Here is a 72,089-nt window from a genome sequence, read left to right as displayed (position 1 = left end):
TGGATACGTCAACCGACCTTCACAGGATATCTCTCCAAGGTAAATGGGATAAGGACTGGGCAGTAGAACATGTTGCCCATATTTAGCAATGGGGCTATTGAGGGCAACTTGTTCGCGCTACCCCTCTCTTGGACGGTGATACGACGTACCTCGTTGAGTACATAAGGTGGTACAATGGCAGCATAAGGCGGTACATAACACTAGAGTTTGCGTACTGGGAAATCATGGTGAGCCAACAATTCCGTCCCTTTGTTGAAACCATTGTTTGATTAAATATCTTTTGCAGGTTTATCATGCATGCAAAACTTCACAATAATTGTTGTTGTTAAATCTCTATGAGTTTATCTTTCATTATATTTTAAAGTAAAAAAATACTATGATTTAAGTTCTTCATAAATAAGTGAATTTGTAGTATCCAAATTCCAAATCACCTTGATATCTGTAATATCCAAAAATTACATTATGGGAAAAAGCTGTCAAGTACTATGATTTTCTAAAAGTTACCGTAAATGTTACTTGAATGCAATTCCTATCAAATATTTGTCTTGCCTTATATCAAAAAGTTGTAAGGATACATCCTTGCTTGGGATTTGAGGAAGACATTGGAAAGAACTTGGAATTACTTGACTCTTGAGAAAGCATATGAATTGTAAGGTTTAGCTTTTTTGTTGCTCCACTTGTATGTTTCGAATGTTGTTAACCATGATGCTTATACTCACCTGCGGTTTGATGTATTTAGGGGTCTAAGGAGAGAATTAGATTATTCACTACAGTACACTTTTGACATTTTAAGTTTAAAGTTATTTCATTTTGGACCTTCTAATTTATTTTGGCTCAAACAAGTAGTTTTGTTATTTGTAACATCATCTGTGGTACCCATAATAGCTTAAAGCTGTGTCTAAGTAGCATTTACAATAAAGACACTTGCCATATGTTACGAAAGGCTACAGCTGTAAGATTTTTTTTTTTGAAAAATATTGTTTCGCATTCACTCACGTTCATTATTTATGGCACACATCCATAAGTGATATGAAAATATCCACATTTTAAAACATAAAAGGGGATATGTGAGAATCAAAGCCCTTCAAGTTTCATTACTTTGTAACTAAAATTACTTTTAAGTTAATAAAAAGATAAATTCACATGACCCCCTATTATAGTTTTGCATCATACCTGCATTCCTGCTTTTATGACGCCCTTGTTTTGCAGGTTCGGTCGATGCTTTTCTGACATGTACAATGACCTTAAGCTGACACTGGAGGTTGTTGAGGAGTTGGGCCGACTTAAATTGGCGGATGCGCTCGTGGAAGCATCCGACATTGGTACACAGGCCCTGGGTCGCGGTAGGCGAAGTGGTAGGTCTCCACGGCGTGGACGCTATAGAGGTGGTCGAGTTGGTTGTGGCCATATGACCAAGTCGGAACCCATCTATGAGGAAGGGGATGAGTCGGGTGCATAAGAGCCATGGCTTAAGGGTGATTAGGTACTGTCTGACGACGGTGGCGGGACATTGCGATGCATGTCTGATGTTGGTGCTGGGCCATCCCACATTGCTGGTCATGAGGACATTGTTCCAGCCCAGACTATGTCTCGTGGTGCTAGCACGGACTATAAGGACACTCCTTGTATGTTGCCCCCAGTTTTTAGTGGATCTGCCCATGGTGATGGATGCATATTTGTCCCCATACCAGGCATGCCCACCCCACCTCTAGTGCATGTGGAGCCCACCGTGGGACCTTCATCTCCAACCCCCCACGAAGAGGCTGTACAGATTGAGCAGATATCGGATGAGGACATTAAGTTGGTGGAGGGTTTGCGGAGATCGCGTCACCTTCCTGCGCACGTTCTCGATTGCGGGACCGATGATGGTATGTAATTCGTCTACACTTCCTATCTTCTTGAGCTAATTATACTATGCATTTGATTGAATATGTTCATTTAATTATACTGTTGTGTCTGATGAAACAGGTAAGGTGAGACTTGTTAGGGTATATGGGAGGAAAAGAAAAGGTCATTGAGCAGTCAGAGAAGGCATGCTTTGTAAGTACTATGGGTAGTATTGTTTATTGACCCTAAAAAAAGAAAAGAAAAAGAAATTTGTCTGTGCACTTGTATGTTATTTCATTCATACGATACACACACACACACCTACCTGTAAGTGTCTGCATGAGCTTATATTTTTTGAGTGAGTGCTTGTGCTTACTAAATGTTGATACATTGACCAAAAGGAGGACTTGTGTCCTTTTAATGGTGCATAGACCAGTTTATGTTGGGGTTGAAGTGTTTTAACACTGGTTCATTGACATAGGATAGCAACTCAAGGTTAAATTGCAAGATTTAGGTCGCTGGAATTCACTTGATAGCAGGTTTGTTGTATTTAGGATGACTGAGATTAGGGTTTTCATTGATGAAAAGGTATTGGAAATTAGAAGGAAATATGGGATTTCTAATGGTGAGAAGGAATAGTAGGATTTGGGGATGAAACAAAGGGGGAGAAACTAGGATTTAAGTTTATTTAGTGCTGTGAACAGTTACCCAGAACATTATTTTAGCCTTTTGTGTATTTTGGGGTTAGTTGATGGATGGTTAATGTTTTAAACTTTTGTATTTTAGGGTTGCATTACACAAATATCTAGCAATTCAATGTGGATTGTGGGAAATTAAAGGATGGAGACATCACATCTTGGGTTTCTCAACCTCACAAATTGGAGAAGGTTGCCTCACACAAATATCTAGCAAAGCTTCACCATTTTTTAAAAGTTAATAAAGTTATTCCTCTTGAATATAAATTATTAAGTTCATATTAATAGAACTTGATTTCTTGAAACCCCAATGAAAGTTCAAAAACGTGTAAAAACACCTTTGAACGTTTAGACCCCCAAATTACAACTTAACCAAATCAAGCAATATGTCAAACAACTAGTGTGCGGAAACTTAACATATGCTATAATATGAAATTGGTTAAAAACTATCTAAGCCATAACAAAATAAAATCTCAGCAGATAATGAAAAGGTAAAGATAGAGAGGAAGGAAGATGCAAACACAAAGACAACACGCGATGTGTTATCGAAGAGGAAACCGAAGCCCTCGGCGTAAAACCTCTCCGCCGCCCTCCAAGCGGTAATCAATCCACTAGAAAATACAGTTGGGATACAAGGACAGCAATAGACCCTCCAAGCCTAATCTACCCAGTGCACCTAAGCCCTCCAAGCTTCTTGCTCCAACGAGGTTGAGCCGAACCTTTTTCTTTTCTAGCTTCCCGGATTCCGCTACTAGACCGTAGCATCAACCAATGAAGATTGGTTCCTTCCTAACTGCTTCCCAGAAATCCAAACAGCAGTCTCACAATGATGATGATGGTGAGAACCTGGTTTGGTATAATGCCTCTCAAGGATTTTACAATGGAGAGGAAGAGAGTTGAGGAATTTGAAGAGACTCTAAGGTAGAGATTGTAGGTGAAACAATCTGGTTTTTCTTTAGGGTTTCTCTCTCAAAATTCTCTCTGGAAGCTCTCTTTCAATCGTGGGTAAAAGGGATATTTATACTGGAGTGGGAGAGGAATGTGAAACGTCAGGTTTTACAAAACAGGGGTGGCTCGCGGCTTGACCTCGCGGCTTGACCAAGTCGCGAGTTCCAGTTGCGAGATAACCGTATGGCCAGTTGTCCTGTTTTGTCCTGTAGTGCTCCAGCTAGCATGACTGTTCATCTTCTAGCATGCTTGGCACGTGTGCTGCTTCTGGCGGCTTGCAGCCGCGAGTCACCGGCGAGTCCCAGCTGCGAGTCTTTGTTTTCTTGCACACTCTTGAACAATCTTCACTCTAACTCACTCACTACCCTTACATCAAACCCACCTAAATACAGGGTTACTAAATGCTGAATTACAAGCAAATTTGGCACGGAATAAAGCCAATTAGATGGTTGAATAAATTCAACCTTACACCCAATATGAGTTGGACTCCTGGTGCATTTAAGACTAAGCCCAAGCTAAATAACTAAACTTAAATTAGACCAAAATAAGACCCCATGTTCTTGGTATTATGAATGAAAAGTTGGTCAGTGTACTTGTTCCTTTTTCTTTTATTTTTTTCAATTAATTTTTTTTGTTAGTGGTATACGTGTATTATTAAATAAATAAATAAGAATGGGATTAATCTTCTGATTAAACCCTGAAGAAACCATATTCAGATCTCCCCTTCTAGGACCTATTTTGGCAAGACCAACAAGATAATGACCTTTATAGAATAAAGTTATAGTTTTATAAAACAAAGGTATTTGTAGAATAATCTTTGACGTGGTTAATATTAAACATTTAGGTTGAATTTTGATTGAGTTATGCTTAAATTTGTTTTGGGGTATATGCTGCATAAGCAATAAGCATGATTAAGTTAGTATTGGAGATTATTGTGATATTTGTTCAATGTTGGCTCAGTACAGTGTTTGTGTGTTTAGTTTTTTCTACTTTCTGTATAAAATTTCTTCTCTTCACAGAATGAGTAGCTTTATAGTAAAGATTATGTGCTTGACTACTTGTTTAGCCTGTTCCCCTGTCAAGCTATTGGATTCCATACATGCATATTGTCGTGTGAAAGTGCTGTTTACATACTGTATTAGCAGGCCTGTTCATTGGAATGTATTTTTTTGAAATGTGATTCTTGAAGCTAATCTGTTTTGATGATTTTGATTTTGATTTTGATTTATTTATATATTTATTATTATTATTATTATTAATATATTTTCTATGATCATTGACATATAGTTTCTTTCTTTACTGGCTAGTTTTAGTTATGTTTTCTTTTGATTGGAAGTTTTAGCAAAGATATTTGATTTTTTGGGATATGGTTATTTTGATGTTGATGAGTTTTCAATTTTAATAGACGTTGCATGGTGTTTTACTACTAGATATATGGTGAAAGTCTATATTGGAATTGTGGTTTCCTCCTATGGTTAGTTAATTTTAATGGGCACATAAATTTTTGATACTGCAAGCTGTTTATGAGCACCATCAGCGGCCCAAGCAACTGATTGTGGAGAATGATTTGCCTCAGAAGCTTTAGAATTTGATAGAGGAATGTAGAGATGGGCAAAGCTCTGGGGGCCAAGTTTTGGTGAAACAAATGGCTACTTCGTTGCTAAAACCATTGCATATAAATACCATTTTGTAAATATAGGTCCTTCAAATATTTGCCCCCAATATTCTTTTCATTTTTGCTAAACTATAAATATGAGACGTACAAATAATTTAAAAGAAAAAAAAAGGTATATGAGCTTGGAGTTGTGGCATTTTATTCGTGTGGCTTAAAAAAGTTTCTATTGTGATCTATTGTGGCGGAGTAGTTGCCTTACCAGAAGACAATGAAACGGATTTTTTCTTGTGCTTAGTAGAGATTTTTCATTTTAACTACCTTTAACTTTTAACCTTTACAAATACTTGAAAAGTGAACACTATTATTTAATTGGGGTAATTACACTCTTCTCTTGAGGTTTTGGAAAATGACATTCAACATTTTGTGTTTTTACTAATCATGGTTAAACTTTGGTAAAAAGGATTTTATAGAAATTTAGAATATTTTGTATAAAAAGAATGAGAGTGCTATTTTCTTCAAATGTCAAGGAAGGTGAGGGTTTTATCTATCTAGATTTGGAGTGGAATGTCATTCTTCCAAGCCTATAGGGAAGGTTTCAATGTTCAAAACTTTCAAATATATTTGCCAATTCCTCTCGTGTGCTTTTTCATATTTTTGTGAAATAGATAATAGATGACTCATGCCACCATTATTTGAACTTAGGAAGCTGTCAAAATTAGAATCTCTCTCCCGGATTAGAAGCTGCAATGAAAGTAATACTCAAGACTGTTTAGAATATCCTTTTGCCATTTGTATCAGAAGTCAAAACACCATTTAAATTCACTAGTGCTTTAAAACCGAATTAATTAATATATTAACTAAGAATGACAATAATAAAAACATAATGAGAAAGTAACATTGCTCTAATAGGTGCTCTCAATGCAAATCTATCTTTTTGTATTATGTAACTACAGAATAATGCACTTAAGTGGACCAAATAGATTGAATACGACCAAAGTTGACTGAATAGGATAAAATGGACCGAATAGAATCTACTGGAACGAATAGGACCAAAGTGGACCGAATAAGACCAAAGTAGACAAAGTGGATTGAATAAGACGAAAGTAGTGCTTATAAAAAATAATAAGGTTAACTAGAAAATATGATAAATGAAACAATTAGCAGGTTTGTACAAGATGCATCGTAAAATAGTAAGACATGCTCCTGAGATAGTGACATTGCTAGTCAAATAGCTGGAAAACGATGACACTTCTAGTTAAATCACACGCATGAAACTAGTTACTTGGCATATATACATATCTTATTGAATACCACAACAAGAAGTCATACTTTTGCATTCATTTACCCGTACGCTGTTTCGTCATTTCATCAACTTCATCATCCCCCACAACATGGGCCACCACTTCATTCAACATGTTCGCACTCAAGGTTGCAATCCTCCTTGCGTGGTCACGCTCCTTAATGGCGATTTCCAACTAATACCTCAATAAGGTGTTCCTAATGTCTCCACTGCCATAGTTGGTTCCTTCGCTTGGAGACATGCTCGGTGGACTTGAGGTCGACATGTTCGGAGTTGCCCATGATGCGAACGCACCACCCTGCACGTCCATACCATTACGATGCAAATACTACATGTAGGTGGCTTCTGCTTCCCTTTGATCTTTATATGATTTGTGATTGGCGTTTGGGAACTTATGAACTTGTCTGTTCGCATTTAGCCAACTGTCATATATGCCTGGAACACAACCATTAAACACAACGTAGGTACGTCCCATCCCTCTCTACAAACACGCACTATTGGGAAGTCCTTGCACCAGAATGGTGGATGCATACCTTCTTAATAGTAGCGTAGGTTTGGGTGTTTATAGAGAATCTAGGAAGAGAAACTCGACATTTTAAGAATCGAGTTACATAACTCGATTTTTGAGAAGTCGAGTTATGTATAAGACCCCTCTGGACACTTGGATTCCTCCTGGATTGCATCTGGATCTATCCAAAGTTCTTGACAACGATGGGTATAACTCGATTTCACAATAATCGAGTTATACATAACTCGATTTCTCATTTGCCGAGTTTTTAAATTTGCCATCACATCATCAGCTTTTTGTAAATGTTACTCAGCCATTTAGAAATCGAGTTTTATAAAAATTCGACTTTGAAGAAGTCAAGTTATGATTCATTACCTAGGGACCACTTATCAAAACCCATGCACAGCTCTGGGTGTTTGAGTTCTATAAAGGTTTAGAAAAGCTTGAGAGGTTAGTTGTGGTTCGAGCATGTTAGCATTTTCCTTCTCACCATTGCATCTTCACCAAGTGTACTACAACTGTGGTCCCCTTCTTCTCTGTTGTGGCACATCTCCCCTGATAGGTACAGAGCTGTAAATATATGAGACTGCAACTATATCCTAACTTTTGGAAAAACTGTGATTACACTTACTGTGACACTTTAGTATGAATGTGATTACACTTTAGTATGATTCTGACGTGTTTGTGTGCGTGTGTATATATATATATATATGTATGTATAGATATATCTATCTATATATAAACAAACATACCTACCCATATATGATCATATATATATATATATATGTATATATATACACACACACATACATACATACATATATATATATATATGTATGTATGTATAGATATATCTATATATAAACAAACATACCTACACATATATGATCATATATATATATATATGGTTATGTATGTTTAGATATATCTATATATATATATATATATATATATACTTCTGCATTCCTACATAGGTATCAACAATGATGTAACAAACAATCATGGGTTTAAATTGTCTAGTTTGAGTGCATGTTTGTGTACAAACGAATCAAGTTTTTTAAGAATACTTAGGATATCATTATAATGCGTTTGTAAAAGTTTCATTGTACGTTCACGTGCGTAAAGATTAATTACAGTTGCATTAACATGACCCCTTATCTTCTGCATGATAACCACAATTAATTATCCTTATCCAAGTTTGCCATGGGTCATCATTACTTCTACGTTTACTACGATGGGGAGCAGTAGTACCATGACTTGCATGGGCTGTCCTATAGAGGCGAGTCAATCAATTAGAAGTTCATTAAGTTCAAATGCAGAACACACTTGAGAAAAATGCACCGAAAGATAATGGTAGCTCTAGGGTTGGACATGGAGTCACATAAGATATCCATCGTGTACCATGCCCCTCAACTACTTGTGAATACTTAGGTTTTCTACAACTCAAATCTGTTGGAATGCAATGCTAACATGGACATGATGTGGACAGTGATTAAGCGGACCCCCTAGTTCATAGCATCCAACTTGTATGTAACTGTTGTGGCTATTAGGTTCCATGTTGGTGCAAGTTCGTAGCATGCCAGTGGGGTGGAAGAGCCATACTCATCTCCGCTTGATGTGTATCCTTTTGTTGCTGATGCCACGCCTTTGCCCTACAACACTCAACCATGTAGTGTGGTTGATGATTTGGACAACACTGAATAAGCCGAAGTGTTGGGCGCCATCCAGACACATGACGTGGGAGGGTCTAGTCACACATATGAAAATGTCCAAGCCTATATGGATGGAGGACTTGATATTGATGCCAGCCAAGATATATACAAAGAGTTCATTGATAATGATGGACCAGTGGACAATCTAGAGGTCTTAGATGAACTACAGTTCGAACACAATGAGGAGGCTTGCCTTAATACAGTTCCTATCCCAGAATGGTTCACATTAAACACATGGGACAATAGTAATGACCCATCACCTTCATTGGGTACAAGACAGCTTACAAGTTGGCATAAAGGTGACCAGCCAGCGAAGGGGATGCTATTCAAGAATAAAGCCTTCGTTCAATACGTGTTGACCTTCTACTCTGTGGAGAATAATAAGCAATACAAGTACATCAAGTCTGGCACCAATAGGCTGGTAGTGTGGTGTATACATGATGCATGCTCGTGGTCAATTCGGGCTATTTGCAGCAAGAAGCACGTGATGCGGCTAATCAGTAAATGTAAGGGTCCCCACAGTTGCACATCTCTCCAGGTAGCGACTGATGGATGAATGATGGATTCGATGTTCATTTCCATTACACTTGAGCAGTATGTATGGAAGGACATTGCAAGATCCAAAAGGACCTACGTAGTATGCTGCATGCAAAGCACGGGCATGAAGTAGCTATGTACAAGGTTTGGGAAGCCAAACAGAAGGCAATTGCACATATTTACGGGGATTTTGATGAGTTGTACGTAGAATTGCCACGGTTTCTAGCGGCACTGGATGATGCAGATCCAGACATTGTAACTTTGTTAAAGTGCGACCCTTTGTCCCGGGGACTTGTATATTCAACTCCGCATTTTGGGCTTTTGGTCCGTGTATTAGAGGGTTAGGCATTGCAGGCCGGTGATAAGCATAGATGCGACGCACCTCTAGGGCTAGTACAAAGGAAAGCTATTGATAGTAATGGCAACAGATGATAACAACGAGGTTTATCCACTCACGTTTGTCGTTGTTGAAAGTGAGAGCACAGAGACATGGGGATGGTTCTTGGCATGCCTACTGCCTTATGTTACGGATCAGAGCAATTTGTGTATAATCTTCGACAGGCATCATGGGATAAAATCATGCTTCGATGACACCACTAGGGGCTATTTGCAAGCACCCTTAACCCATCAATGGTATTACCTGCGCCATTTAGTAAGCAATGTTAACACTAAGTTCAATAGTTTGGCGTTGAAGAACTTGGTATGGAAGGCAGCAACTGCGAATCAAGCTAGGAAGTTTGAAAACATAATGGATTTAATCAAGAATGTCAATCCGGTGGCGTACGACTATCTTAAGGCTGAAGGGAAGGAAAAGTGGACACTTGTACATGACCATGGGCACCGATATGGGGTAATGACAACCAACTTGTCAGAGTGCTTCAATGGGCTACTTAAGGGAGCACGCAACTTGCCCATAACCGCAATGGTGAAGTTCACATTTTACAAGGTGAACTCGTACTTTGATGATCGTCGTAACAAACCCCTAGAGCAGATGGAAGAAGGTCAAGAATGGTGCAAATATGCCTATGACAAGTTTGAGGGAAATCAAGAGAAGACGAAACTCTATATTGTTAGAAGGATGAGCGCGCAAAAGCACTGATATACAATGGAGACACAATCTAATCTTTTGGCTATTAGAGGGGGAGCTCACACCCATAAGGTTGATCTCATGGAGATGACGTGCACATGCGGGAAATGGGAAGCATACAAGATCCCCTGTTCACACTTAATAGCAGTTTGTGCTAAGTATAAACACGATGCGATGGAGTTTATGGATCGTTTCTACCGTGTGTCCGAACGGTACCATAGCTATGAGCTGATATTCTAACCATTGAAAGATAGGTTAGAATGGCCAGATTCGAATGAAAGGAGAACAATGATGCCAAACCCGCAGTTGATCTGAGAGAAAGGTCGGCCTAAGTCCATGAGAATACACAATGAGATGGATGACGAGGATAGGGAATTGCCAACCTCTTTGTGGATTGAGAACAAATTGAAGTCAGAGTGTGGGTTGTGTCGCCAAGAGGGTTATAATCGTCGTAGATGTCCGACTCAAAATGTGAAATCAACAAGCCGTGGTGCTACATAGCAGGTAACAATTACAAGTCATTGTAACAAGGGGGGATATATCATAAGTTATTCTCATCATCTATTGTCAATTAGTCTTTTTACTAGCATTGTGCTGACATTATGAATTCACATGTTTAGGTGTGCATGATGCTAGAGGTCTAAACTACGATGATATATTTATTGGTTAATAATGGACGAAGGAGTTGATTTTTAATTGGCGAATTTAGTGTTCCCCTACATTTGTAGATATTAAATTATATAAGTTGTAATTAACATTCCTGGAGTAAGTTTTAGATTGGAACCATGATAGTAATATCAATGTATCAAATTTAGCTTAACTTTGGGCAATCTTTTGATTAGTTGTTCAAGTAGTTGCTTTTTCTAGTAGATGTGGTATTGATGTATTTTTCTTTGTACTTATGCAGATATGGGATTTGTGGCAAAGTGACGGTTTTTGTGGTGCTACTTGCACTCAAATCACTTTTTGTAAACTATGAGAAGACATCATTTATATGTAAATGGTTGTACTTACATTGTGAACAACTTGGTTCAATGGTTTAAAAGTATAATGATTATTTATTTCCTTTGTAGATTTTATGGATGATTTTTTTATTTATGTGGTAGGAAATGAAGGGATGATTTGTTCATGGATGTGGTTGGAATTGTATGGATGATTTGATTATGGAAGTGGTTGGAACTGTATGAATGATTTGTTTGTGAAAGTGGTTGTGAACAGGTAAAATTTTATGATGAATAAACTGGCAAAATTAGTATAGGTGTGAACAGTTCTGTATGAGTTCTTAGTTTAAGGCTGTATATGGATGCTTTAAATAACTCGATATATAAGATATCGAGTTATATAGCACATAACCCGATTATTGGAAAATCGAGTTATTCACAAGACCCCTCTAGATACTTGGATTTCTCTTGGATTGCATTTGGATCAGTCCAAAGTCCAGGGCTAGACCTGGAACCAAAGGGAGTAACTCGATTTTTTTGTAATCAAGTTATATTGCACATAACCCGATCATTGGGAAATCAAGTTATTCACAGGACCCATCTGGACACTTGGATTCCTCTTGGATTGCATCTGGATTGGTCCAAAGTCCTAAGCTGGACGTGGTAGTAACAAGGAGTAACTCGATTTTTTTGTAATCGAGTTATATTGCACTTAACCTGATCATTGCGAAATCGAGTTATTCACAAGACCTATTTGGACAGTTGGATTCCTCCTGGATTACATCTCGATCGGTCCAAAGTTCTAGGCTAGACGTGGTAGCAACAGGGAGTAACTCGATTCTTGAGTTATCAAGGTAAGTTGCTTTAAGTAACTCGATAACTTGAAAATCGAGTTACTTATAAAAACTCGATCACCAATAAATTGAGTTATGCCCTAACCCACGGAGATAAGTTCACCATTTCTGCAAAATCTGCAGCAAAGGGAGGTGGACCTTTTTTATTGCTCTCGACACATTTGGCTAGAATCGACAATTTCCCACACAAATTCTTCGAAGATTTTATGTAGTAAGACTCTTTTAACCATTATTGTCTTTAAAATTACACATGGTGGTGCGTTATTCTCCAATTTTGTTCTCTGCTTCAAACTTCATTGCCTATATAGATTGTGATGAAATTGGGTGTTTGGCTCTGCAATGCTTAATGGGTTAGGTAGTATGAATGTTGTTTACCTGTTAATACTTTGTACTTGCAAAAAGTACATTAGATTTTGTTGAAAACTAAAAATATAGGGCTGATAATGCATGCTTGGCAATTTGGGGATTTCATGATTGTGGGTGCAAATGTCAGAACTGGTTAATGTGCCCTTGTGTATGCATTTTGTCGACAGGTTTTATACATCTCATTGAAAAATGTCATGGTCTCTAATGAAATACAGAAGTTGGAGGATTAGAATGTGGGTTTGCATGCGAAATTGGGGATTTTCATGAACGTGGGAATTTTGTTCTATACGGGTCATTGCAAACGTAGTTGTTGATAGGTTCTATACCTTTCATGACTTTAATAGTTTGGTTTGGTTCAACATATTATGTACTGTTGATAGATTAGGAAAACCAAGATGAAAATAAAAAATATAATATATGAAGATATAGTTGGGAAATGAGTACATGTTTGTGTGTATATATTTGTCCCCAAGGCTGTTTGTGTGTTGGTGAGATAGTATGAACAAATTTAATCGAAGTTGGGAAATGAGTAATTAGTGCTAAAACATTCATTGTTACTTTGATGAGTATTTTTGGAAGTAGTTTTCCCCCTTTAAGCTATTGTTAATAATTGTTTAAGACTTTGATTAGTATTGTTTCCTAATCAAGATGACTGCGGAATATATTTAGGGTCTATTGAAGTAGTACTTCATGCATAATGTGTGTCTATGCATCTTGTGCAGTAGGAGGATTAGACTGTGGGTGTTGTGTTTATCACTTTGTAATGTGGTTTTTGGTTTTGTTTTTTTGTGAGCTGATCGTGTTTCCACTACTGACCATCAATTAGTTATGGCTCCGAGGAGGGCTAAGAGGGGAAAATCCAAAACTGCATTTGAACCTAAAGTGGTGTTTGATCGATTAAGGTTCCACACGCACGCACTTGAGCAAACCTTTGAAACCTTGATTAAGCGTAGGTCTATTTGGGGAGAAAGGCAAATCAATCTAGATGAATTGCATCCTTCTATTCCTAGGAATCTACAGTCTAGGCATTGGCTGTCTCTGTGTACAAACATACAACCCCCTCTAGCTAAATTGATTAGAGAATTCTATTCGAATCTTTCGGTGCGTGAGGATATTTGCTATGGTCACAGATTGACATCGTGGATACGTGGTGTATGCTTTACAATAACTAGGTACGACATATCCAATGCTCTTGATATACCTATAATTTGTAGACCTACTTATCCATACTCTGAGTCTCCTTGTATTGATGATGTTATGGATATTCTTTGTGGAAGATCAGTCACTCGGGGTTCTAACCCAAGTATTAGCTCAAGTGAGTTAACTAAGCTTAATTATATCTTCTTTAGGATAGCTTGTCACAACATCTTCCCTATCTCTCATGTTCATACAATCCCTATAGACAGGTGTTTCTTTCTTTATGCCCTCATCATCGATAGTTCCATTTGTTTTCCTTCCCTTTTCATTGAAACCATTGTGGAGGTGCTTAGGAGTAAGTATAAGAGGCATATTTTGTTCTTCCTAGTTTTCATCTATAGGGTCCTCAAATACTTCGGATTAGAGAACTTTCCCTTCCAAGAGTTGGTCCACATCCTTGCCCCTATAGGAGCCAAATTTTTGAAACAACGAAGTGCCCAAATGAAGTTTGTCGACCCCAGTGTTGGTTCATCTAAGAGACCATGAGTACGGTCCATTATTGGAGATGTTCCAAATGAGGACATGCATGGGGATCCCACAGCTGCTGTTGCCAAGGATGGTAATGATGAGGTAGATGTTGACATTGCTGCTGCTGCGTATAGAAGCCCTCATCCTCCCTCTCTTCGTGCTATGATGGAGACCATTATGAAGACTCAGGCAGCCCATGGGCAGCTTTTAGATGGTCTTCTTGCCAAGGTTGCAGCTCTGTGAGTGGACTTAGCTAACTATAGACGTCCTGCTCTACCTTTTCCACCATCTAACTCTTGATGATTGCCAGGCCATTGTACCCAAGAGGGAGACGAAGTTTTTGTAGTTGCTGTAGCATAGTTGGAGAATTGCATGACAGTTCTGTGTGGTGACTTTCAACTAGTTGTATATTTTGTTATTTTAGTGGCAATTTGAAAAACATGGTATCTGTGGAAAGTAATTCGATATATTAATATGATGGTTAGTTTTGATAGTTTTTAGACCCCTTAAAACAATTGATTTAACCTAGGTAATTAGCCAAGTTGTTACTTAGTCCAATTAAACAAGTCTAGGTTATCACAATATCAAAGATCAAATCATGCAAAGCAGCAAAAAATAAATAACACAAGATATGATCACCTAGGAAACCAAACTGGTAAAAACCTGAGGAGGATTTGACCTAGCTATCGTCAAGGTAAACTTGAATCCACTATCTAGAAAGAATCGAAGTTCATACAATAAGACTTACAAGCCCCCACGCTTGACTTCTTATTGCTACCAACTAGTAGAACTTACTGACACGACCCCGTGCAAGCTCAGAATTCACGGACTCCTTCTTTCTTGGATTCACCACTAGATACAAGCACACCTGCTTGTGTTTTCTTTAAGTTTCAATGGCAGCAATTGAATTGATCATCAAGATGTAGATAAATCTTCTCCTTGAAAACCCTAAGTTTGTGTAAAGAAAAGCTCCTCTAGATCTCACAAGAGATTTACACAAACCGCAATTATGAGCAACACTAAAACGTGGCTAGAGTTTGTCTTTTATACTTAGGACAAATAAGAAATCCTAAAAACGTTTTAAAACACCTAGGCTGAGTTGGAAAAATCTGCAGAAAATTATTCTACCCGAGCTTCAATCGATCGAGCCAGGCCGAAAGGCACAATGCTTTCCTGCTTTAACTCGATTCTAACTTTACATAAAAGCACAACTTTGAGCTAGACTAAAACACTTCTAAACACATTGTTTTGATCATAGTTTGCCAACAATACAAATTAGAGTTCTAAATACATAAAATCCTAAGTCTTTAGAGCCTAACAAGTTTCATGCCTATCGTTATTATTATTAGTATTATTGAAATGGTTCTAACTATAAGAATTTTTAATGTTATTATGTGATTCTATATAATATCAAATAGATCCAAAAATGTAAATGAGATTTATTTCATAATTGTTTACAGTGTTCACATGTTATTAGATTATAGTAATTATTAATACAAATTGAAGGTTTGTGAAAAAACAATTGGTTTACAGGGTTTAATATTGTCAATAAACCACCTAGGAGATTTTCCTTAGAGCAATGGATCAAGCTATATCTTGACTTCAGGCAACTGTTTTTATTGTAGATTTTTCTTTTCAGTCATGTATTTTCCATTGATTGACCTCTCCCTTTTTATGTATGGGTTTAATATTGGATATTGTTGTCCCTCTTAAATCAGCATTTATATTATTTTGAATTTGGTCCCCGTGTGGACTGTACCTCATGGATCATATTTTCATTACGAAATTTATTGATAAACCCTTGCAGTGCAGTCAATTTACATAATTAATGAGATAACAGTAAAATATGTTTAGGTCATACTTTACGTAACAGTAAAAAAAAAAAATTAATAAAAATAGAGCGACACTTGGCACAACCTCATGCACTTCCGCATTAGGTCTAACGGTTTTTTTATTTATGAAATATTGATTGTTTTACTTTCGCGCTACTGGAATGGAGTATACGGATGTTAATCTTATAGAAGTCTTATAATGCTATTCACTATCATTTCTTCATCGTGTTGTTCAATTGGTCTATGCATTGCACAGGTTAGAGACCAGGAATAGTCATAATAACTACAATAGTAATAATAACTACAACGGGCGCCAAGTCATTCCCAAAACAAAATAGAGTAACTCGATACGCCAGCTACTTTTGCGCCAAGTCTAGTCTTATCAAACTGCTTCACGTGAGTATGTACGCAAACTTTCTCACAGTACCATCATCAGGTCGTTACTATTGCCCCAATTCCAGTCATATCAAACCGAATCATGTGAATACAGTTTAAATGACTAATGTGGCCAACTTTTCCACAGTAGCACAAAGCTTCTAACAGTTTCACCATGCTTACTAAGATAGAAACATATTCACGTGATTCATTACGCATGCTTCTGCACTACACTGCATAGACCTACCGCTGTTTCACCAAAACCAGTCATGTCAACCACATCAGGCACACCACACACGCTAACAAAAGTTACGGTTGAGTCGAGTCATTTTCTCAATTATGTGTGCACATCCTGACATCCCATCACTGTTCCACCCTGTCCAGTCAGATCAAACACAAGCCCTACTATTATTCTCATGTGTATACTTCTATTACCTGATGCACTTCATTGCATTAGCTTGGAATTACTGCACCAAGTCTAGTCCTATCAAGTGAACAGCCTACATGTACCAATTACTATTATGCAGTTGAGCTTACTCCTGTACCAATTATGAACTGCTGCACCCAGTGTAGTAATATCAATCAATCAAGCTGACTCATGTACCAATTACTATAAACTAAACAACTTGGACATGGCCGACACTACCATACCATACAGTTGCCCATGCAATCCTTCTATATATAGTTGTGTAAGCATCGCATCTAAATATACCTCAGTCAAATTCACATTTTGTAATGTCGATGCACAACTGGCTCCTACCCCATTTTCTTGATAACTACAAGAGGGAGACAGATAACAATAAGAGGGAATATTATGTAGGACTTCAGCGAGAATGGGAGTACCGCATGAAAGAGTCCAACTCTCAACATAATGATCTCCTTCTATTTAGGGCACCTTTGGAGGATCGAATCTCGTTAACAATGCCAAGGGGAAACATGGAGCAATGCAGGCAGGCTGTTGCCAAAATCCGAAAGAAAAACAACCTAATGTTCCTTCATAGGTGCAGGTATCACCTACTATAGCTTGCAGAAGAATAGGCTGCTGCAACCAACAGGTAGCTCACCCAAGCAGAACATAATAGTGTCCTCAGCTACGAGGACTACTTGTTTAAATGAATATCTATGTACTACATCGCTTATCTAGGTTCTATGTGGGGTGTGTATTATCTCTAAAATTATGTTATCAATGTTGGTAATGCCAGTTAGTCGATATGCAAGTCATGCATATTGATGGTATCTTATGTAAGAATATGTACGTTGTATGTGTTATGCATGTATGTGTTACTTGGTCGATATGCAAGTCATGCATATCGACCAACATTGTGTGTAGGAAAATTTAGGAATTATATATGTGTTATACATCTAATAATTTGCCTACCTCTTTGCTATAAGTAGTCATACGTCAAAGTGCGAGTGGACCACAACACGATTACTCTTCATCTGACATCTCCACGTCCGACTGATACATGTTTGCTGCAAGAAGTGATTGCATGTATCGTGCATGCTTATACAACTTACACTCCACTGATTCTCGAATCTTCACCTGGGTCCGATATTCGATTATTTTCTTCTCTTATGCACCACAATGCTCTACGAAGTTCGTCTATAGTGTCTCTTGGCATTTGCAATGCGAGTCGCTAAGGCACTGGTAGCTTATCATCGACCATCTCATCATAAAATATCTCATGTTCACGGAGTAACCAGTCCTACTCAGCCTTCATGCTTTTGTGGACTTATGCATTATTTCGCAAGTTGGGATTGATTGGATAACTGAATTCATCTTCTAATACCCAGCAACGACCCATCCCGGTGAACACATCGTGTGGCCTGTAGCGATAAGGGTCACCCATTGACGCTGACTACAATAACATCAAAAGATCGAGTTAACAATGTGCATCAACTGTTAGTAAATAATGTATAGCTACATAACATGGTACACGACTAAGACAATTCTAAATTGATGTAGTTTTACATGCTAGATCTATCATGTGGCCCATAACATAAACAAAAGAATAATCGTACAATGATGCATAATGCATGGCACTGTGTGAATCAGAGATGAAAATCTGGTTAAGCACACTACAACTATGCAAATATAATTGACGTATACTACTGTACTCATGTGGAAATATAATGTAACAATAGGAGCATGGGTACTCCCGTTCATGTACCGTTTTTCCAGCCTGTACTGACATGACAAGCTTTGTTATTCATATATAATTTTTTTTTTTTTTTTTTTTTATGATATTTGGACCATGAGATAAGCTTACAAATGCACCACAATACTTAATGGATTATTTCTATCCCATTAACTTCTTCGACTGACTAAACTATGAGTCGCAACGCCTCAAGCTTAAAACCTATGGTGCGAAACAAGTTTGGATTTATTTCAACAAATGCATCATCACAAGTTCCAGCAGAGTAACAACTACAAACATACACAGACCACTATGGAGGGAAATGGGTTGGAAAGAAAAGAGATTTTGTTAATATTCCAATTTACACCTATGAGAGCCTAAGAAACGTCGGACACATCATGGTTGGCAGAACTGCACAACTGAGTACAGATACCACCATAATAGAGTTCACCACAGCAGAACAAACATGGTCAAAGCTATACGAGAAGAGGTGTGAGTTGGAGGTGTACTGTCGATGGCATGGGTTACGAGTTCCTAAGGCACAGTCAGCCGAGTTACTTAGAGACGAACCTACCAACATACTTGCTCGTCTTGAATGGGAGAACAATCAAATGCAAAGGCGACTAGATCGTTTTCATGCAGTGCAAAAGGCTAGGAAATATCTATCAGGGAAGGCGCAAGAGCGAGTCATCAAGTCTATTAATGAAATTACTTAGACGATGATAAAGATATTTCAGACTTCTTAGATTCAAGTAATGATGATTTCCAAAAATTCCTACCTACAAAAATTAGACGTTGTTAATGTCTAGACATTCTGTGTAAAACGTAGTGTTGTTGTCAATGATGATTATCTACGTTCAACTAAAGTATGGAACGTATTAATGCATGATATGTGAGTCCCACCAACTATGGATGCATATTAACAAATAATAGACAGGAAGACTAGCATACAATTTCATCTATAGTAACCACTTTTATTGCTTTTGCATTGACCATAAATGCTACTTATCATATTCTTATAATTATGTGTTATCCTTCATTTCACTAACCATCTTATAGCAATCTAAGAAAAATAAGTTATATAGTTGATTACTTCTTGCTATGGTAAAGATTCTCATTCTCTTGTGATTAAAATTTACTAGAACAAACAACCAAAATCACACCAATGTACTCACATTACACTCATTCAACCAAAAAAAAAAAAAATCAGTACAATATCAAATGAAAATACCATTGCCATAAATTTCTAGTATGTGTTTTTTACTTGAGGTGATACAAATTTTAGTTCAGTCCAGATGCAGTTGTGGATCTGTGGAGCAGCAGTGGAATTCAATTCAGACTGAAAGCAAGACAGTCTGAATGGGAGGAGAAGTTATAACACGGGCATAACTCGATTCTATAGATATCAATTTTGCTTTATAACTCGATAATTATATAGTCGGGTATATAACTTGATTTTATAGTAATCGAGTTATGTACAGATTAAAAAAAAAAAAAATAAGAACTTGATTATGAAGAACTCAAGTTATGATCGAGTTTTACGAAGAACTCGATTATGGTAATGTTGAGTTTCAAAATAGGGGCACATCCCTAAATAGTTTGAGAAAGGGGACAAAATGCTGGAAAGTTTGTGAGAAATGGGCAAATGCCCATTTTGGCCTTTTTCTTTGTGGAGAATGTTGCTCACTCTTCACATTCATGTAAGAGAGAGAGAGAGAGAGAGAGAGCCCAACAAAAATAATAAGTATTAGAAGGAAGTGATAGTAAATAATGAAACAAATAACATTAAAATTATAAGGATTAAAAAAAGTGATCGTAAATACTAAATGCTAAACAGTGTTACATAATAAATGTTATCTCCCTTATTTAGAGCTAATGGTTTATTGAAGTAGTCCTACATTTTTTTTCTTAAGCTAGTGGTTTATTGAAGTAGTCCTACATTTTTTTTAAGGCAGAAGGTAAAATAGAGACAGTAACTTTAAGCCATATGCATGGTTGTGAAAAATGAGAATCACTGAGCAACACGAAGATAGAGTGGGATTGGATTGTCAGCATTTGGAGGTGAATCCCACACCGAGAAAGCACTTGTAGAGTTCATCCATTTCTCTACCATTTCTGGATAATGACGTTTTAGCACATCCTTCAAACTCTCTGTATTATTAACCCATTCAAGTCCTTTTTTCGTGTATGTCTCCTCATTGAAATTGCTTGTAAAGAACCTATCTGCTTCCAGCCTCCTGCATCCATGACAACTCAAAAGGTCAAAATATTATAACTCATTAGACCATGACATTCCACCTAGTTTCTTCACCTCTAAGTGGTAATTAAAATATTATGATGACTTTTTTTGTTCTTTCACCTCTCAAAATTTTCTTTTTAATAAAAATTGGATATTATTGAATTTGGATCCTTTTTCCTTTTATTACAATGCATGCATGAATGATTGTGCTATTTTCCTTGTATATTTGTGAAGTTATTTTATTACCTGCTTGCCATTAGTAAGAATATTATAAAAGCTGTTTCACTAATTGCGAATCCTGTGATCTTCTACTCTGCCATGAGACCCACAAGCAAATCGAGTTCTTCAACATCATCACCGTACACTTCCTCAAGCGTTTGAATTGTTTCTTTATCATCCGTTAGATCTTCCCATTTTGAAATTGGTATCAATAGTAATGCCCTACGGAACTCATTATACCTTGCAACATTCCTCTCCCTATCCCTATACACTGCATTATAAAGCATTAGAAATAAGCTTCACACATTGAATTTCTAAAAGCTGGTAAATAAATTAAATTAAATGATCAAGATTAGCTTACTACCTTCAAGGGCTGGTAAGTCCACATGATCAAGCCTATCTCGGCCATCCACATCTTGTGGTATAAGGTCTCTAAGCCATGTAGGATAGTTCCAAAGCTCCAGGGCCCCAGAAGCTTGGTGGCCCATTGAAACCATTTGCTTTTCAAACCCAATTTCTACCAAGGCCGTTTCTCCTCTAAGACCAATCAATTTTGGTAGAGGAACCCTGAAAACCAAGAAAGTAATTAGGACAAAAATTCTAGTGAACAAACAATATCCACGAAAAATTTCATGAACTAATTGTGATGCTGAACGAAATAGAGTTATACTTTTCGAACAATGGCGGAGATTTGTTTGGCCCGGGTGCAGCTGAGATGTCTCTTAAATGAAGATAATCGGGTAAAAGCGAGTGCATCCGATAAACACTAGCAAACTCCTCAGTCAATGAATAAGGAACACCATGATTATCTGGTTTCTTTAGACCCACGAAACCTCCTAAGATGGCTCCTCCAACATGTCCAAATGTGTCCTTGAATTTCTTTCCCAACAAACCATACCTACAATGGATTTTCCAAAACCATCAGAACAAATTAACCTTGAATATTGAATAGTCATTTGGGGTTTACAATCATTCTATAGTTGAGACATATTATGCTACTTAAAAGTCATACGTGAAATTGAAGTCCATGATTTAGAAATGCAAAAAATGACATTTAGAGGTTCCATGCCATTAAGTTTTGTGTACAAATTTTCATTTTCTATTGTGCGATCTTGAAAATAAACCACAGAAACCACCATTTCTTTGCTTTTAATATTTATCACAGTGATATAGAGAAGATGATTAATTTAGTAAATTAGTTAAATAAATTTCTTTGTTGAAAGATAAAGATTACCAATTGGCTCGCATCCCTGCAAGCAACGTATCAGTTTTGAGGAGCTCCACCGTCCAATCTATGGTATGGACCTTTGCAATAACTGCAGATGTCACTAGCCTTGCATGACGATACAACTCTTCATCATCCAAGTGATGATATTCTCTCTAAAAACATCATGAAAAATGAAAGAAGTTCTGAGTTTAACTAGTAAGTTGAAAATGATACTCATTCACATGATAAGCTAATCAAATCCCTAAAATCAAGTAATTGACATTTTCCTTTTTGGGTCATAAAGTACTACCTTGAGAGCGTCACAGACTGCATTGTGTTCTTTAATGAAAAGGGCTTGCAATGTTGAGACACCAATCCAACTATTACGAACATCTCCTGACACAGCAACTCCATCTTTGTCATGGAGGAGAAGCCCATCTGATGATATTTTAAGCTTCCCATCTTTGAAAGTTCTTACTTTTTGCAACTTTTCTGCATTGCTCCCATAAACAGCACTTCCATCCCTAAACACCATGCAAAATAGAAGAAGAAAGAAAGTTCAAAAATTCAAAGTGTCTTTGGAAGTAACTAATAAGAGAAAACTGAAAGCCAATAGAAACATGTATGGGTGTTTTTTTTTGGCAACTACAATTTTAAGTCTTTATTACTCAACAAGCCTCCCTTTGATTTAGGCATTTTGTCTAGAACTTAGTACAATACTCTAATATCTAAATTATGGAAATTCAAACTAATTTCTTACCACCATGGTGTACGAATGTTTAGTGCACCAGATTTGATATCGTAAGAGCCGGTTGGAACCTCCTTTGTCTTGTAAAACTTGAATGACTTGAGAGGGCACTGGTTTGCAACTTCTCTAGGTGCAGTCAGCTCAATCTGTGATAGTTTATCCAAAAGATAAGATGTGCACATTTATAAGCATTGTCAATTTTTCAATAAATTGTGTTCTTAATCGTGTTGTGCTGTATATACACTAAGCAACAGACCTGCTTGGTGTCTTCCAAGTGATCGATCCAATCATGTATCATAAACTGAATCCAAGAAGCTGCTATCATGTTGAATTGCTTTCCTGTGTCTATGAATTTTCTCCGAGCAAGAAGCTTTGTGGCCACCACCATTGGATCTGGTTTTATTAGCTACATATTGTAGAAATTAATATTATAAGATGATTGAGGCAATTGTTCATAAAATAAATAACAAAAAATTTTGAGATTTCAAATAATAGTTTTCAATTGGTTTGGTCTTTTAATTTTTAAAATTTTGGAAATAAATTTTAAGGTATAGAAAATTATCTTAGTAATTTAATTAATAAATTTTGAAGAAAAAAAAGAAGAAAAAAGATATAACATATCCTCACAACTCACAAGCCATACCTCTTATAGTGAACTACGATATGACATAAGTATGACATGAAAGACTGAATTCTAATTATATTATATAAGTTTGTGAAAGAAAAATGCTATTCAATCATAAAATAAATATCTTCTGAAAAAAAGTCATTAAATAAATAATAAAATTTATTTAAATATTTCTATTGTAAGGTTTCTATTTAAAATCTCAACTATAGAAATTTATTATAATAATTTTAATTAATAAATTTTGAAAGAAAACCATCATATGAGTGTGTATAAATGAACTTATTTTCATTAGTTTATTTTATTTTAAAAAGTAAGATGTAATAATACAATTGCCACCTTTATTTTTAAAAGAAATTAAGAAATATATAGAAAATTTAAGGTACATTTTCTGAATAGATTTATGAATAATAAAATTAAATTTTTGATTGCAAAATTAAATGGGATATCAAAGGATGAATAATTGTTTAGTCAAACATATATTAATTGAGATATACATATTTAAGAATATCAAGAATTAAAGAAATTATAGAAAAATGTCAAATTTTCAAAATTCAACGATGAAAACTAACTAAATTTAACTTCTTAAGAAATATTTTTAAAAAATTTTTTATATTTACCTTAGAGTCAAAATTTATATTTTAATTAATTTTTTATTTTTTGTTTATATTGATTAATGTTTTTGGAATTAATTGCTTCCAATCTTGTGTTTTCAATCTTGCACCCTTAGCTAAAATCATTATTTTGCTATTGATTAATTAAAAGTATTCCAATGAAATTCATTGCTTGCTTAGCAAAAATCAAGATAATACTAGTACCAATAAAAATGCTTACAAAAAATAGAATATAAAAAAATATTAAAAACTCATTGTTAGTCACATCATGGAGGAACAACGTTAACAAATATATGTTATGACCACAGCGAGCTTTTGTGACTAGTAAATCTAGTACACAATTAGTTTCGCAACTTTGTCATAATTTTTTCACATGACGACTCGTGAGTGGTTGAATCATGAACTTATCATTTTATTTTCACTACTTACAACTCGTTATGTAAGCAAATTGTGGTGAAAATTGTTGTGGAAGTAGACTTACTCTTTTGTGACAGAGAATTTCTGTTAGTCACATGATGGTGGAACAAGTATTAAGGAATTTTTTTTTTTTAAAAAAACTTATAACGTCTGTTCCTAATGATAATTCTTTATCATTATACCAAGATACCAATCGATTTTTGGTGTAGGTAGGAATTGAACCCCAAATTTCTTATTCAACTATTATAGACTTTACCAATAAACTAACTGTAATAAAAAAAAATATCAAACCGAAGAATTATTATATATTATTAATTAATTTGTAAAATTAAATAATTCTTTTTTCTAGTTTTTGAAATAACTCACCAAAAATAGAATTGTAAGGGCACAATTCTTTTGCGGCCCAATAATGATGTTGGGCTCGCACATGAAAGATCCCTCACAATATGATTTGTAGAGAGTGGGCTTGAAAAACTAGTCGTTGGTCACGGGGCGGTGCCCGGTCTTGGTTTTAGAGGAATTCATTGTAGAAAAAAGAGTTGGGCTTGAACATTTAAACCCTACGGCGTCGCACCCTATGGGATAGGACTCCTCGGATTGATCCGAGGACCATTAAGGTCTTCCCCGGTTACCCAACGATGGGCTTTTTCGGTGAAGTCAGGTGTTGTTGAGGTGTTCTCACCCATGTAGTCTTTCTTTCTTTTGGAGGTGGGATGGGACTCGCCTTTAGATTTACTTCCTTCCTTCTTTTATACTCGTCTTCGTTAACTGTCCTTCGTCCACGTGTAGGGTCAATCTTTACAAGACTGATATTTGTCCCATCAGTCTAATCCCAGAATTGTTGGGGATGATTGATAAAGCTGAAGAATACGGCTCTGCTAGGTGCAAAGTCTTATCTGGGAAGGGTCATAAGGGTAACTTTCCCAAGATATTTTAGGTCTCTTTTCAAGTTTAGTCCTATGCCAGTTTTACCCCTTTATTCCGGTAGGATTTTGGATCTGCCGAGGACTGAACTGTCCTCGGCTGTATTCCAAAAACAGTAATGTGCTCTATGTTATCGGGCTTGGGCCATAGCTCTCCTCGGCTTGGGCCTTCGGACTCCCCACGAGCAAATGGGTCTGGCCCATAGATTATTGGGCCCCACAATAGCTCCTCAAAACCCGGCTGTCCAACCTCCTGGTTGGAAAGGAGGGTTTTGGCAATGCTGAGCCTTTATTACTGCTCCTTTAATTTAGCCCTCCATTAATGCTGACGGTTTCTCCACCTGCCCAGAAGATATATCGGCTTACAAGGCGCTCCCTTTAATTTGCTCGTGACCCGCTCCTGCCGTTTGGCTGTCCAAGATGCGCCTTTAATGACTTCCCTTTACGAGACTTATTTACGTCCGACGGCTCATCTGATGAGGTGGGGAAGTGGAACGGACGCACCTTTTGTTTTTCAGATTCTTTTGGAAACCAGAACGAATTTAATACCTTCCATTTTGCCCTCCCTATAAGAAGGCAAGTAGGAGGCCATCACTTTTGTACAGAGACCCTTTTGCCTCTCCGAGATCCAAGATCCTCAGCCCCTCCCCCTTAGCGTTTACTTAACCCAATTGTTATACACCCAATCAGAATACGTTTACCATAACGAGTGATGAAGGAGCCATACCCCTCCTCAAAGCACCGTGTTCTAATAAAACTCGAAATGGCTCGGTCAGGGCAAGGGTGGCGGAGACTTAAGATTCGTCTCACCTTCCCTTTAGCCAAAATCCAAAGCAGGGACTCATCACGTCCAACTTTCGGCGTGACTGAGTCGAGAACTCCCATCATCATAACCAACCGCTCTCTTATGAGCTCACCTAATATGGCCCCAGCGTGTTAGGAGTCAGGACCGAGGCAGGGACTAAGTGTCTCTGCTTCTTCCTCTCTTCGTTCACTGGTGGCCCTCTCCGCCTCCCTCTCTTAGTCTTCCTAGCACCAAATCCATTCTGAGGCTTTCTCTTCTCCCTCTTTTGCTCCTTTTCTTTCTTTTCATCTCTTCTCTCTTCTTCTCTTCTTTCTTTACTCATGTCCTCCATCTTCCTCATTCATCTCCTCCATCTTCTTCATTGATTTCTTCCTTACTATTTCCTTCTCCTTCATCTCTTTCCAAAGAAGGTTCTTATCGTAATATGAGCAGTATTGAGGCAGGGATTGGAGAGACTTTGAAAACGAGTTTAAAAGACGCCTGACTGTTTACTTATCTGCACTGCGGATGTTATCGTTGCTTAGGCAGTTCACATTTTGTATAGGCTTGTTTGAGCCCCTCTTTGTACGTTGTAATAATTTTTCATATTAATAAAAATTGTTGTTATTTTATTTCGCATGTTCTGTCTCTATGCTTTCTTTTTTTTTTTTTTTAAATTTGCAAATGCTGCTCGGCACAATAATATAGCATTTGAATCAATGATAACTAAAGCCAAAATACTGGCTAATAAAAAGATGTCACCATAACTTTAATAGAATTGTTTGACATAGCAATGCGTACCTGTAAATAGCGATACTTGCCCGAAACAAAGCCGAGATTAGAACTGGATGTTCTACGTGGTGTAGGAAGTAATTATTCGAAGGCATATCACCCGCAAAAATGAACAGCCCCCTTAGGCTGCCGAATAGCGGAGCGTCCCGCCATCATCCTAACACTCTTATTGGCCTTAACATTTTACAGTATTTGGGCCGAGGACTTTCCCTATCCGAGCAGTTGGTTTCCCCATAGGCTTGAGTCCAAGGACCATGCAAGGCCTTGGTACTGTCCAACACTTGTAATTTTTATTTTTTGTACTTGGTTTCCCCATAGGCTTGAGTCCGAGAACCATGCAAGGCCTTGATTCTATCCAAAACTTGTAATTTTTATTTTTTGTACTTGGTTTCCCCATAGGCTTGAGTCCGAGGACCATGCAAGGCCTTGGTTCTGTCCAAAATTTGTAATTTTTATTTTTTGTACTTGGTTTCCCCATAGGCTTGAGTCCGAGGACCATGCAAGGCCTTGGTTCTGTCCTTGGGCCCCTATGTTGAACGGGCCTGGGCCGCGAATTTACTGGGCCCACAAATTAGGGGGCATTTCCGTAGTCTTAGGTCACGCGGTACTTTTTGGCGTCCCAGTGTTCGAGGTGCGCCTTCACGAGGCTCCTTTAATCTCAGGGTTGCAGACGGCATTGGAAATTGAGCCGGAGACGTTTTGTCTGTAGCGTTCCTTGGGACGCTGCGTGAATTAAATGCCACCACCTTATCTTTTAAATAAATAGGAGAGAAAGTTGCTTTACTTTCACACAAATCCTTCAGTCTCCTCTCCTAGTACATTATGTTTGAGGCGAGGGTTGGGGCAAAGGAACTCTCTCCGCCACAAAGGCGCTGTGTCCTCCTGAGATTCCAGATAGTGAGGTACGGGCAAAGGAGGCATAAATTCAAGAGAATATTCCAGTTTGACAGAGGGGAAAGGGTGTTTCTCCCTCTTTTAGTCAAAATCCGAAGCAGGTTCTGTTCATGCCAGAATTTTGGTGTGTCAGAAGAAAGATTCTCCGCCCCCAGCGCCTCTGCCTTGTCGCAGGCAAATTTTTGGTGAAGGCTCCTCAACTTCCGGCTCCCTGCATCTTTCCCTCAGCGGTGTGAGGCTTAAGTCGGGTTCTTTTGCTGCCTGAGTTATGGGCGTGCAAAAGCATTGAGGAGGAATAAGGTCTCGAGGCAGTAGCCAACTTCTCCTCTGTGCTACCTCCTCGGCTTTATCTTCACTCTCTTGTATTTTTCTTTACTTACGTAGTTAGCTTCAATGTAAGCTTGTTTCAGCTTTTCATTGCACACTGTACTGTTCCTTTGTCTTAATAAAATATGTGTCTATTTCTTTATACATACTTTTCTTCTCCGTAACAACTACTTTGTGCATGAATATTAAATGTAAGCTTGCCCTTAATGATATTCCGGGCAGAAAAATGCCCTAACACAGATTCCTACTGGTTTAAACTCACAAATATTATCAAGTATAACAATGGTAATCTTCAATAAATTAAACTCTTGGAACTAACCGGGATAGTCGCTGAGTGCTGCGCAATGCATGCTAGACCAATGTCCGAGAGGGTAGCCGAGTAGCGAGGGACTTTGATTGTGCTTTAGGGTAATATATTGCACCGTATCACATCAGTCCCTTTGGCGCTGCAGATCCAAAAGCAGACTTGAGAATCCTCGCTATTTAGGAACTAACCCAATTGTTAATGGAGAGTTTTCCTCGGATAAATCCTAAAGTGCACGTAATGTAGTTTTTCCTTACAAGTAGTTGGTTTCTCCAAAGGCTTGAGTCTGAGGACCATGCAAGGCCTTGGTTCTGTCCAAAACTTATGAGCTTTCTTTTTTGTACTTGGTTTCCCCATAGGCTTGAGTCCGAGGACCATGCAAGGCCTTGGTTCTGTCCAAAACTTATGAGCTTTCTTTTTGTACTTGGTTTCCCCATAGGCTTGAGTCCGAGGACCATGCAAGGCCTTGGTTCTGTCCAAAACCTTTTTGTACTTGGTTTCATAGGCTTGAGTCCGAGGACCATGCAAGGCCTTGGTTCTGTCCAAAACTTATAGCTTTCTTTTTGTACTTGGTTTCCCCATAGGCTTGAGTCCGAGGACCATGCAAGGCCTTGGTTCTGTCCAAAACTTATGAGCTTTCTTTTTGTACTTGGTTTCCCCATAGGCTTGAGTCCGAGGACCATGCAAGGCCTTGGTTCTGTCCAAAACTTATGAGCTTTCTTTTTGTACTTGGTTTCCCCATAGGCTTGAGTCCGAGGACCATGCAAGGCCTTGGTTCTGTCCAAAACTTATGAGCTTTCTTTTTTTGTACTTGGTTTCCCCATAGGCTTGAGTCCGAGGACCATGCAAGGCCTTGGTTCTGTTCAAAACTTGTGAGATTTTTTTTACTTGGTTTATTTTTTGACCATAAGCCCCTATACCAGGGCGGGGAAAGTTGACTTGAGGCCGGAAGCCCCTAGAGATGCCCACGCCCTTGGCACTGCAAGGCGTAGCCCCTAGGAGAAGTTTATGCTGGAGCAGCAACTGTATGTCGTCGGAGACGGAGGAAACCCCAGGAATTTCTGCTTGCTAGAGAGTTGACTCCAACGCCACCCGCGCCAACGCGCAAACTTCCCACAGACGGCGCCAATTGTAAGGGCACAATTCTTTTGCGGCCCAATAATGATGTTGGGCTCGCACATGAAAGATCCCTCACAATATGATTTGTAGAGAGTGGGCATGAAAAACTAGCCGTTAGTCACGGGGCGGTGCCCGGTCTTGGTTTTAGAGGAATTCATTGTAGAAAAAGGAGTTGGGCTTGAACATTTAAGCCCTACGGCGTCGCACCCTATGGGATGAGACTCCTCGGATTTGATCCGAGGACCATTAAGGTCTTCCTCGGTTACCCAACGATGGGCTTTTTCGGTGAAGTCAGGTGTTGTTGAGGTGTTCTCACCCATGTAGTCTTTCTTTCTTTTGGAGGTGGGATGGGACTCGCCTTTAGATTTACTTACTTCCTTCTTTTATACTCGTCTGCGTTAACTGTCCTTCGTCCACGTGTAGGGTCAATCTTTACAAGACTGATATTTGTCCCATCAGTCTAATCCCAGAATTGTTGGGGATGATTGATAAAGCTGAAGAATACGGCTCTACTAGGTGCAAAGTCTTATCTGGGAAGGGTCATAAGGGTAACTTTCCCAAGATATTTTAGGTCTCTTTTCAAGTTTAGTCCTATGCCAGTTTTACCCCTTTATTCCGGTGGGATTTTGGATCTGCCGAAGACTGAACTGTCCTCGGCTGTATTCCAAAAACAGTCTTGTGCTCTATGTTATCGGGCTTGGGCCATAGCTCTCCTCGGCTTGGGCCTTCGGACTCCCCACGAGCAAATGGGCCTGGCCCATAGATTATTGGGCCCCACAAGAATATATATAAAAGAAAAAACAATTGTCACACACTAGGAAGCAACAATATGAATACCCAAATATTAGTTAAGCTAAGTGAAAGAGCACATCATTATTACTACTGGAATTTTATCAAAACAATAAATAATTGGAGATTGCTAAAGTAATTTTTTAATAATAAAACTTAAAAAAAAAAAAAAATTCCTTCGGACTTTTGGTAAACAAATTATCTTAATAATATTAATTGATGAATTTTGAAGATATGAGAAAAAAACAAATCTACTATATATAGATCGTGTGGTGAAAAACTCTCAAAAGGGCAGTAGCACATACTCTAAGATTAAGAATTTTAAGATAAAATAAAATAAAATAAAACTTTTGGTGATAGAATTTTGATTAAGACATAGGGTTAGAGTAGATATTTATATGATATGGTAATCATAGGGTCCCCCAGCTGAGAATTACATTAATCTTTCTTTGTTTTTTTTTAATACCTTCTTCTTTTGATCAACAGGAAGAACATTTCTACCAAAGAAAGTTCCTTCACTGCCGGCATCTCCATTAAAGGGATCATTGTATTTTCCATCAGCAGCCCTATATGGATAATCCATGGGGTTAAACCGAACCCCGACCGCAGATCTACCGACGTTGAACAAGTTGTACTCTTGATGAAGGTGCCGGCGAATTCCCAGATAGAAGAGACCTAAGATCACTGGTAATCGAGGCCATATTCCCAACTTATCAATGGAGTGAACAATCTGCATGCATGGAAAATGTTAAGTTAACATGAAAGATATATAATGTCAAAAAATATATAAAAATAAAACACACACATACACACTAATAACTAATATAAGATTGTGACTTGAAGTAAAAACAATGAAGCATTATAAGGTAAAGTTTTAGTAATTACAAGGAAGAGGAAAGCGTCTATGAGAGTCATCTTAGCAACGGCTTCATGGAAATCTTTGTGGATGAATTGATCGAAAAGTGTTTTGAGGAGAGACCTAATCGACGCCATTATTACAGAAAACATAATCGAATGTTTGTTATATGTTCAGTACGTCTTTTACAATTCACAACTTGGCCGGCCTATGTGTGTGTATATATATATATATATATATATATATATATAACAGTTGTGTATGAAAGGAGCTGAGAGACTATTCTCGAAGAACCACCTTATTTTGACCGTTGGACACCACGGGTTTGATCTTTGATGATAGGGGTTAAATATGTGGTAGATATTTGAGTCTTGTAGATATTTGTCAAGCATAGAATATTATGTAGATATTTGTCATAGCATAGAATATTCTTTAGATATTTGTTTAGTAGTTCTTTATTGTAGTTTGTATATAGCAGTACAGTAGCATAGAGTGGAAGTACATTAAACGGGTGTCGTTTTATGAGTATACTTAGTTAATTAGGTATCTGCCACTTGTTATGTTTGTATTGATTGACTTGATTGTTGGTTAGGTGGTTACTATGTTTCTGGTATATAAAGTACCCGTTTGGATTGTACTTAATTTGGCGTTTACGTTTTGCGTTTACGTTTTCAGTCCTTTTTTTTTTTTTTCCTGCACTACGTGAACAGTAAAATCACATGAATTTACTGTGCAGGAGATAAAAAACACTGTTCACGCACGGTTCATGCACTATTCACAGGTCCTACAGCACTATTCACACATTTAAAAACTATTTTGCTATAATGTTTTCAGTTTCAGCAAAAATAAGTTCAATCTAAACGGACCCAAAGAAGCAGAGTCAAATATTTATAATATACAAAATCATTCACAACAATTTCCCTCTCTTTTCTTTCTCTCTCTATGTATGATTCCACCATTGTAGGAGCTTCAAGCTTGTGTTTGATTTCAACATTAGGTGTGCAGAACTTATGTTCAAAGCCTAGAAAATAAATGTATCGGTACACATGGTCCTTCAAGCTGCAATTAATGCTGAATGAAAATTTTGGTGTGCGTTTAGCTGAAAATTTCTGCTTATTTGTAATTTTCAGCTTATTTTTTCTATTATTTATAAGTTTTATTGCACTTTTTGGTACTATTTGGTACTATTCATGATCTCATGTACTATTCAGCTAATTTTTATCTTTATGTACAGTATTTTCAGTAAAAAAATTTTAATTTCAGCTAAATAAGTTATTCACCAATGGACGCATCTTTAAATTCTCCAAAACTTACAAAAGTTACCATTACAAAAAATGTCGCAATTAAATCATTCCATCAGTTGGCTTGGCCAAAATCATGGTGATTTTTAAGTGGGAGTTGGTGTTATTAGTGGACACATCACCATACGTGCAGGCCAGGGGTTATAGTAAAAAATAACCAAAACAACTCATTTATATACATTTTTTTTTTTAATTCACCAAATATATTTATTTCAATTGTAAATGTTAAAAGTAGTACAATCTAGAGTATGCTTTAACATTTTCCAAATCTTCACATTTCATGATTTAAGAAAGTTATATACACTAGTGGCATTTTTTTTTTTTTTTTTTTTTTTTTTTTTTTTTTGCGTTGTTATATATAGTTTATTCGGGTGACATTTTTTATGGTCAGCAAAAAAAAAAAAAAAAAAAAAAAAAAAAAAAAAAAAAAAAAACCCCAAAAAGTTGCATGTCTCTTGCTGTTGGATCTTTTATTTCTCTTTCCTTTCTTTATATCAAGAACCATTTCTGTTAGACCGTCACATTTGATTGATAAAAATAAAAATGACCCAATTGCAACTTTTTAAAACTATTTGATGACCTAATTCTAACTTTTTAAACTAAAAGAATCAGATTAAAATTTTCTATATTTTTCAAAGCTTAAACATAGGTGCTTTATAGGTATGTTTGGAACAGAGGGAGTCTTTACTCTCTTCTTGTCTCCTATCATCCCTTCCTTATAAACATAGGGTAAGATTCTGTATTTAAATGGCTGTTCCTACTATTAAAGGAGAGTAATATGGTTTTATGTTCAAGATTTACTCCATGCGTATAATTATTAAATAAAAAAATTCTCAAAAATTTGTGATTGTATACCATAAAGGCTTAAAAGTGTGTGTGTTAGCGCCCCCGGGCGTGTCTTAACATATTATTTGACCCATACAAGTGTTGGGTGCGCTGCAGCATGTTCCAGTCCACACTTTGTCTTAAGCTCATTAAATGAGATTGTTGGACAAGTGCTGAGAAGTTAGCAAAATGAAAAGGGTTTGCTGGAGTAGCTTGTCTGAAAGAAGAAATTGGGTTCATCTTTTCCTCTATAATTATGTACAAAAGTCAGCATGAGTTATTGGGGTTGGTTGGCTTAGGCGTGTTGGACACGCTGAAGGAAGAAAGAAAAGAAAGAAGCAAAAGGCAAGGGTCATTAATTCGGCTAAGGTAGAGCTGAAGAAAAGAAATTGGTTGAAGCAAAATCAAGATAAGTTGGCTTGCATTTATTGTGACTTGATGTGAAGAGTGTGAAAGGGAGAAAAGAAGGAAAAGATGAAGAAATAAATGGAGAGGCCATTCGGCCATTTGGGTAGGGGCTGAAGAAGTGAAGTCCCAAAGGAGTGAAGATGTGAAGCCCCCAGAGAAAAGAGAAGTCCCAGCAAGTGAGACTGAGGACTGGTGCAGTCTTGAAGAACTGCGTGAGTGAGAGCAAGTAAAAGAGGAGAAAAATAGAGAGGGTAAGAGAAAATACATAGTGAGAAAGAGCAGTGAGTGAAAAGAAAAAAAAGAGTTTTTCTTTACTCAAGTTGTATCTCTAAGTGTTGTAATCTCTATTTGATATGGTAAAATTATTCGGAGTTTGTCTCGTAGTTTTTCATTTCAAGGAGAAAGGGTTTTCACATAAATCTTTGTGTTCTTGTGTGGTTATACTGTGCTTGCTAAAATTTATTTATAGTTATATAGAATTTTTCCCAACAACAAGATGAACAATCAGCCCAGCCGGGCAGCTCCTACTTTTGTCCATCTCTGTTTCACCTTATCTAATAAAACCATGGATTCTAACCTCCACTGAGGAAAAAAAGAAAAGAAAAAGGATTTTGACTTCATTTAGAATATAATACCATGGATTATTCCCAATTGATATACTATATTTTTAGAAGTTTAGGTGCATAAAGGAAAACAATTAGCATGTTGGTTGATAAGGATCGGCGAAAATGGGTAACTAATCATAATTTTTCAACTATATAGTTAGTAGTTCCGGTTCCCAAACTATATTATTTACTAGCATCTCGAGTCTATAAGACTCGATTTTGGCCTATAAATCAAGCATCACAGACTCGATTTCCATGCTCTAATTACGTTTGATGTGGCATATTTTTCCACGTGGCGACCACATGGAAATCGAGTCTCTAAGACTCTATTTATAACCCTTATAAATAAGAACAAATCAAAGAGGAACCACCAGAACATCAAAGAAGAACCCAAAGAAAAAAAAAAAAAAAAAAACAGAAAGAGAGAGAAGATCGAGATCGGAGTGGGTGGCTTCAGATTGGCTTCAGACCACCGTGCGCGACCCAGGCCGCGCGACCCCGCGCTGATGAGGTGAGCTCTTTCTCTCCCTCTGATCTGAGTCTCTAGGATTAGGATTGATGTGTTTGGGATTTCTTAAATTTGTTTTTGGGTATTTCGGCTTGTACATGAGACTTAAAATTTTTTTAAATTTTTTTGGGTTAGAAATCGATTCTTAGATACTCAATTTTCAGATAGACGCCACGTGAAAAAAATGTCATATCAGACGTGATCAACTCATGAAAATCGAGTCTCAAAAACTCGATTTATAAGCCTTAAATCGAGTCTCTTAGACTCGAGATGCTAGTAAAAAATATAGTTTGAAAGCTGTTACTACTAATTATATTGTTTAAAAATTAATGTTAATTTCCCATTTTGGCCATAAGGATCAGATAAGATATAATAAACTCTTGTTAGGCAAGTCGTCCTCAGCAGGCAGTGATGAAGTGAAAGCATAAGAAACGGACTAACTTGTTGAGTTTTAATATTTTTTTTATAATGTTATCAATGTCAATATTATACTATAATGACATCGTAGTAGTTCTTTTGAGATAAACTTTGGGCTAAAATCCCATAGATTATTCACTGATTGACAATTCACTGTTTTTTTTTTTCTTTTGGTAAAAACATTGACAATTGAAATTGCTGTATTTAAAAAAACATGATGACCCAATTTGACAAAACTAGATGGCATAGACTTTGCGCGAGAAAAGGTCGCATGAACATTTTTTTTTCAAGATGAGGAGCCGACACGTTACTATTATGCAAGAGTCTTGATTGTGAGAGACAAGTTATCACAAATTCTCAATACAGTAAAATTGTCAAGATATCACCTGAGAAAATTTATGCACACAGATTTTACTATAACTGCCACTGGACCTTGTAGCCTAGTGGCACCCAATTCTAATTGTAACCTTCAGCTAAGGGGTTCGATCCTCCACATTTACCCAGCAAAAAAAAAAAAAAATAGTTTAGAAGGAAAAAAAATGTTTACCATAACTTGTTGATATGATTGAATGTGAGTAATAGAAGGAAAAAAAAATGTTTAGCCCCTGTAAAAGTGACTGTCCACCACCTGTAGGTTGACAATTATCTTGTGAGACAGTCTTATAATATGTGTGGATCCCTACCGAATTGGATGAAGGGCAATGGGCAAAAAAATAGTATAAGAACTTACTTTTTCTATTTTGCATACTCACTTTTCAAAACATCTCATATTAGATTATCTATTTTACACTATATTTCATAAAAATATCAACTTTTCTTGATTTTTAAAATTGTTTCTCTTTATTCACATACATAAAGAAAGAATAAACAACTAAATGCAAAATAAACAGTGACAGTATAAATTTACACAGTTATTGTAGCAAACTTGTAAATTTACACAATTATACACGAACTGATATGAGTCTTTTTAAACAAAACTACGTGTTAGATTCTAAAAGTTTAGAACAATTGGCAAATCGTAAACACAAATTTGTCTAGATATAGATCCTAGAGTCTATATTTCATAAAAATATCAACTTTTCTTGATTTTTAAAATTGTTTCTCTTTATTCACATACATAAAGAAAGAATAAACAACTAAATGCAAAATAAACAGTGTTAGTATAAATTTACACAGTTATTGTAGCAAACTTGTAAATTTACACAATTATACACGAACTGATATGAGTCTTTTTAAACAAAACTACGTGTTAGATTCTAAAAGTTTAGAACAATTGGCAAATCGTAAACACAAATTTGTCTAGATATAGATCCTAGAGTCTATAGGTATTATTAGACAATGCTCAAGGTGATACAAGTCAAGATCTAAGAACAAGCAAGTTGCAAAAAAAAGATTTTAGAAATTGCCTGGTTCGACCAATTGAGAGACAGGCTTAACCAATCGAAATACATATCTGCAAAATTTTAAGTTCGGTCCAATAGCAGTTCAAGCCCAAAAAGATTAGTGTTTCAGATCTACTTCTCCTAGTATATAAAGGAAACCCTAAGCATATTTTTAAGAGGCTTTTTAGAGAGAGAAGAATGTGCCTCTTTTGTATCTAGGGTTTTGTACCCAAAAAGCTCTCTCATATCTTCTACCAGTGTTATTCCTTGAAGAATCTTAAGATTCGGTGTTGTAGAAGTTGCTGCCTTCTCTAATCATCAAAGATGCTGATGATCTAAACTTTCAATGGTGGTCTCGGAGTCACAAACAAGAGAGTTTGTGTTTTTTATTACAAATGTGGGTGCTTGTGTTGCAAAGGCCAAGGAAAGAAATAGTTTGTGGACTCGAAACTATCATGGGTTCATGGTAGTAATTTTTCTACTCAAGATAGTAATAGAATATTAGTGGTCTAAGTTCTATTATACAAACTTCAATTCTTTCATAGAGGATTTGCTTTTTACCTTGAGGATAGTTATGTTTAATTCTCCCCAGGTTTTTTACTTGTTTAGTTTTTCTGGGTGATCATATCATTGTATTTTTTATTTTCCGCTGCTTTGCATGATATAATTTATGTTTGTTTTAATCTAGATCTGAATAATAAACCTAATTATTCACTTGGTTAATTAATTAGGTTAAACATATTGTGTTTACAGGGGTCTAAAAACCTAACACTACGTAAATTTTACACATTTTTCTATTATACATAAACTGATGCAAATGCTCTAATAAGACCGTGAAAAACATGTTTTTTTTTTAGGATCTTAAAAAGAGGGTTTTATTAAGGTGTGCTCTTAGAGCATACATTAGTAAACCATTTTAAAGAACTTTTTATGGAAAAATAAAAAAGTGATAAATTTTTTGTTAGTTTTTCAATTTCTCATAAAAAGTTTTTTAAAATGTTTTTTAAAATGTATGGTAAGTATATACATTAACCTAAAACACAAAAATATAAAATAAAATGTAGTATTATTCAACAAAGTTGAGGATAAGCCATAGACCAATAATTAAATTGAAACGTTCGCACTGAATATCATTGTCTACTATTCAAAAATATCAGAACGTTCGCTTTCAGAATCATTATGAAGTACTTTCTTTTTAGAGAAAGGTCAGTTGAATTATTCAATTATGGAGTAACATTCAAAAAGTCAAGGATAAGCCATAGAATAATATAAAGAAAGACTGCTCTTTTTGCTGGGTTAGAAAAGCTGCAAATAACACAGCTCATGTGTTAGCTGCGTGGTCCTCGCATAATTCTCATGTTGGTGTAATAGACCCATGTATGGGGCCTTCAGTCTTTGTTGATGAAATTGGGCTGTATCATGCTAAATTTCATCAATAAAAACCGAATATAATCTAACGTGAAATAATTTGTAGAATGAGTATATAAAATAGAAAAAGTAATTTATTATACTAAAATAAATTCTTATGTGTGATTTTTGTTCCTTTTGTATTATAATCTAAGTATTTGTTTTAATAAAATCTATGCAGCCTTTTTCCTTAAAAAAAAAAAAAAAAAAAAAAACTCTATGCAGGCTGCAGGTAAGGGTTGCGGCTAGTTAGATAATGTCCCCGTGGTCCAAAAGTGTATACTATAATATAATAATTATAATCATAATAATAAATATTTTTTCTTTTTGAGATAAAAGATAGAATTATATTAAAGAATCAAAAATATGTATACACTTGGGCCTGGAGTAAGAACACGCAAAAAGAGTCTCTCAACTTGTAAGTTTTGTCTTTTCACTCCATCCTCTATGTCTTCTGTCTATATTATTTTAAAAAAAAAAAAAAAACTTGGACCTCATTTTTTTATTTTATATATATATATATATATATATATTAGATAAAGTTGTAGTTGATTAAAAAAAAATAAAAAATAAAAAGTAACAATTACAATTTTTCTTTTTTCTTTTTTCAAAAGATAAAATACTCTTAAAATTATGGTATCAATAACCATAATCAATATTAAACTCAATATGATTTTTTTTAATTTATAATAATTTTGCGATTTATGCATTTGTCAGTCACCAAATTACTTGGAAATGGCTGAATAAGACATATCATAATATATATAAATATATATATATATATATATATATAAAGATGAACAGACCCACACACTAGATAATGACTTTAATGCTATCTTGGTATTCATTAATCCAAAAGAGCATAAAATATCAGTTGGGCTACAAAAATGAACACATCAACACACAATTTTATTATTTTAATGCTATTTCAGTGTTCATATTTTGGTGCTAGGTCTTAACACACTCTTGGCTATATCAGTTACTGGCAAATGCATAAATCTCGAATTAAGTTCAATGAAAAGTGTTGACACTACTAAAAAAATCATTCAAAATACACATGTAACACTTGCAAATTTACAATTAGGATAGTCATTATTTTCACTTTTTAAACACTATTAATTAGGACATGTAACAAATAAGATCATGATGTTTCAAAAAGTAACAAGTTAAACTCTTAACCCGTATTAAATCACAAACAAAATATAATTCCACTCAAATGAGTGAGATTTAATTTGTTACTTTTGAAACTATATAAGATTTTTTTTGGCGAAACTACAATGTTGGTCCCTTAAGTTTACCTTATGTGCACAATTGGTCCCTCAAGTTTGAAGTGAGCACAATTGGTTCCTCAAGTTTTAAAACTGAGTTGTATTAGTCATTTTATTAACTGCCGTTAGTAGTGTTGCTTACATGGCTAACAAAACAATGATTTGTTATTTTTTTTACTGATGTGGCATTTCTTTTATTAAAAAATTCCAAAATGCGAAGTTGGATCAAAGAAAAGAAAAAGATAAAGCAAAGCAATGGCTCTTTGGTATCAAACTCCTCCTCCTCCTACATTGAATCGTATCTCACCCACTCTCAAACTCAACTCATTACGCTGCACCTGCAGCTACAACCTGTCTATTCTGAATTCCAGACCCACCCACATACCCGAACTTGAACCCGAACCCATATTCGCCTCCGTCAAAACCTTCATTCCTGCCACCGTGGCTAACCTTGGCCACGGCTTCGACTTCCTCAGCTGCGCCGTTGACGGTCTCGGAGACTTCATCTCCCTCTCCATCGACTTATCCGTCCATCCCGGCAAGATCTCCATCACGAAAATATCTGGCGACGCCGCTGGAAAAATCAGCCGCGATCCTCTGTCCAATTGCGCTAGAATCGCCGCGATCAAGGTTCTGAAAATGCTCGAAATTTGACCGGTGGGACTTCCTCTCTCTCTAGAAAAAGGCTTGCCTTTAGCCAAGCCCAGAACCAGTGCGTCCACCATCGGTATTAAAAACCAGAAATTCTTGGAGGCCAGTGCAGTTGTTGGCAAGCTTTCTGATATGGTCCAAGCACTGATCAACAATCTCCTTGCCAACTGAGGCGGGTCAACCTGGTAAGAATGCGAAGTTGAGTTAGGATGTTCATTTTGCATTCGCTTGCAAATTTGCAGTCGAATGGGGTTCATGTGAAGGATGGTGGCGGTGGGGTTAGAGTGGCAGATCAGAAACTTCTCTTTTTGTGGATAAACGACGGATTAGAGATTTGGTATGGAGGAAATTGTTTTGTTTTAGATGTTGTAATTAAAATGGCCCAAAAAACAGGAAAATGAAAAACATTGACAAGTGTGAAATGCTTAATAGAATAATGGCCACGGGCAAAGTTGTTGGCAACGTGTAATTTTTTTTTTCATAATTTTTTAATAAAAGAAATGCCACATCATTAAAAAAAATGAAAAATCATTGTTCCGTTAACCACGTAAGCAACACTACTAACGGCAGTTAATAAAATGACTAATACAACTCAGTTTTAAAACTTGAGGGACCAATTGTGCTCACTTCAAACTTGAGGGACCAATTATGCACATAGGATAAACTTGAGGGACCAATGTTATAGTTTCGCCATTTTTTTTTGAAGCTATTTAAGGTTTACTTTGAAATGAGGATTAAATTTGTTATACTCCGAAATAATAAGGTTTAAAATGTGATTTTTCCCAAACTAATATTGGACCATAGCCACGTTAGGGTGAGGTATGTCTGAGTGAATTTCCTTAATTATATTCATTTTTAGGAGTTTCCACCAACCATTAAATTTCTAAAGTTTGATTGGTCACCTAAATCTAATAAATTTTATTTACTAAATTAACTAAGAAAGCCCTACTACTGAGCTATAATAGAAATTAAAACAAAATGTCTCTAACTAGAAGACATGGATCTGGAAGCTCAGTTACATGTAGAGAAGATGGACACCCTAAGCCTATCTAAAAGGATAGTACATCGTTTCAAATTTCACTATTTAAATAACAACTAAAAATTTGGCATTTAGGCTGTAGAACTTCTGTCCCTCATTGTAGGTGTGTGTGTCCTCTAGAGTGCCAAGGGTGCTTGTAGAGCTTGTGGGTTGTATTGTTTTGGGTTGAGGGAAACATATAGGTATTCCATGGAAAATTTCTCTTGTGCGTTAACATGGAGGATTTATCAAAGTCGTGGAAAAAATTATCACTAACAAAGAAAGAGGAATCCAGATTTGTATTGCTGAAGGTACAAAGGAAGAATGAGTACTTGATAGTGGCGAAGTTTTTAACGACGCGAGCGCTAAATATGGAGGCAATGGGTCGAACTTTTAAACAAGTTTGGAGGTGCAGCGACGGCTTAATGATTAGAAATATGAATGATCATAAAGTTCTATTTGGGTTTGATGATGAGAGGGATGTTAATCGAATTTTGATGAACCAACCATGGAGTTTTGATAAACATTTGGTGGTGGTCATGAGGTATGAGAAGGATATTTCGCTGCGATCTTTGTCTTTCAATGTCGTGATGTTTTGGGTTCAGGTTCGTGATATCCCTATACGATACATGACTACTGAGGTGGTTGAACAACTATGTGATATTATTGGGGAGGTGGTAAGATCCATTGGAGTAGAAACTGAGGAAGGGAGCTGCTGCATGCAGGTACGAGTAAAAATTGACATAACTGAACCTTTGTGCCGTGGGAGACTCATAACTCTAGAGAATGGTGAGAAAACTTGGGTGGTTTTCAAGTATATAAGAGACTACCAAATTTCTGTTTCTGGTGCGGCAGGCTTTCCCACGGTGATAGAGATTGTCCGCTTTGGTTACAGAGCAAAGGAACTCTAAAGGAAGAAGATCAACAGTTTGGGCCCTCACTAAGAGCAACACCGTACAATCTGACGAATCAAAGGGTGATCTATGTTCCGGGATTTTATGATAAGTTGGGCCTGAAGGAGGATGAGGCGCTGAGAAGAAAGGAGTCCGATGCAAGTGAGGTGGTCGGAAACATAAATTCCGGGAAGCGAGTTGCTGAAAGTTCGAATATGGAAAGAGAGGAGTTTGCGGAGGAATTAAATGCTAGGTTGAATGCTGTGAAAAGGAATGTTACCAACTTGGAAACAGGCACCGAAATTAGGGGGAGGGTAATTGATTTGGAACCAAATAAGGAAGTCATTAATTCTGTTAAAAACTCTATCCATCAAGAGTGTGATTCGGGGAAAAGCATTGATGAGCCGAAGTGGGCCTCTGAAAATTTGAAAACATGTGACAAAGGGCTAGAGGCACGTGAGGAAGGATTAATTTTTTTGGAGGAAGGGGTGGAGTCTAGCACGAAGAAGCCACGTGACTACCCAAATGAATTCTTTAGTCGCCAAATCGAGGAGATTGACAGTGCACTAAAAAAATATGATAAGGGTCTGGGGGAAAAACTTTGCGAGGAGTATGGAAGTAGGGAACAACTGATCAGATCACTAGAGAAGGATAATGATTCTACGGGTGAAATGCAAGAGGGAGTTAAAGCAAGAAACTCCTCAAATTCGCACAAGGTGGGTAAGTGGTCAAGAGTACAATCTATTAAGGCTGTATCAATGGAACCCTTGGTGATTGAGATTGGAAAAAAAAAAGAAATCTAGCTGCAAGTATGGCAGAGAGGGAGAGCAACTTTGAGGTTCAAAAAAATAAGAGCAGAGTGTCAAAAAGAAGTGAAGAAAATTTACTCGAATTGGTGGAGGTTGGATCCCAGCCCCGCCAATCCCAATAAGTATCTTATGTTGGAATTGTCGGGGACTTGGGAACTGGCAAATAGTTCAAGAGCTCGGTGACTTGGTCCAGCACAAGATCTATCAGTTGTGTTTTTAGCCGAAACATGGCTGATAGAAGCAAGGCTAGGTGACATTAGGGATAGATTACAGATGGGTAGTTACTTTGGTGTGTCAAAAGCAAATTTGGCAAGAGGTTTAGCACTGTTTTGGAAGAAGGGGTTAGAGGTAGATGTAAAATCCTCATCCCTAAACCATGTTGATGTCTTGATTAATAAAAATAAGGAGGATGGGTGGAGGTTTACGGGTTTTTATGGCGAACCATTGACACAACGAAGGATGGAATTGTGGAATCTTTTGAGGAATTTACAAGGGAGGTTCTCAGTACCTTGGTTATGTGTAGGTGATTTTAATGAGATTACAAAATCTCATGAAAAATGTGGGGGGAGATTGAGATCGTATATGCAAATGAAAAATTTTAGAAATGTTTTGGATGAGTGTGGGCTTATGGACTTGGGGTTTGTGGGTAGTAAATTCACTTAGTTTAAAAATATTGCCAATGTAATTTCGGTATGGGAGCGCTTAGATAGAGCATTGGGTACCACAAATTGGTTTGAGAATTATTTAGCAACTAAAGTGGTGATTTTGGATTGTGGAACATCGGATCATAAGCCAATTTTAATTCATCCTTGTGGGGTACTAGTGAGGCAAAATAAACCATGGCGCTTTGAGAAGATGTGGTTGGAGGAGGAGGGATGTCATGACATGGTGTCCTCGGCTTAGAAGGAAGGTGAGGGCAGCACACCTATGTGTGGGGTTGTGAATAAAGTGGGTAAGTGCCAAGTGAAACTAAAGTGGTGGAGTAAACATTGTTTCAAAAATGTCACTTGGGAAATTGCTGAAAAGAAAAAAAGAAAAAGGGAGGTAGAAGCTTCAGCTGTACAAGGAATTAATTTAGACTTAGTGGCAAAACTAAAAGGTGAATTGGTGGAATTGATAGCAAAGGAGGAGCAGATGTGGCAACAAAGATCAAAAATCCGTTGGTTGAAATCAGGTGATAAAAATTCAAAATTTTTCCATAGTAAAGCTTCGCAAAGGTTTAGGAGAAATCGTATTATGGGGCTTGAGGATCCTAATGGGATTTGGTGCGTGGGAGACAAGAATGTGGCTAGAATGTTGGAGGATTATTATAGCAAATTGTTTACGACATCAAATCCGAGTAATTTTGATGAAGTAACACAGCACATGGGCTGAATAGTCACAAAAGAGATGAACAAGGATCTGATTGGAGATTTCAATAGGGGGGGAAGTAGAGAGGGCATTGATCAGATGGCGCCTTTGAAGGCACTTGGACCCGATGGCATGCCTCCAATTTTCTACCAACACTATTGGAAGAACATTGGTGTTGATGTCAAAGATGCGGTGCTATTTTGTCTTAACACTGGCAAGATTCCCTCAGGTTTGAATCATAATTGCCTTACTCTCATTCCTAAAGTGAAATGTCCAGTCAAAGTATCGGATTTTAGACCTATAGCTCTTTGTAATGTTTTATATAAAATTATTTCAAAGGTTTTAGCTAGTAGGTTAAATAAAATTCTGCCATGTATCATTTCTGAGTTTCAAAGTGCTTTCCAAACCAACAAAGCCTTCTCAGATAATATTTTAGTGGCCGTTGAATCTCTACACCACATGAGGAGAAAAAAGAGAGGAAAGAATGGTTGTATGGCTATGAAGCTTGACATGAGTAAAGCTTATGATAGGGTGGAGTGGTAGTTTTTGATCAAAATAATGGAGAGAATGGGTTTCCACTCAAGGTGGAGGGGATGGATCCATGAATGTATAAGTACAGTTTCCTTTTCTATTATGGTTAATGGGGAATCGAGGGGTAATATAGTCTCAACTAGGGACTTGAGGCAAGGGGACCCTTTGTCACCATACTTGTTCTTATTATGCTCTGAAGGATTAAATTGACTGATTCATCATGCTGTAAATGAAGGAAAAATTAATGGGTACTCTCTATGTAGGGGTGGTCCAAAAATTTCTCATTTATTTTTTGCAGATGACAACTTATTCTTTTGTCATGCAAAGGTGGAGGAAGTAAAATCCATTCAAGACATTCTAAAAGTGTATGAATAGGCCTCCGGTCAACAAATCAATGCGGGGAAGACTACCTTGTTCTCTAGGAAATTAATGAGGGAGGAGACAAAAAATTCCATTAAACTACTACTTGGTGTGCCTGAAATCAAGCAATATGAGAAGTATTTGGGGCTACCTTGTAATCAAGCAATAGTTGGTAAAAATAGAAGAGCAAGTCTGAACTACATAAAAGATAGAGTTTGGGGGAAATTACAAGGGTGGAAGGAAAAATTATTGTCACAAGCGGGTAAGGAAGTGCTCTTGAAGGCGGTGGTTCAAGCTATTCCCACTTTTGCAATGGGATGCTTCAAACTCCCAATTGGATTGTGTAGAGATATTGAAATGTTAATCCAAAAATTTTGGTGGGGACAACGTGAGGAGCGACAGAAGATCCATTGGAAGGATTGGGAAACACTTTGCAAGCCAAAGGTGGAAGGAGGTTTGGGTTTTAAGGATTTGACAAAGTTCAATGATGCAATGTTGGCCAAGTAGGTATGGCGGCTTAGTCATGACACAAGTTCGCTGTTCTATCGTGTCTTTAAGGCTAAATATTTTCCCAGTGGTACCATTTTTGACGCCAAGGAAAAATATGGGTCTTACACATGGAAGAGCATTTTAAGGGCTAGAAAATTGGTTGGAAAGGGAGCAAAATGGAGGGTGGGGGATGGACAATCAATTAAGGTTTTCGAAGATAATTGGTTACCAGGCTAGTTGGATGGAAAAATAATCCCTGTTCAGCTGGATTTGAATAGGAATTTGAAAGTAGCAGATTTGATGACAGCAAAATAAGCTAGCTGGAATGAACTGTTGCTAGATTCCTTTTTCCTCCCTCATGAAGCTCAGCAAATAAAGGTAATTCCCCTATGTGTTGTGCCTCAATCTGACTACTTCTATTGGAGTTTGGAGAAGAGTGGAATTTACTCTATGAAGTTGGGCTACAAAATGCTTTGTGAAGAGGCAAGATTGGAGGAAGGGTTCACATAGATCAGGAATGACAGATTTGTGGTCTAGAATTTGGAAGCTGAAGTTGCCTGGAAAGATAATTCATTTTCTGTGGAGGGATTTTTCTGACTGTTTGCTAACAAAAGTGAACCTTATGAAAAGAAAAATTGTGGTTGATCCTTAATGTGAGTTGTGTGGGAGCCTGCCCGAAGACACTAAGCATGCCTTATGGGGTTGTGAAGTGGTAAGAAGGGTCTGGTGTGTGGAGTTCAGTTGGGTGGACGAGAGGGTGGCTACCTATGGATCTTTTTTAGACCTTGTGGAGCTATGTTTGACAAAACCAGGGGTGGGAGAGGTGTTTAGAACCACAGCTTGGTTCATTTGGACTCATAGAAATAAGGTTAGGCTGAGGGAGAGGACGATTCCTCTAAGTAGTGTTGGAGAAGCTGCAAAACACTTTCTGCAGCAAGTGAGGGTAGTTTTTGAGGTTCAGATTTTGGCAAAAAAAACCACATAGAAATAAGTGGTTCCCGTCGGCAGCAACTGAGTTCAAAGCGAATTTTGATGGAGCATGGTTTAATGAAAGCGAGGAAGCAGGTATTGGAGTTGTGGTAAGGAATTCCGCAGGTCAGGTGCTTGTTGCTCTAGCTGAAAAAATAAAAAAGCCTTATAATGTGGACTGTTTAGAGATGATGGCAACGAGAAGAACAGTGATTTTTGCACAAGAAATTGGGCTTCAATAATGTCAATTTAAGGGTGATTCAAAGACCATCATCAAAGCTGTCAAAGCAGGGGATATGTTCTCTTCATCCATTGGTCATTTAGTTAGAGACACTTTAGTTATCGTTAACTCATTTTCGAGTTTTTTTCTCTCATATTGTAAGGCAAGGCAATGTTGTGGCACATGCCTAAGCTCAGAGAACTCATTTTTCTTTTCCTTTACTTGTTTGGATGGAGGATGTTCCATCAGATATTGAATCTATTGTTTTGGCAGATTACCAAAGTTCCTAATAAAGTATCTTTCCAGGCTTGGTCCTAATTCTCAAAAAAAAAAAAAAAATGGCATTTGGCTTTAAAAGAATGAATATTATGCATGTGCATATGCAATAAAAGGAAACAAGCCTATCATGGGATGACATGTATAATCTATCATAGGGCAACATGTGAATAAATTAATGACATGTATAATCTATACTAAAATGAGTTGCGAATAAATGACATGTGATCTATTGTAAGAAGACATGCAAGCAATGACATGTAAGCAACAACATATGTATAATCTATCTTATGATGACATGTGAATAAATGACATATGATCTATTGTAAGAAGACATGCAAGCATTGGCATGTAAGCAACGGCATATGTATAATTTATCTTAGGATGACATGTAAAAAGAATGTCATATGATCTATCGTCAAAAGACATGTAAATGAAATGACATGTATAATCTATCATAAGATGACATGTGATCTATCCTAAAATGACTTGTAAAGATAACATGTATAATCTATCCTAAGATGACAAGTAAATGCACAAACATGTGCACCATTTACTCTAGGAAGCAAGATAAGAAAAGAAAAAAAAAAGGGCCTAACTAAACATGTGATGGCATGACATATTCTAGGAAGATAAATTGCATTTATTGAATTAAATATAGCTAATCTTACTCCAAAGCATAGCCTTACAAATGCAATTTTGCAATTCCTTCTCTCAAAATATTTTATCCCATGGAAAAAGACACCAAAAAAAAAAAGAAAAACAAAAGAAAAACAAAAACAAAAACACAAGTTAAATTCCTCTAAAGTGTTATAACAATGTCATTTGGTAAATCTATTATTTTAAAGGAAAGCATTTTATTTTGGCACAAAATGAAATTTAAAGTGCATATATGGCCTAAAGGGCCTTTGTGCTTTTTTTTTTTTTTGAAATTTAAAGGTCAAAAATTAATATAAAGAAATTTGGGGTTGAAAACATAATTTTGGAAAGTTTGGGGTTGAAATTGTAATTTTGAGAAAATTTGGGATTGAAATCGTAATTTGGGAAATTTTTGGGTTAAAAGTATTGGAAAACTTTGTGGTCACAGATATAATTTTGTGAAAAATCCAAGGTAAAATTATAATTATGAGAAAACTTTTGTGTCTAATCCAGAACCGACCTGCCAAATTCGGGTGGTAGAAAAGCTAACCCTCCGTCGACTGCCAAAAACCACGGGTCAAGTCGAATTTAGTTGGGGTCGAAACTGACCAAGAGCAATGGTGGAGATCTTGTAAGGAAAAACAAAAGAAGGCCCATCATCGAGGATATTGCAACTACATACCTCTCTTTACAAAGTTACATAGCCTTGTCAAGTCAGCCTCTAAGATCCACAATTGTTTGATCCTTGATCTTGGGTTTCTTTGACTTCTTTCTCACAAGCCCATTATCTCTCCCTAATCTTTTTCTCTCTTCATACAAAAGAAACAAATTCTGTAAACTTAACCAAAACAATCACTCTATTTGAATAAGACAATACCAAAAACCCATTTGGAAAGTGGAAACTCTTTTATCCCTTTCTCTCCAAAAAAACAGTATAAAACGAAAACGGGGTCATCATAAACCCCAAAACCCAAGCACAGCAACATCACTAAACGACATCGTTCCAATCCTAACCACCGAACCCAATACCACCGACCCAAACAACCCCTCATCCTCCCCCACCAGAGGACGCGGCGGTCGGGCCCGTCCACGCAAGAACCCGCGCACAAACATAGCGGCTTCACCCGAACGTCGCGGCTCAAGACACGCTGACCAAAACGGCAACTTCACCCACTCTATGACGACCAATACAGCAGCAACAGCGATAACTGCTACGACGTCGGACGCTGTTGGCGTTTCGGAGCCGGTGAAGTGGGAGACGGTGGTTAAGGTGGTTCCTTCGATGGACGCGGTGGTCAGGGTGTTTTGCGTTCACACGGAGCCGAATTTCTCGCTGATGTGGCAGAGGAAGAGGCAGTACAGCTCGAGTAGCAGTGGGTTTATCATCGGGGGAAGGAGGGTCTTGACCAATGCGCAATCTGTGGAGCACCATACCCAGGTGAAGTTGAAGAAGTGGGGTTCGGATACCAAGTACTTGGCTACTGTGTTGGCTATTGGGACTGAATGTGCTATTGGTATAGGATACATTTTGTGCTTTTTTTTTTTTTTTTGGGTTGCTGTTTTGAGTTGATTTTGTTATCTGGGTTTAGGGTTAGTGTGTATGGGAATTATTGTGATGTTGGTTTAGTTTGAGCTAATTTGGTATCTAGGTTTTGAGGAAATGTTTGGCTTTGCATCTAGTTAGTGCAAATGAAAGGGATAGTGTGTATGGGACTGAATGTGAAATTGGTTTGGGAAAGATTGGTTTTATAGTTAATTTGAACTAATTTGGTATCTGGGTTTTTTTGGAATTGTTTGGCTTTGCATCCAGTTAGTGCAAATGAAAGGGTTAGTGTGTATGGGACCAAATATGATGTTGGTATGAGAAAGTTTGTTTTTGTATTTAGTTTGAGCTAATTTAGTGTCTGGTTTTTTGGGAAAATGCTTGGCCTTTAAGTTTTCCATTCGGTTGTTGCAAGCCAGAGGTTAGTGTTTGGGATTGAATGTGTTAATGGTATGAGAAAGTTTGGTTTTTAAGTTAGTCTGAGGCGATTTAGTATCTGAGTATAGTGAGAAACTGAGAATGTTTGGATTTTTAGCATTTATGTTTTGTTGTTGAAAACAAATGGTTAGTATATTTAAGACAATGAGATATTGGTATGGAAAAGTTTGCTTTTTAGTTAGTTTGAACTAATTCGGTATCTGGTTTTATGCAAATGGTTGTCTTTTTAAGCTTTCCATTCAATTTTTGCAAACAAAGGGATAGTGTGTGCAGGTGTGAAATTGCTTTTATTGAGAAACATGACTACATGCGTGATGGATTTTGATGAATTGGATTGGGAAGAAAGTGTCAATAGCTTAAAACTAAATGTGTAGATTGTTGGGTGACATGAAGGGTTAGTTCTTGGGTTGCAATAGTACTAATAGAAATCTAAATAGTAATTAATCAAAGATAGAAAGGGAAAAAGAAGAAGAAGAAGAAGAATTATTAACTATGGTTTTATCAACATTTGGAGAGTTAAGATTACATTTCCTTGATACTTGTCCCATCCAAGCCTTACTGATAGGTTTTACACCAAAGTATGAGCTGTGAGGGTACTATTCATGGTTATTTTCCCATTAATACGGCCAGTTAAGTGATTGTAGTACATTTATTGCAGAGGGGATGGTTGCTTTATCCTTCCTCTTCTCTTTTGTGTTTAGTGCCAAGTTACACTTTTCCTCCTTCGGGTTGTGCCATAGTCCCTTCACTCCTGATTCTCAACCTTCCGAGGTTAGGTAGGAGTCCTCGTCGCCCTTATCACCTACAATAGTTCAAACTCTTTTTTAGTTTAAATAAGTTCTTTCTAAGGACATTTTGTGAAGTTCACCTCCTCGGAAATGCCTTTGCCTATTTCATTTACTGCTTTGGATCCTCGTCCCCCCACAATATATATATATATATATATATATATATATATATATATCTATATAATATGAGAAATCATTACATATTTTAGAAATTTATGGTTTAAAAATGGTGTAAGCTAATACTATGTATAATTTCAACATTTTCTATTTAAAAATTGTATAATTTGAACCATGTAATTGTGATTGTTTTTAATTGTACCTATATATATGCACAAGGTTAAACACTGATTTCATTAAAAGGTGAAATAATATTGTTTTAATTAATGGATTCACACTGGATTTTAGAACCTCTTTCTTTGTAGAGAATGTTGCTCACTTTTCACATGAGAGAGAGAGAGAGAGAGAGAGAGAGAGCCCAGCAAAAATGATAAGTATTAGAAGGAAGTGATAGTAAATAATGAAACAAATAACATTAAAATTATAAGGATTAAAAAAAAGTGATCGTAAATACTAAATACTAAATAGTGTTACATCACAAATAGTATCTCCCTTATTTAGAGCTAATGGTTTATTGAAGTAGTCCTACATTTTTTCTTAAGGCCGAAGGTAAAATAGAGACAATAACTTTAAGCCATATACATGGTTGCGAAAAATGAGAATCACTGAGCAACACGAAGATAGAGTGGGATTGGATTGTCAGCATTTGGAGGTGAATCCCACACCGAGAAAGCACTTGTAGAGTTCATCCATTTCTCTACCATTTCTGGATAATGACGTTTTAGCACATCCTTCAAACTCTCTGTATTATTAACCCATTCAAGTCCTTTTTTCGTGTATGTCTCCTCATTGAAATTGCTTGTAAAGAACCTATCCGCTTCCAGCCTCCTGCATCCATGACAACTCAAAAGGTCAAAATATTGTAACTCATTAGAACATGACATTCCACCTAGTTTCTTTGCCTCTAAGTGGTAATTAAAATATTAAGATGACTTTTTTTGTTCTTTCACCTCTCAAAATTTTCTTTTTAATAAAAATTGGATATTATTGAATTTGGATCCATTTTCCTTTTATTACCTGCTTGCCATTAGTAAGAATATTATAAAAGCTGTTTCACTAATTGCGAACCCTGTGATCTTCTTCTCTGCCATGAGACCCACAAGCAAATCGAGCTGTTCAACATCATCACCGTACACTTCCTCAAGTGTTTGAATTGCTTCTTTATCATCCGTTAGATCTTCCCATTTTGAAATTGGTATCAATAGTAAAGCCCTACGGAACTGATTATACCTTGCAACATTCCTCTCCCTATCCCTATACACTGCATTATAAAGCATTAGAAATAAACTTCACATTGAATTTCTAAAAGTTGGTAAATCAATTAAATTAAATGATCAAGATTAGCTTACTACCTTCAAGGGCTGGTAAGTCCACATGATCAAGCCTATCTCGGCCATCCACGTCTTGTGGTATAAGTTCTCTAAGCCATGTAGGATAGTTCCAAAGCTCCAGGGCCCCAGAAGCCTGGTGGCCCATTGAAACCATTTGCTTTTCAAACCCAATTTCTACCAAAGCCGTTTCTCCTCTAAGACCAATCAATTTTGGTAGAGGAACCCTGAAATGCAAGAAAGTAATTAGGACAAAAATTCTAGTGAACAAACAATATCCACGAAAAATTTCATGAACTAATTGTGATGCTGAACGAAGTAGAGTTATACTTTTCGAACAATGGCGGAGATTTGTTTGGCCCGGGTGCAGCTGAGATGTCTCTTAAATGAAGATAATCGGGTAAAAGCGAGTGCATCCGATAAACACTAACAAACTCTTCAGTCAATGAATAAGGAACACCATGATTATTCGGTTTCTTTAGACCCACCAAACCTCCTAAGACAGCTCCTCCAACATGTCCAAATGTGTCCTTGAATTTCTTTCCCAACAAACCATACCTACAATGGATTTTCTAAAACCATCAGAACAAATTAACCTTGAATATTGGATAGTCATTTGGGGTTTACAATCATTCCATAGTTGAGACATATTATGCTACTTAAAAGTATCATACGTGAAATTAAAGTCATGATTTAGAAATGCAAAAAATGACATTTAGAGGTTCCATGTAATTAAGTTTGTGCACAAATTTTCATTTTTCTATTGTGTGATCTTGAAAATAAACCACAGAAACCACCATTTCTTTGCTTTTAATATTTATCACAGTGATATAGAGAAGATGATTAAATTAGTAAATTAGTTAAATAAATTTCTTTTTTGAAAGATAAAGATTACCAATTGCCTCGCATCCCTGCAAGCAACGTATCAGTTTTGAGGAGCTCCACCGTCCAATCTATGGTATGGACCTTAGCAATAACTGCAGATGTCACTAGCCTTGCATGACGATACAACTCTTCATCATCCAAGTGATGATATTCTCTCTAAAAACATCAAGAAAAATGAAAGAAGTTCTGAGTTTAACTAGTAAGTTGAAAATGATACTCATTCACATGATAAGCTAATTAATCAAATCCCTAAAATCAAGTAATTGACATTTTCCTTTTTGGGTCATAAAGTACTACCTTGAGGGCGTCACAGACTGCATTGTGTTCTTTAATGAAAAGGGCTTGCAATGTTGAGACACCAATCCAACTATTACGAACATCTCCTGACACAGCAACTCCATCTTTGTCATGGAGGAGAAGCCCATCTGATGATATTTTAAGCTTCCCATCTTTGAAAGTTCTTACTTTTTGCAACTTTTCTGCATTGCTCCCATAAACAGCACTTCCATCCCTAAACACCATGCAAAATAGTAGAAGAAAGAAAGTTCAAAAATTCAAAGTGTCTTTGGAAGTAACTAATAAGAGAAAACTGAAAGCCAATAGCAACATGTACGGGTGCTTTTTTTTGGCAACTACAATTTTAAGTCTTTATTACTCAACAAGCCTCCCTTTTATGTTGAAATTGATGCATAGAATATTAAATCTTCACTTATTACTTTGAGATTGTCCTTTTGGTAGTGATATTTTAGCAAGTACAGATATTTTGGTATAGATCAAGAGCAAGTACTTTCAATTTGCTATAGAGAATTTTACTTAGAGGCCCTTTGATTTAGGCATTTTGTCTAGAATTTAGTACAATACTCTAATATCTATATTATGGAAATTCAAACTAATTTCTTACCACCATGGTGTACGAATGTTTAGTGCACCAGATTTGATATCATAAAAGCTAGTTGGAACCTCCTTTGTCTTGTAAAACTTGAATGACTTGAGAGGGCATTGGTTCGCAACTTCTCTAGGTGCAGTCAGCTCAATCTGTGATAGTTTATCCAAAAGATAAGATGTGCACATTTATAAGCATTGTCAATTTTTCAATAAAGTTAACAAATTGTGTTCTTAATCGTGTTGTGTGTTGTATATACACTAAGCAACAGACCTGCTTGGTGTCCTCCAAGTGATCGATCCAATCATGTATCATAAACTGAATCCAGGAAGCTGCAATCATGTTGAATTGCTTTCCTGTGTCTGTGAATTTTCTCCGGGCAAGAAGCTTTGTGGCCACCACCATTGGATCTGGTTTTATTAGCTACATATTGTAGAAATTAATATTATAAGATGATTGAGGTAATTTTTCATAAAATAAGTAACAAAAAATTTTGAGATTTCAAATAATAGTTTTCAATTGGATTGGTCTTTTAATTTTTAAAATTTTGGAAATAAATTTTAAGGTATAGAAAATTATCTTAGTAATGTTAATTAATAAATTTTGAAGAAAAAATAAAAAGAAAGATGTAACATATCCTCACAACTCACAAGCTAAACCGCTTATAGTGAACTACGATATGACATAAGCATGACATGAAAGACTAAATTCTAGTTATATTATATTATATAACTTTGTCAAAACAGAAAGAAAAAAGCTATTCAGTAATAAAATAAATAGCTTCTAAAGAAAATTCATAAAATAAATAATAATATTTATTTAAATATTTATATATTAATGTTTCAATTGGATGCCTTTTAAGCTTCTAAGAAATTTTAATAATAATAAATTAAAATTTCAACTATAGAAATTTATTATAATAATTTTAATTAATAAATTTTGAAAAAAAAAACCATCATATGATTGTGTAAAGATGAACTTATTTTCATTAGTTTATTTTATTTTAAAAATAAGATATGCAAGAATACAATTGCCACCTTTATTTTTAAAAGAAATCGAGAAATATATAGAAAATTTAAGGTATATTCTCTTAATAGAATTATGAATAATAAAATTAAATTTTTTACTGCAAAATTAAATGGGATATCAAGGGATGAATAATTGTTTAGTCAAACATATATTAATTGAGATATACATATTTAAGAATATCAAGAATTAAAGAAATTATAGAAAAATGTCAAATTTTCAAAATTCAACGATGAAAACTAACTAAATTGAACTTCTTAAGAAATAATTTTTTAAAATTTTATATTTATCTTAGAGTTGAAATTTATATTTTAATTAATTTTTTATTTTTAGTTTATATCGATTAATGTTTTTGGAATTAATTGCTTCCAATATTGTATTTTCAACCTTGCACCCTTGACTAAAATCATTATTTTGCTATTGATAAATTAAAAGTATTCCCATGAAACTCATTGCTTGCATAGCAAAAATCAAGATAATTCTAGCACCAATAAAAATCCTTACCAAAAATAGAATATAAAAAAAATATTGTGTTTGATAATTGTTTTTTCCCTTATTTTTTGTTTCCAAAAACAATTTTCTATTCTTTAAACTAAAAAACTTGTTTAGCAACCCAAAATGGACAGAAAACAAAAATTGTTCTCAAAATTCAATTTCTGAAGGAAATTGAAAACGTGCAAAATGTTGTTTTTAGTTTCTAATTTTCAAAAGTCAATGAAAACATGCATTTAATTTAATGAATCTGTCTCATTTAATAAGTTAACATTAGAGTTTAAATCCTATTAACAACATATTTTAGTATTTTCTATTTTTTTTAAAAAAAACTATCCTTTTAATTTCAACTAACCAAACATGTTTTTTATTTCAAAAATACAAGAAATTTTTTTTCTTCTTTATATTCCTAAAAACAAGTTTTTGAAATTAGAAAAAAAAATGTTACTAGATATAACTTTAAAAACTCATTGTTAGTCGCATCATGGAGGAACAACGTTAACAAATATATGTTATGACCACAACGAGCTTTGGTAATGATACCACAATTAGTTTTGCAACTTTGCCACAATTTTGCCATACGGTGACTCATGAGTGGTGGAACCATGGACATAGACTCATTATTTCATTTCCATCACTTACAACTCACCATATATGTAGGCAAGTTGTGGCAAAAATTGTGAAAATTGTTATGGTAGTAAACTTACTCTTTTGTGACAGAGTATTTCTATTAGTCACATGATGGAGGAACAAGTATTATGGGCACAAAGAGCTTTTTTCTTTTTTCAATCTATGACGTCTATTCTCAATGATAACTTTTTATTATTAGACTAAGACATCAATTGGTTTTTATGTAGGAGGAGATTGAACCTCAGATCTCTTATTCAACCATCATAAATTTTACCAATTGAATTAATTGAAACCCATGACACAGAGAGCTTTTGTAATGAAGCATGACATATAAGGCCTAATTTTTATCAAACTGAAGAATTATTATATATTATTAATTAATTTGTAAAATTAAATAATTATTTTTTTTCTAGTTTTTGAAATCACTCACCAAAAATAGAACATATATATATATTTATATATATATATAAAGAAAAAACCATTTTCACACATTAGGAAGCAACAATATGAATACCCAAATAATAATTGAGTGTTTCTCAAAAAAAAAAAAAAAAAGTGAGCTAAGTGAAAGAGCACATCATTATTACTACTGGAATTTTATCAAAACAATAAATAATTGGAGATTGCTAAAGTAATTTTTTTAATAATAAAACTTTAAAAAAAAAAAAATCCTTAGGACTTTTGGTAAACAAATTATCTTAATAATATTAATTGATGAATTTTGAAGATACGAGAAAAAAAAAAATCTACTGTATATAGATCATGTGGTGAAAAACTCTCAAAAGGGCAGAAGCACATACTCTAAGATTAAGATATAAAAAATAAATAAATAAAACTTTTGGTGATAGAATTCTGATTGAGACATAGGGTTAGAGTAGATATATATATATATATATATGATGATAGGGTAATCATAGGGTCCCCCAACTGAGAAATACATTATCCTTTGTTTTTTTTAATACCTTATTCTTTTGATCAACAGGAAGAACATTTCTGCCAAAGAAAGTTCCTTCACTGCCGGCATCTCCATTAAAGGGATCATTGTATTTTCCATCAGCTGTCCTATATGGATAATCCATGGGGTTAAACCGAACCCCGACCGCAGATCTACCGACGTTGAACAAGTTGTACTCTTGATGAAGGTGCCGGCGAATTCCCAGATAGAGGAGACCTAAGATCACTGGTAATCGAGGCCATATCCCCAACTTATCAATGGAGTGAACAATCTGCATGCATGGAAAATGTTAACATGAAAGATATATAATGTCAAAAAATATATAAAAATAAAACACACACATACACACTAAAAACTAATATAAGATTGTGACTTGAAATAAAAACAATGAAGCATTATAAGGTAAAGTTTTAGTAATTACAAGGAAGAGGAAAGCGTCTATGAGAGTCATCTTAGCAACGGCTTCATGGAAATCTTTGTGGATGAATTGATCGAAAAGTGTTTTGAGGAGAGACCTAATCGATGCCATTATTACCGAAAACATAATCGAATGTTTGTTATGTGTTCAGTACGTCTTTTACAATTCACAACTTGGCCGGCCTATATATATATTAACAAAATGGAGATGGGGGTTCATGCATGGGAACCAGTCGTATATGAAAGGAGAGACTATCCTTAAAGAACCACCTTAATTTGACTGTTGGACACACACGTGTGACGTGTTTGATATTAACAAAATGGAGATGGGGGTTCATGCATGGGAACCAGTCGTATATGAAAGGAGAGACTATCCTTAAAGAACCACCTTAATTTGACTGTTGGACACACACGTGTTTGATCTTATATATATATATATATATATATATATATATTATAAGCATTTGATCTTTGATGTTAGGTGTGCAGAACTTATGTTCAAAGCCTAAAAAGTAAATATATTGGTACACATAACACATGGTCCTTCAAGCTACAATTAATGCTGAATGAAAATTTTGTTGCGTTTAGGACAAGTTGAAAATTTTAGCTTATTTGCAATTTCAGTTTATTTTGTTATTATTTATGAGTTTTACTGTATTTTTTAATATTATTCATGAATCTTACTGTATTATTTAGCTAATTTTTACTTTTATTTATAGTACTTTTAGTAAAAAAATTTCAATTTCAGCTAAATAAATTGTTCACAAACATACACGTCTTTAAATTCTCGAAAACTTATAAAATTTACCATTACAAAAAAGTCACAATTAAATCATTCCATCAGTTTGCTTGGCCAAAATCATGGTGATTTTTAAGTGGGAGTTGGTGTTATTAGTGGACACATCACCATACGTGCAGGCCAGGGGTTATAGTAAAAAATAACCAAAACACTCATTTATATACATTTTTTTTAATTCACCAAGTATATTTATTTCAATTGTAGATGTTAAAAGTAGTACAATCTGGAGTATGCTTTAACATTTTCCAAATCTTCACATATCATGATTTAAGAAAGTTATATACACTAGTTGCAATTTTTTTTTTTTAATTTTTTTTTGCGTTGTTATATATAGTTTATTCGGGTGACATTTTTTTATGGTCAGCAAAAAATAAAAAATAAAAACCCAAAAAGTTGCATGTCTCTTGCTGTTGGATCTTTTGTTTGTTTCTCTTTCCTTTCTTTATTTCAAGAACCATTTCTGTTAGACCGTCACATTTGATTGATAAAATAAAAATGACCCAATTGCAACTTTTTGAACTATTCAATGACTTGATTCTTACTTTTTAAACATAAAGAATTAGATTTTCAAAGCTTAAACATAGGTGCTTCATAGGTCTGTTTGGAACAGAGGGAGTCTTTACTCTCTTCTTGTCTTCTATCATCCCTTCCTTATAAACAGAGGGTAAGATTTTGTATTTAAATCAGTGTTGTTGATACCGTACCGTACCGGCCGGTGATCCGGTACGGTTAACCCCTATGTTTCGTACCGGTAAAAATACCGGCCGTACCGGCCGTATCGGCCAATACCGGGTAATACCGGCCGGTACAGAAATTTTTTTTTTTTTTTTTTAAGTTTTGTAATTTTTGAATTTTTGTTAGGAAAGAATGGTAACTTATTTGCATTAACTTATTAGTATTATTTGTTTTTTTAGTATGCAATGGTAACTTTTAAGCTTTCTATTTTATTTTTTTTATTTTTTTTCCCTTTTAATTGATACTAAAGTTTAAAACCATGAATAATCAGTTTTGAATTGAGGAAATGTTTTATAGTAAACTTTTATATTTATTATAATATATATATATATATATACAAACACATACATACATATATATATATATATTTATAAATATAAAAAATAGCGGTAAACCCGAAACGGTACACCAGTATTGACCGGTATCCGAAATATATCGTACCGGTAGCCAAACAGGTACGGCCTCCGGTACGGTATTGACATCCTTGATTTAAATGGCAGTTCCTCCCTACTATTAAAGGAGAGTAATAAGGTTTTATGTTCAAGATTTACTCCATGCGTATAATTATTGAATAAAAAAATTCTCATGAATTTGTGATTGTATACCATAAAGGCTTAAAAGTCAGAAATAACTGTCTTTAATATATATATGTGTGTGCGCACGCGCGTGTTCCGTCGTCTCATAACATATTATTTAACCCATACAAGATGAAAGATCAGCCCAGCCGGGCGGTTCAATTACTACTTTTGTCCATCTCTGTTTCACCTTATCTGATAAAACCATGGATTCTGACCTCCACTGAGGAAAAAAAAAAAAAAGGATTCTGACTTCATTTAGAGTATAATACCATGGATTATTCCCAATTGATATACTATATTTTTAGAAGTTTAGGTGCATGAAGGAAAAACAATTGGCATGTTGGTCGATTAGGATCAGATAAGATATAACAAACTCTTGTTAGTCGTCCTCAGCAGGTAGTAAAGTGAAAGCATAAGAAATGGACTATAAATTGTTGAGTTTTAATATTTCTTTATAATGTTATCAATGTCAATATTATACTACTATAATGACATCGTAGTAGTTCTTTTGAGATAAACTTTGGGCTAAAATCCATAGATTATTCACTGATTGACAATTCACTGTTTTTTTTTTCTTTTGGTAAAAACATTGACAATTGAAATTGCTGTATTTGAAAAAACATGATGACCCAATTTGACAAAACTAGATGGCATAGAATTTGCGCGCGAGAAAAGGTCGCAAGAACATTTTTTTCAAGATGAGGAGCCGACATCTATTATGCAAAAGTCTTGATTGTAATGCTAGTTATCACAAATTCTCAAAACAGTAACTTGTTTGTGGGACACGTTTCACAAATTCACAAATTTAGGTACACAAATTTTATCATAACTTGTTGAAATGATTGAATGAATGTGAGTAATAGAAGGAAACAAAATGTTCAGCCCCTGTAAAAGTGACTATTCACCACTTGGGGATGGATAATTATCTTATAAGACAGTCTTATAACATGTGTGGATTCCTACCGAATTGGATGAAGGCAATGGGTAAAAAATTAGTGTAACACAACTACAGTCATTATCTTCTTAGAGTATTCACATCAATCTGTGCAAAAATTCATGTCTATTTTAGTATAAGAACCTACTTTTTTTATTTATTTTACATGCTCGTCTTTCAAAATATCCCACATCAAATTATCTATTTTATACTAATATTTCATTAAAATATCAACTTTTCTTGATTTTTAAAATTGCCTCTCTTTGTTCATATACATAAAGAAAGAATAAATAACTAAATGCAAAATAAATAGTGTCAGTATAAATTCACACAATTACTGAAACAAATTTGTAAATTTACATAATTATACACAATCTGATATGAGTCTTTTAAGACATAACTATGTAAATTCTACAAATTTTTCTATTATACATAGATTGATGCAAATGTTCTTAGAATAAGACCATTCAAAACATGTTTTTTTTTTTTTTTTTTTTTGGGAATTACAGTAAACCCACCTGTGGTTTGGCATGAAATCACTCTGCCTATCTATGGTTTGAAAAATGTCACTTTACCCACCTAAGGTAAGCTCTATTTGTCTCCAGTAACCTCCACCTCTGTTAAAAATGGGTAAATTTATATTTTTGCTACCTTTTTATGTCTTTCTCCTCCTAAAACATAAAAAATTAAAAAATCACGAGAAAAGAAGATCTAAAAGTTAGGTTCTATAAAAAATTAAAAACAATCATCCAATTAAAATTAAGAACATTCAACTAATCTTGATAGATTCAAAAAAATAAAAAAATAAAAAACTAACCTTGATAACTCCTTTTCTTCTCATCATTAATTAGCACAATAAAAAATAATCCAACCAAATGATATTTGTTTGCTTAGTGTGTGAAAATGCAAGAAGCCCTAACTACACCAAACCCAGTTTCTTTATTAACAATGTCTGCACACCTATTCAGCAAAAAATGTCTGCACACCTCTGCAATGCCATTATTTATTTTGACTCTATCAAAGATTCTGAGTAATTGTCACGTTGTTAATTGATGTGGCTGCTATACAACAGTGAAATTTGGAAAGCAATTCTTCAAGCCATATAGAAAATTTCATGTAAATATATGGAACTAATGGGAATGCTGATATGTGGAGGTTTGATTTTAAGTACAACACTTGTCTGTTTGGAACAGTTTATTTAGTTGAAATTGAAGTTTTTTTACTGAAAGTGTAAAAAAAAAGGTTTAAAAAAAAGCTGGATAATATAGTGAGACTCATAAATTATATCAAAAAGTGTAGTGAGGCTTATAAATAATAGCAAAAAGTGCAGTGTGACCCATAAATAGTACCAAAAAGTGCAGTATGATCCATAAATAGTAACAAAAATAAGTTAAAAGTGGAAATAAGTTGAAAAATTCAACTCGTCCCAACAATTGCCTTTCCTTGATATTTTTTAACTATAGTTTTTCACGCACCAAGGACAACTGTGTCTGAAATTGAAAACTTGCACATTGTGCAGCTGTATCGCTCCCAAAACCATGTATGGCTCGACTCTCCTGCCTTTCATGAAAAGTTCAAAAAAAAATTATTAATGAACTCAACCGCGGATCCCACACCAGCAAAGCCTATGAAAATAGAAAAGTAAGAGCAATTACATCAGTTGATACAAAATTGTGTAAAATAGAAAAAATTGCTCATTTTACACATTTTGAGCAAAAAAGACACCCACATCAGTGGGTGTAAAATTGTGCATTTATGCACAATTGCTACAGTAATCGTGCATATATGCACGGTTACTATAGCATTTGCATTTATTATTTTATTAGTTTTTTCTCTCTCTTGTCCCTAGTGCTCTCCCTTTTTTTTTTTTTTTTCTCTCTCTCTTGTCTCTAGCTCCAACCCTCACCGTCCTCGTCACCGGCCTCATTGACTCTGGCCTCACCATCCTTGTCACTAGTGCCGCTGGCTTTGTCCGAACCCACTAAAGCGACGAGGCGATGAACGAGGTGATGAATGAGTGCTTCGTCGGAGCTAAAATCTTAAGATTTGTGGTAGTGCAGCTAAATCTCAGTCATTCATGGTGGTTTGTGTGGCAGTGGTGGTGGAGGTGGGAGGATTTGAGAAAATTTTGTTTAATTTGTTTCAAATCTGAGTTGTTTGGTTTTTGAGAAAATCTCGGATGTTGTTCGGATGTTTTGTGGTTATTTTATTATGGAATGAAGGATTGTAATTATTGTTTGGTTGATGAGAAAGTGAGAGAGATGCAGTGAGGGAGAGAATGATAAAAAATTGTAAAAGAATGAATATTTTATTGAATAAATGTGTAAAATAGATAGACTGATGTGGGTATTTTGTAAAAATGAGTGTATAAAATAGAAAAAGTAGCTTTTTTGAGCAAAATAGAAGGAAAGTTTGCATTCACTGATGTGGATGCTCTAAGGGAGGAATTGATTTGTCTGTGGGAGAGATATTAAAAGTAAGAGGAGGAACCAATACTAAGTATTTTTAATTTTTACAAGAACAATATTATGATTGTTCTTAAATTATATAAAAGGTTGTGTCGGACACCGTAAGGTGCCTGTTAACTGCAACTTATTGTACTTTTTTTTGCAATTTTATTGAATCTTTATATCATATTTTTGCTGCTTTTAGGTTGTGGAACCAGCTTTATAGAGAAAAATAAAATAAAATAAATTGTTAGTTTTATGTCATTTTATTTTATTTATTCATTTTTTTTATTAAATAGGATCCACATTAGTGCAACCTTAACAAACACCGCACGGTACTTGTTAACATTTACCTTTTATAAAACCTAACTTTTAGATTTTTTTTTTCAAGATTTTTTTTTAGTTTTTTAATGTTTTGGGATGAGAGAAATATAAAAGGATATCAAAAATATAAATTTACTCATATTTTTAATAGATGTGAGTAATAGGAGACAAACAGTGCTTACCATAGGTGGGTAAAGTGACATTTTTTAAATTACGGATAGACAAAATGATTTCAAGTCAAACCATAGGTGGGTAAAGTGACATTTTTTAAATTACGGGTAGGCAAAGTAATTTCGGTTTTTCTGCAATTTCCCCTCCCCCCTCCCACCTTTTTTAGGCTTTCAAAAAAGTGTTTTACTAACGTATACTCTTAAAAGATATATTAGTAAACCATTTTAAGGAAGTTTTTACTGGAAAATGAAAAAATGATAAACTTTTTGTTAGCCTCTTCAATTTTTTATAAAAAGTTTCTTAAAATGCATGATAAGGGTTTACATTAACTAAAAATAAAATAAAATAAAATTATGTAGTATTATTCAACAAAGTTGAGCACAAGCCCAGGGACAGAGCTACTCTTTGACCAAAGGGGCCATGGCCCCCCCTGGGTTTTGAGAAAATTTTTTCTATAGGTGTATTTAATTTTCAATTAGCCAAAAAAAAAAAAAATGGTCATCATTGGTCTCTTTTTGCTTATTATTAGCTTGTTGCTGGCATTTTGGATCCAAATAAATTTATGGCCAGTTGGCCACTCTGTGAACCACTACATATGCTGCAGTTCATCTCTATTTAAAACAGAGGAAAAAAAAATGATGGATTTGAGTCCGACTAAAATAATCAAGAGGCACAATGAGAGAAAGGAAGATGAGAACAATATGAAAAACATGATTTAACAAAAACATAAAAAAAAAAAAAAAAAATTTAAAAAGACGAAGAAGAAGATAATTAGTTGGCACACGGATAAAAAAGAGCAAGCAGATATCCAAAAAGTAGGTAACTCCTGTTTAAAGACAAGATGTGAGGTAAACAGTAAAAACAAGAATGGGTGGGATTGTGAATAGAAAAAGTGATTTAGTCATAGTTTACAAAATACCATACATGTTTGTTTATATACAAAAATACCATATTTGCTTTATTTTTAATAACAATCTAATCATTTTATTTGATTTTTGTAAAACAATATATTAAATTCATTGTAAATTATACTTTCATTTAGTTTAATAATGGTGTGTGTCGTGTGTGTGTCTCAATAATCAATATATATATCTAATGTTAATTAACTGCAAAATAGTGTATCAGTACACACTAATACCAAAATATTTCATTCGTGGGTTCTAGTTAGCTCAATTGGTAAAGTCTCTAATGATTGTATAAGAGATTTGGGGTTTAATCTCCACCTACACCAAAAACTGATTAGTGTCTTGATCTGATAATAAAGAGCTATCATCAGGAGCGGACGCCATAAGTTAAAACTCTTTTAAAAAAAAAATAAAAAATTTCATTACAATAGTCAATTTGAAATAAAATTCAAAATCTTGATCTCAATTCCAAAAATTGTTTATATTTCAATTCCATAAAATGCTGATACCTTAGTTTCCAAAAATTCTTAAGCAAAATTATAAAAAGTTGATTAACAAGTGAGTTTTGTTCAATACTCCAGCCCCCTTTCACTCAAACTCCTGGCTTTGTTCCTGCATAATACATAGACCAATAATTAAATTGAAATGTTGGTACGGAATATCATTATGTCTACTATTCAAAAATATCAAGATTGTTTGCTTTCTCATAAAAAAGAAAAAAAAAAAAAAAGAGAAGAATATCATTATTCATTATGAAGTACTTTTTTTTAAAAGAGAAAAGTCAGTTGTATTATTCAATTATGGAGTACCATTCAAAAAGTATAATATAAAGAAAGACTGCTCTTTTTGCTGGGTTAGAAAAGCTGCAAATAACATAGCTTTTTTTTTTAGAATGTGTTAGCTGTGTGGTCCTCGCACAATTCTCATGTTGGTGAAATAGACCCATGTATGGGCATTCAGTCTTTGTCGATGAAATTGGGATATATCATGCTTAATTTCATTATAAAAAAAAAATCAAATATAATCTAACGTGAAGTATTTTAAAAAATGAGTATATAAAATAGAAAAAATAAGTTATTATTTTAAAATAATTTTTTATGAGTGATTTTTGTTCCCGTTGTATTAGAATCTAACTATTTGTTTTAATAAAATCTATGCAGCCTTTTATCTTAAATAAAATATATATATATATATTTATATATATATATATATATATAAATCATCTATGCAGCCTGCAGGTAAGGGTTGGGAGTACTTAGAAAATGTCCCCGTGGTCCAAAAGTATATACTATAATATAATAATTATAATCATAATAATAAATATTTTTTGGAGATAAAATATAGAATTATATTAAAGAATCAAAAGTATGTATACATGCACTTGGGGCATGGAGTAAGAACAGGCAAAAAGAGCCTCTCAACTTTGACCACGTTCTTCTAAAAAAAAACTAAAAGCTTTGGCCACGTTTATTTTTTCTCTACGAAGTTGTAGTTGATTAAAAAAAAATAAAAAGTAACAATTATAAATTTTTTTTTAAAAGAAGAAATTTTGACCACGTTTATTTATTCTCTATATTAGATAAAGCTGTAGTTGATGAAAAAAAAAAAAAAAAGTTACAATTACAATTTTTTATTTTTTCAAAAGATAAAATATTCTTAAAAGGTATTGTTTGTTTTGGGTGAAGACCCTCACGGATTTACTCAATCCGACGTCGGGGAGAGACACCTCCCACCCACACCATATAAGCATGAGCTCACATGTGGGGTGTACCCCTCATACTTATATGCTGCGGGTGGGAGGCGTCTCTCCCTGATGTGGGATTGAGTAAATCCGTGAAGGTTTTCACCCAAAACGGATAATACCTTCTAATGGAGAGGTTCGTCCCTCCACAACCATAATTAATATTAAATTCAATATATATTTTTTAATTTATAATAATTTTGCGATTTATGCATTTGTCAATCACCAAAATACTTGAAAATGGAATAACACTTTTTTTAAAAAAAAAATTATAATAATTTTTTAGTTTATGCATTTGTCGATCACCAAAATACTTGGAAATGGAATAAGGCCTATCATTAAAAAAAGTTGAACAGACCCACACACTAGATAATGACTTTAACGCTATCTCGGTATTCATTAATCCAAAAGAGCATAAAGTATTAGTTGGGCTACAAAAAAAAGAACACATCAACGCACAATTTTATGATTTTAATGCTATTTTAGTGTTCATATTTTGGTGATAGGTCTCAACACACTCTTGGGTATATCAGTTACTGACATATGCATAGATCTCAAATTAAGATGAATGAAAAGTGTCGACACTATTAAAAAAAAATCCTTCCAAGTATACAGGTAACACTTGCAAATTTGCAATTAGGATAGTTATTATTTTTACTTTTTAAACCCCATTATTTAGGACATGTAAAATTAAATCATGATATTTCAAAAAGTAACAAATTAAACTTTCAATCTATATTAAATCCCAAAAAAAAAAAAAAATAGAATTCCACTTAAATGACTAAGATTTTTTTTTTTTTTTTTTTTTTTTTTTTTTTTTTTGTGTGTGTGAAACTATAGGATTTTTTTTTTTTTTTGAAGCTATTTATGGTTTAATTTGTTACTTTGAAATTAGGATTAAATTTGTTATACTCCTAAATAAAAATGTTTAAAATGTGATTTTTCCCAAACTAATATTGGACCATGGCCAAATTAGGGTGAGATATATACAAGAGAATTTCCTCGATTGTATTCATTTTTAGGAGTCTCCACCAACCATTAAATTTTTAATGTGTGATTGGTCATCTAATTCTAATAAATTCTATTTACTAAATTAAATAAGAAATCCCTAGGACTCTTGAGCTCTAATAGAAAATAAAACAAAACGTCTCTAACCAGAAGACATGGATCTGGAAGCTTAGTTACATGTGGGAAAGATGTTAGATACCATATAAACCTATCTAAAAGGATAGTGCATCGTTTCAAATTTAATCTTTCACCATTTAATAGCAACTAAAATATTTGGCATTTGGCTTTAAAAGAATGAATATTGTGCATGTGCATCTGTAATAATAATAATAGTAAAAAAAGCCTATCCTAGGATGACATGTAAAATCTATCATAGGGCGACATGTGATTAAATGAATTACATGTATAATCTATACTAAAATGACATGTGATCTATTGTAAGAAGACATGCAATCAATGACATGTAAGCAACAGTATATGTATAATCTATCTTATGATGACATGTGAATAAATGACACATGGTCTATTGTAAGAAGATGTGCAAGCAATGGCATGTAAGCAACAACATATGTATAATTTATCCTAGGATGACATAAAAAAAGAATGTCATATGATTAATCATTGGATGACTTGTAAATGAACTGACATGTATAATCTATCATAAGATGACATGTGATCTATCCTAAAATGACTTGTAAAATAACATGTATAATCTATCCTAAGATAACATGTAAATACACAGACATGTGAACCATTTATTTTAGAATCAAGATAAAAAGAAAAAAAAAGAAAAAAAAAAGAAAAAGGTCTAACTAAATATGTGATGGCATGACATATTCTAGGAAGGTAAGTTGCGTTCTTGAATTAAATATAGCTAATTTCACTCCAAAGCATAGCCTAACAAATGCAATTTTGCAATTCCTTCTCTCAAATATTTTATCTCATGCAAAAAGACACAAAAAATAACAAAAATACAAGTTAAATTCCTCTAAAGTGTTAAAACAATGTTGTAAGGACACGATTTGTAACGACCCGTAACAGTGTTGGTTTCGCACGTACAAAGGCCCAAACAATATCATTTGTAGAGCGTGGGTTTGAAAGGCTAGGCCTTGGTCGCCAAACGGTGGGTTTTTCATGATATCCATACATGGTTAAGTCGTCTTCGCCTTAGGAGTCTTTCTCCTGGAAGCGGGCTGGGAGGCTCTGGTTTTTGACCATTTTTCCCAGCCCCCTCTCTGGTCTGCTTACTTTTCCTTTTATACTAGCCTATGTTCCTTATCCTTCGTCCACGTGTAGGATCAGCATTCCAAGACTGATACTTGTCCCATCAGCCCATACCCAGAGTGGTTGGGGGTGGTTGTAAAAGCTGGAAAGTATGGCTCTGTCAGGTGCAGAGTATTGAATGACAATAAGGGCAGCTTTCTCTGGTCGTTACACTTTCCAGCGTACTCTTTTCTATTGACATAGATATTTTAGATCTTTTCCCAAGCTGTTTCTATACCTTTTTTGCCCCTCCTTCCTGTGAGATCTCGGATATGCCGAGAACTGCCTCGTCCTCGGCTGTATTCCTAGGCTGTTTTGTACTTGTATTACCGATCCTGGACTATAACTCTTCTCGGCTCGGGCCTTAGGCCCCCATGAATAAATGGGCCAGGGCCACCAACTATTGGGCCCCATAATAACCCCTCAAAATCCTGTTGTCCGACCTCATGGTTGGAGAGGAGGATTTTGGTAATGTCAAGCCTTCATTATGGCTCATTTAACTCTGTCTTTCATTAATGCTGGTGTCTTTTTATCTACCCAGAAAACATTCCGGACTACGAGACATTCTTATGAATTCACTCACAATGCGTCCTCGTTGTTTGATTATTCGAAACACGCTTTTAATGACTTCCATTTACGAGATTATTTAAATTCAACGGTTTGCTGACGATGTGGGGAAGTGGAACGGGTACATTCTCGTTTACAGATTTGCTTGGAAATCTGGACAGATTAAATACCCTCCGTTTTGTTCTTCATATAAGAAGGAAAGCAGGAGGCTATTTCTCCTGTACATAAACCCTTTTAATCCCTCTGAAATCTGAAACCCTTAGACTCCTCCAGAGTTTTACTTTACCCGCTAGTTATACTTTAATTTGTAATTCGTTCGAAATAAGAGTAAGTAATGAAGGAGCCATACCCTTCTCAGAAATTCCATGTTCTTATGAAGCTAAAAATGGCTCGGTCAGGGCAGGGATGGCGGAGACTCAAGATCTTTCTCACCTTCCTTTCAGCCAAAATCCGAAGCAGGGGCTCGTCACGTCAAACTTTCGGCGTGACTGAGTTGGGGTCACCCATTATCAATACCAGCCGCTCTCTCATGAGCATAGCTAACATGACACCAGCGTGTTAGGAGTCAGGACTGACGCAGGGGCAAAGCATCCCTGCTTCTTCCTCTCTTCCTTCACTGGTGCCTCCTTTTACCTCTCTTTCTTCTTCTTTCTACCGCCAGATCCATCCTGGCGCTTTTCCTTCTTCCTCTTCTTCTCCTCCTTCTTTCTCTTCATCTCCTCCATCTTCTTCTGAAGAAGGTCCTCCTCTCAATATGGGCGCTACTGCGACAGAGTTTGGAAGGACTTCAGAGACGAATGTAAAAAGACATCTGACTGTTTATTTATTATATTGTTGTTGTTTTCCTTTTATTATTTTTGTAATCCACCTTCTGTATAGGCTTGTTTAAGCACTTATTTGTACATTGTAATATCTCTTTATATTAATAAAAGTCGTTATTGCTTTATTTCACACATTCTATCTCTTTATTTTTGAAATGGTTACGCCGTGAATAGACATACTATCTTGTGAATTCTTTTTATTTTTACACTTTGACCGATATCTAAGACCGAAGTCCTAGTTAATAAAAAGATCTCACTCTGTGCTTATAGACACTATCCGACTTAATACTACTGAATCGAATAAGTGATACTTAGGGTTGAAACTCCTATTAAGAATAAAAAGAAAGGAACATTATGATGAGCTTATTGAGGCGGCCTGGCACAATACCGCCGACCTTAGAGCACAATACTTAGGGCCGAAATCTCTTATCAAAGAACAAGGTGCTATTATGAACTTACGAGTGCCGTTTCGACACAATAATACAGACTTGAACTAATGACACTTAGGGTCAAAATTCTTGCTAAGGGAAAGATATTATCACAACTTTAATAGAGTTGTTTGGCACAATAATGCCGACCTGCGAAAACAATACTTACCCTAAAATAGCCGAGATGACAACTGAGTGCTCGGTGTGGTGTAGGAAGTAATCATCCGAAGACATATAACCCAAAAAATGAACAACCCCTCCAGGTTGCTGAGTGATAGGGCGTTTCACCATCTTCTGAACAACTTTAATAGCTTTAACCTTTTATGGTATTTGAGTCGAGGATTGAGTAACTTAGAATTTTTATTAAGTAGCCGACCTTACGAAACTCAGTTTTCTCATCTAAGTAGTTGGTTTCCCCATAGGTTTGAGTCCGAGGACCATACAATACCTTGGTTCTGTCCAAAACTCAGTTTTCTCATCTAAGTAGTTGGTTTCCCCATAGGTTTGAGTCCGAGGACCATACAATACCTTGGTTCTGTCCAAAACTCAATTTTCTCATCTAAGTAGTTGGTTTCCCTATAGGTTTGAGTCCGAGGACCATTCAATACCTTGGTTCTATCCAAAACTCAGTTTTCTCATCTAAGTAGTTGGTTTCCCCATAGGTTTGAGTTCGAGGACCATACAATACCTTAGTTCTGTCCAAAACTCAGTTTTGGCATGGGAAATAACCCCTCAACTATGGCATGGGACCTTGGTTTTAGGGGGATTGGCTCCTCGGTCGAGCCTCTAGAACCATCCATGCGATTGACGCTACAAAGCGCAGCACCTAGTCAAGAATCATAGCCCCTAATGGAATCCTATGCTAGAACACTATAACCGGCTGTTAGAAATGACAAGGGAACTGTCTCAACCTACCGTCTATGCAAACACACAAGCCTCCCCACAGACAGCGCCAATTGTAAGGACACGATTTGTAACGACCCGTAACAGTGTTGGGTTCGCACGTACAAAGGCCCAAACAATATCATTTGTAGAGCGTGGGTTTGAAAGGCTAGGTCTTGGTCGCCAAACGATGGGTTTTTCGTGATATCCATACATGGTTAAGTCGTCTTCGCCCTAGGAGTCTTTCTCCTGGAGGCGGGCTGGGAGGCTCTGGTTTTTGGCCATTTTTCCCAGCCCCCTCTCTGGTCTGCTTACTTTTCCTTTTGTACTAGCCTATGTTCCTTATCCTTCGTCCACGTGTAGGATCAGCATTCCAAGACTGATACTTGTCCCATCAACCCATACCCAGAGTGGTTGGGGGTAATTGTAAAAGTTGGAAAGTATGGCTCTGTCAGGTGCAGAGTATTGAATGACAGTAAGGGCAACTTTCTCTGGTCACTACACTTTCCAGCGTACCCTTTTCTATTGACATAGATATTTTAGATCTTTTCCAAAGCTGTTTCTATACCTTTTTTGCCCCTCCTTCCTGTGAGATCTCGGATATGCCAAGGACTGCCTCGTCCTCGGTTGTGTTCCTAGGTTGTTTTGTAATTGTATTACCAATCCTGGGCTATAACTCTTCTCGGCTCGGGCCTTAGGCTCCCATGAATAAATGGGCCAGGGCCATGAATAAATGGGCCATGGCCACCAACTATTGGGCCCCACAAATGTCATTTGGCAAATATATTATTTTAAAGGAAAATGTTTTATTTTGGCACTAAATGAAATTGAAAATGCATATATGGTCTAAAGGGCTTTTGTTCAAAAAGTAATATCAAGAAATTTGAGGTTGAAAGCATAATTTTGGAAAAGTTTAGGGTTGAAATTGTAATTTTGAGAAAAATTGGGGTTGAAATTGTAATTTTGGGAAAATTTTGGGGTCAAAGATGTACTCTTGTGAAAAATCCAAGGTCAAAATGCAATTTTGGAAAATTTTAGGATAAAAAATGCAATAATGAAAAAAAGGGCTGCATATTAGTAATTAAAAAAAAAAGTCTTTGCTAGTAGGCGTTTAATTATTGTGAAGAGTTTTGTAACTCAATGACGTTATCAAATTCTCCTTATACACCCAAAAAAAAAAAAAAAGGTAAATTACATATTTGGTTCCTATCTTTTACATCATATTTCAATTTAGTCCCTAACCTTTCAATTGTGTCAATTTGGTTCCTAATCTTTCAGTGTCGTGTCAATTTAGTTCATACCATTATCTTTTAGATGGAAAATCCTGATGTGTCAAACAACCTAAATATTATTAAAAAAAAATTTGCCACATCATTTGCTACCTGTCAAATCTTAAAAAAA

General features: G+C 35.5%; 3 protein-coding genes across 3 annotated transcripts; 1 reads left to right on the top strand and 2 right to left on the bottom strand.

The window, feature by feature from the left end:
* Window positions 1-20,250: 20,250 nt before the first annotated feature.
* On the bottom strand, window positions 20,251-31,457 carry LOC115978291 (alpha-dioxygenase 1-like). The gene is made up of 10 exons (XM_031100316.1): window positions 31,287-31,457; window positions 30,868-31,131; window positions 23,070-23,219; window positions 22,826-22,959; window positions 22,376-22,589; window positions 22,093-22,238; window positions 21,529-21,756; window positions 21,223-21,425; window positions 20,886-21,129; window positions 20,251-20,637 (listed from the first exon to the last, which is right to left on the bottom strand). Exons 1-9 carry the CDS (start codon window positions 31,407-31,409, stop codon window positions 20,948-20,950), a joined length of 1,644 nt encoding a protein of 547 aa, XP_030956176.1. The 5' UTR covers window positions 31,410-31,457; the 3' UTR covers window positions 20,251-20,637; window positions 20,886-20,947.
* A 9,826-nt stretch (window positions 31,458-41,283) lies between these two features.
* LOC115971339 lies at window positions 41,284-42,743 on the top strand. The gene is made up of 2 exons (XM_031091207.1): window positions 41,284-41,861; window positions 41,903-42,743. The coding sequence occupies exons 1-2, from the start codon at window positions 41,284-41,286 to the stop codon at window positions 42,741-42,743; spliced, it is 1,419 nt and encodes a 472-aa protein (XP_030947067.1).
* An 8,224-nt stretch (window positions 42,744-50,967) lies between these two features.
* Window positions 50,968-57,217, bottom strand: LOC115978290 (alpha-dioxygenase 1-like). The gene is made up of 10 exons (XM_031100315.1): window positions 57,090-57,217; window positions 56,676-56,939; window positions 53,839-53,988; window positions 53,584-53,717; window positions 52,980-53,193; window positions 52,693-52,838; window positions 52,128-52,355; window positions 51,822-52,024; window positions 51,487-51,730; window positions 50,968-51,297 (listed from the first exon to the last, which is right to left on the bottom strand). Exons 1-10 carry the CDS (start codon window positions 57,210-57,212, stop codon window positions 51,072-51,074), a joined length of 1,932 nt encoding a protein of 643 aa, XP_030956175.1. The 5' UTR covers window positions 57,213-57,217; the 3' UTR covers window positions 50,968-51,071.
* Between the last annotated feature and the right edge of the window lie 14,872 nt (window positions 57,218-72,089).

This window comes from Quercus lobata, chromosome 2 (genome assembly GCF_001633185.2).
Source record: "Quercus lobata isolate SW786 chromosome 2, ValleyOak3.0 Primary Assembly, whole genome shotgun sequence".
In the NCBI taxonomy this organism is placed as follows: domain Eukaryota; kingdom Viridiplantae; phylum Streptophyta; class Magnoliopsida; order Fagales; family Fagaceae; genus Quercus; species Quercus lobata.
This window is presented reverse-complemented; position numbering and strand designations above follow the sequence as displayed.

Bases quoted from the DNA above. Each gene is read 5' to 3' on its own strand.
- LOC115978291 (XM_031100316.1), bottom strand. From the start codon at position 31,409: ATGTTTTCTGTAATAATGGCGTCGATTAGGTCTCTCCTCAAAACACTT. The intron at 31,132-31,286 runs GTAATTACTAAA...CCATGCATGCAG, and splicing joins TAGACGCTTTCCTCTTCCTT to ATTGTTCACTCCATTGATAA. The intron at 22,590-22,825 runs GTAAGAAATTAG...CATGGTGTTTAG, and splicing joins AACATTCGTACACCATGGTG to GGATGGAAGTGCTGTTTATG.
- LOC115971339 (XM_031091207.1), top strand. From the start codon at position 41,284: ATGGAGGATTTATCAAAGTCGTGGAAAAAATTATCACTAACAAAGAAA. The intron at 41,862-41,902 runs GTATATAAGAGA...CTGGTGCGGCAG, and splicing joins AAAACTTGGGTGGTTTTCAA to GCTTTCCCACGGTGATAGAG.
- LOC115978290 (XM_031100315.1), bottom strand. From the start codon at position 57,212: ATGTTTTCGGTAATAATGGCATCGATTAGGTCTCTCCTCAAAACACTT. The intron at 53,194-53,583 runs GTAAGAAATTAG...CATGGTGTTTAG, and splicing joins AACATTCGTACACCATGGTG to GGATGGAAGTGCTGTTTATG. The intron at 52,025-52,127 runs GTATAACTCTAC...CTTGCATTTCAG, and splicing joins TCTCCGCCATTGTTCGAAAA to GGTTCCTCTACCAAAATTGA.